Genomic DNA, 72089 nt, shown 5'->3' with positions numbered 1-72089 from the left:
GCTCAACCTCTTACCTTGCAAGGCCTCTTGAGGACGATTTTCCCACCGGCTCTTTGGCGACCACTAGTGGCTTGGGTGTGCATATTTTGTTATACAATATATATATATCGGATTAAAGCCCCATTTGTTGCCTGTCAATAGCCCTTTTTTTTTTTTTTTTTTTTTACTTTGACCAGTCAGCTGGTTCTTTTAGCGTTTATCGCTTTTTCTGGTCAAGCATAACCGACAGAAACAGGTTGAATGGGGTATAGATCGGGGGAAAGACACTCTGAGAAAATACGGCGAGTCCGGGAGTCGAACTCGTGTACCCCAGATCCGTGACGCGCACGGTTGTCCCTGACGCCGAAATAGCGTCCGAGGTACGCGGTGAGCTACTGGAGCTCCCTGCGTCAATAGCCCTTTCAGGTGACAAAATCCGTTCAGCGGTTCTTGAGTTACATGCCGATATTTGAGGGTTGCGCAAAGTACACGGTATTGCACAAATACTACTCCTGACTCTTGGGGCTCTAGTTCCGTCAATCATTTGGCGATCTCGAAAATTATTGGACAGGTTCGTAGCCAATGAGCGTGGCTTTCCAATGATACCCCACCTGCGAGCGAAAACAGGAAGAGAAAAACCGCAGAATTAATTGAAGTCTATGAGAAAAAAGAGCTTTTCTTTTGTACAGTTTACCAATTACTCCTAATCACTTATTTCTGAACGGATCCTTATGAAATTTGGACATGTACTACACAAGACTTCAGGCTATGGATCTCGGGAGTTTTTTAAGCCATACGAATTTCTGGGGAAATACTACTTCTGGACTACTAACTACTACTCTATTTCATTACCACTAAAGGTGAGTTGTCCTTATTGTATCAGAAACTTCATAATGTCATCTTTCAAAAGAGACAAGGCTCATGCATGTGGTATAAGTATAAAGTATAGTATTTTGGTTTGCAAAAAAAGTATGCAGTCCTCAAAAACAAAAACTAAAATGGCCAATTTCGGGGGCGCCTGTTAAGATAGTGATTTTTGAAAAAAGAAAAAACATGGATTATTGTAATGTGACTCAAAGATGTGATACTGAGCTACTTTCCTGACATATACATAAAATATAGCCAACGCTATCCACAAACACGTTAGGGTTAGGGTTACAAAGGCTATTTGACGAGAATTGCAACAAGGGTGACTGAGGGTTAAACCTCTAATATATTAGCCTTAGTTGCAATGTTCCCCCTAAGGTGCGCCCGTGCGCGCACATGGCAAAACGCTCCCGCGCACATCTGAAATCGGTCACATTTTTTTTTTTTTTATATATATATTTTTTTATTATTCAACAAACATGACCATGTTCACGTCTTAAACTCATACTGAGGCCTTAGTTTTGGTTTTAAATTGCATATCATCATTCATTTATTTATTGTCACACAGAGTAGAAGAATTTTGCCAAAACAAACCAATAGTATCCAGCTGCAGAACGGCAGACCAGCCACACTCTCAGACACATTTCCTTTGATTTAATTATACATCAAATGATTTATGTCAAGGATTGCAATGCCTCGCTTGAATGAAGTTAACTTTTCACCTGGATAACGTCAACATTCAGGGTGAATGTAATGTGAGAAATTGGGATAAAATATATATATATATATTAATTATATTAGTTAATCGGCAGGTGACGTATGTTGCTCAGTAGTTGCTGATGTCTGCTCAGGAGGTTTGAGTGTTTGCTCAGACCAAAAAATAATTAGAGGGAACATTGCTTAGTTGTAAGATGGGACAACCAGCCAGCAGAGAAAGACACCCAGCTGCTATAGGTATACCTGGCTGGTTGCAGGGTTGGTATAACTGGCTGGTTGCAGGGTTGGTATAACTGACTGGTTGCAGAGTTGGTATAACTGGCTGGGTTGCAGGGTTGGTATAACTGGCTGGTTGCAGGGTTGGTATAACTGGCTGGTTGCAGGGTTGGTATAACTGGCTGGGTTGCAGGGTTGGTATAACTGACTGGTTGCAGGTGTGATGCCCACTAGAAGTGGTATCACGTTAATATCTTTAGATTATGTGTCAAAACAGTGTGAACATATTGGTACAGGATTACCTCCATCAGAAACAAGGTAGAACAGTCATTTATATGTAAGTTTCAAGTTCAAGTTTCTTTAATAGTTGTCATACAGAAGTACAGAATACTTTTATACAAAATGCTTCTTACTGTTACGCTCCAGAGACTGTGCAAGACAAGATAAGTATGAAATAAAATAACATAGTATAGCATGTAAATTAGAAGTAAAAAATGAGGTCACAGTGTTCAGTATAGACATATGTACAATGTTCGATGCATAATAGACGTAACTGAGTTACCATATAACAATATACTATGCAGTGTACTAATATACAATACTATATAGTGCAAAGCAGAAATGGGATGAGGTACAATTTAGGTACAATTTACAGTAGGTGTACGAGTTGTAGTGCAAATCCTTTATCAATAAATATAAAGTGTGTTTGTGTGATCTAAAGTGTGGAGAGTGGGTGCTGCAGTGTGTTGTTTGTTTAAGTGAGTGTGGGTGTGTGTGCTATGTGCATTTGATGGTTGTTGCATAGTGTTTATGGGAGACATTAACATAATTTGGTATAGGACTGGTGTTTAGTGGCTTCGCCTTCCAGGGAACCGTACTTTGTGCTTACAGTAGGGACGCACGAGGCGACCTCAGTTTCACAACCGGGAGGACCCAGAGTCAGTAACATCGTGTCTGCACCTTCCTTTGTCAAATGACTAACTACAACCTGTTTCATAGGTGGGTAATATACTACAAGTCAAGTCAAGTCAAGTCAAGAGTTTTAATTGTCACGGCATACAGGTATACAATGAAATGTATAACCTTTATAACCTTTATTAACCTTTATAACCTTTATAAACACACATAAAGGTTAACAAGGATACATGCAATGTCGAGGGTTCAAATGAAGTAACTATTGTCGATGTTTGAGTCAAGTTTAAGAAGTTTAAGACGACAAGTAACGTGGTTGAGAAGCAGACCGTCTATTGATGCGCCATGTTTCGTGGTAGATTTAAATAGAGTGTTGGAATACAATTGTCCATTTAATCACTAACGTGTCGGAGTTAAGTATCTCCAAGGGGATTATAAAGGTTTATGTTTTGAAATACATACTGTTTTGGGTTGAATTGCTGTGTAGTAAATGTGTATATTGTGTACAAGACGGTTAGAGGGAAATTACTTTAGCTTACACTACCTGGGAGGTGGCTAAACACCGGAGCTGTACCACATGCTCTCTCTCTCTCTCTCTCTCTCTCTCTCTCTCCCTCTCTCTCTCTCTATTGCGCCCTCCGTTAAATGTAAATATAAATCTATTCCCTTGAGTTATACCATGGTCACGGTTTAGCAAATTCCTAGTAGGGTTGAGAAGGCCCGATACATATATAGATATATAAATGCACTTGCATTGCACATTTGAGTTTCAATAGAACTTGAACCGGAACACAACTATGGGTAACACTGAGGTGTTGAGGTATTTCTGTATACTAGAGAATAGTGGATATGACTGATGATAAATGACTGATGATAAAGGTAACACTTATTGGTGATTTAAGGAATTGTTTGACAGACAATGAGAATGACAGTGTTGTTTAAAAGACATACGATGGTCTCTTCCAACATGCCTAGACATGTCTAGACAGAGGTTAACAGGAGAATGTTTCTCTTCTCACGTGCTTATACTTAAGACGCCAAATATGTATAAAGACATAAGTAATCACAATGTACAGTATATAATACTGGATAACTACATTTAAAAGGAAAATGCTATTGATGTGAACCAGGGTATCCAAAAAGGGTAGAATGTGTGTTGCAATGATGAATATGCTTTTGAATTAATAACAAGAATGGGATTATAATTGAATGTATTAAAGTAATGTAACTAATTGAACTGAATGATTATACAATGATGATACAATGATTATACAATGATGATACAATGATGATACAATGATTGATTGATTATTCTGTGGAATAAATAAACGTTGTTGAAAGACAACCGGGAGGACCCAGAGTCAGTAACATCGTGTCTGCACCTTCCTTTGTCAAATGACTAACTACAACCTGTTTCATAGGTTAAACATATATCTGCTATCAGGTGCCATATCCTGGTACCTGTAACAGTTTATTGGGGGCTCGTCCGGGATCAGCGCCACCTGCTGGATGGGAGCTGATCCAGAGATCTTGACACCTGGACCAACCGCGACCCGATGAACCAGGAACCAACGCCCGGTGTAAAGGTCGTCGAATGAGGGATTTATCTGCGCAGTATCGACAGCAGTGAAGTGCCTCATCTGATGCCAGACGACAACGAGAGCTGCGTCCACTACTCTACCTGACGAGAAGGAAGACCGGTGTCGTGTAGAGGAGATCCACCCACCACGGAAAGTCGCCACAGTGATCCTGAACTGAGAGCCAAGTGCGAGGAATCGGGAAGCAGCCATGGGAGACAGCGAGAGGAAAAGCTTGGTGTGGGACATCAAGAAGAGCCTGCTCACTCTACCTGCGGATGAACTGTTTCACATTGCCGAGGCATTGGAACTGATAACAGGACTGGAGACGTCTGACCGAACCCACCTTACCGTAGATGACGCGGAGGGGTGCTTCAACTTTATCAACGACTACCTGTACAGTAAGGTTTTACTGGAGTTAGAGGATACAGGGTTGTCTTATTTATTACAGATAAAAGATGTGACTGATGGGCTTATGCAGAGTGAGGTGGTGGGTCCAGCAGAGGGTAAAACCGAGGGCCTACGGTCCACCAGTCAAAGTGATGCAGTACCAGTCGACCCCATTAGCGTCTTTTATGATGTAAGTGAAACCATTGAGGGTGTGCCCACTTCAAAAGTAAGCAACCAGGTTTTACAGTGCCTGCCAAGTGTACTACCACCCACAGCTCAGGCTGTGCCATTGAATGAGAGTGTACCAGACACTGAAAGTAAACAGGAAACCCCTGGTGTGTCGCCAGATAAACTAATATCTTTAAGAGAACTGTCGTACCTTCACCGCAGGGAGTTTAAGCTCCAGGGAGGTCAGATAGGAGACCAGGGATCAGACATTAGTTACAACAGTGTCTGCAAACAGATCGACGAAGGTCTGAAGGAGCAATTCAGCGATGCAGAGGTTGTTAGAGCAGTCTTGAGAGTGATCAAAGCTGGCAGCTTTAAGGATATGTTAATGGTAAAAGACGATTTGACTATCGATGAGCTGAAGGGTTTTCTCCATTCTCACCTCGGTGAACAAAGTAATACCGAGTTGTTTCAAGAACTCATGTGTACAAAGCAAAAGGATAGTGAAACACCACAGCAGTTTTTGTATAGAGTCATAGGACTCAAGCAGAAGATTTTACTAGCATCAAAATATGCTGCTACTGACGTTAAGTACAACGAACGAACCGTTCAGGATGTTTTTCTCCACACTGTATATCAAGGTTTAGGACACAAACATGATGACATTCGTAGGGAACTCAAACCCTTACTTGAAGACAGAGTACCTGATGAGGCCATTCTCAGACAGATGAAAAAGGTCATGAGCGATGAGAGTGAAAGACAGCGACGGTTAGGGCCTACCAATCGCAATAGACCCCCCCATGTACATAGTGCAGGTGCTGAGGTGAAGGGAGCACAGTGTCCCCCCCCCCCCACTAGGGAAGAAAATACAGGAAAGAAACTTAAACTAGACCCGATCCAGCAGTTAACAGAGAAAGTAGAGAAACTTACCAATCTAGTGGATCTCCTGCAACAACAGCCCCAGGTCAGAACAGGGAGGATAAATAGGCAGAGGGACAGGCCATATGGCTGTAGCAAATGTGTAGCACAGAATTTACCTAATTGCCCTCACTGTTTCCATTGTGGCGAAGAAGGCCATAGAGCGTTAGGCTGCCAAAAGAGACCACCACGTCAGGGAAACTGGGGCCGGTCACTGCAAGAGGACAACCATTGACCGGTTCCCCTTTACTGTCCCAAACTGACAACCGTCGTACTAGTGAGCCTGAGAAGGAAAGAGTAAGAGAGGAGAAGACTGCACCTAGAACAGGAACCAAGACGGTAAACCAGATACAGAAGCACACAGACCCCCCTGATTTACCAAACACCAAGAGTGAATGCCTCGCCAAGCTCGTAGGGAGAAGAGCTCTCACCCATTGTAACCTAAACGGTTTAGCAGTCCAAGCCCTGCTTGATACAGGGGCCCAAGTAAGCATGATTGACAGAACTTGGAAGAATAGATACTTACCTGACATGCCAGTCAGACCCCTTAGCGAAATCATCAAAGAAGAAGAGGAGTTGAAAGTCTACGCGGTAAACGGTGAGGTCCTCCCATTTGATGGTTGGGTGGCCCTTACAGTGAACTTAAAGGGGAATGAAGATCCTAACCTGTCAATCACTGTGCCTTTCCTTGTAAGCAGCCTTGTTCTTGAGAGACCCCTACTGGGTTTTAATGTGCTGGAAGTGATGATACAGGAACAACCTGGAAGACTGATCCCAACTCTCACCAGCCTGCTCTGTAACGCCATGGTGATACCAGCCGAGAAGGCAGAACTCCTGGTGAATTATATCCAGACTGACAGACCCCCTGTGCAGGTTGGTCGCCTACGAACAGGTAAACAAGCCACTGTCATCCCCGCCGGTCAAGTGGCCTGGGTCAAGTGCCAAATCCCCCCCACGTGGAACTGTCTGACCCCACCTTCCTGTTCGAACCAGATGACAGCAGTTTAGCGCTGGCAGAACTGGATGTTGGAGAAGGCCTGCTGCAAGCGCAAAACCCCAGGAAGCCGTATGTCACCGTGCCTGTGGGAAACAACACAAGGCATACCGTCACTCTCTCCAGGAAGACAGCTCTGGGCAGCATCCATTGTGTTGGGAAAGTCATCACGACAGACTCCCCACGGCAAACCCCCATCCCAACCTACTCACCTGAAATCTCCCAGCCCACGGTACCCCCCAACCGTGCTGCTACAACGTCAGCTGTGCCCAGCTCCATCCTGTTCAAACCCCCCGTCGATCTCAGTCACCTCGACGACGAACAACAGACAATAGTCAACAGGATGCTTTGTGAAGAGGCTGGGTCCTTTGCACAAGACAGTAGTGACATTGGGTGCATCCCGAGCCTGCAGATGACAATCGCTCTCCATGATACTGTCCCGGTCCAGAAGACGTACTCATCAGTACCAAAGCCACTGTTTAAAGAAGTAAAAGAGTACATACAGGAACTGTTAATGAAAGGTTGGATAGTCAAGTCAAAGTCTCCATATTCTGCCCCAGTAGTCTGCGTCAGAAAGAAGGACGGCAGCCTACGGCTATGCATCGACTACCGCCTCCTGAACAAAAAGACTGCCCGATCGTCATCCACTACCTCAAATACAAGACCTGACTGACACGCTTGGAGGCTATACCTGGTTTAGTATCCTAGACCAAGGGAAAGCCTACCACCAGGGCTTCGTCGCCGAGGGTTCACGACCCTTCACCGCCTTCATCACTCCGTGGGGTCTTTACGAGTGGGTGCGCATCCCATTTGGACTCTCGAATGCCCCTGCAATGTTCCAACGGAGCATGGAGGAGATGCTAGGTCCCCTCAGGGACGAATGCTGTATTCCATATCTTGATGACGTACTCTGTTACGCAAAGACATTTGAAGAACATGTAGAGACCCTCCGCAAGGTTCTCCAAGCCCTTCAACGTCACGGAGTGAAATTGAGACCTGAGAAGTGTGACCTCTTCAAGCAAGAAGTCAGATACGTGGGTCGCCTTGTGTCAGCAGAAGGGGTCAAGATAGACCCACGAGACATTGAAGCCGTGAAAGCCCTGTCAAGTAAGACACCCAGAACTGTCAGCGAAGTGAGGAAAATAACAGGATTCCTGGGATATTTCCGTTCATACATTCAGGATTTTTCCCGAATTGCCAGACCCATCTACGAGCTACTCCAAATCAAGCCAGGAAAGACCCCAGCCCCAGCGCGGAGTATGAACATCAGACGCCCCCAGTTGCCCTCCAGAGAGCCCATAGAGTGGACCACGGAACAGCAGAGAGCACTTGAACAACTGATTGACCTTCTCACAAACCCCCCTGTCTTGGCATATCCTGATTTCAACCTACCCTTCAGGTTGCACACGGATGCCTCCGACCAAGGCCTGGGAGCTGTTCTGTATCAACATCAAGATGGAAACTGAGAGTCATCGGGTACGGGTCAAGAACATTGTCACCAGCCGAACGAAATTACCATATGCACAGTGGGAAACTGGAGTTCCTTGCATTGAAATGGGCTGTGTGTGTGAAATTCCGTGACTACCTGTATTATGCCCCACACTTTACTATCTACACCGACAACAACCCGTTGACCTATGTAATGAGTACTGCCAAGCTCAATGCAGTCGGTCATCGGTGGGTTGGAGAACTGGCAGACTTCCGGTTTGACGTCAAATACAGACCCGGAAAGTCCAACATAGATGCAGACACTCTTTCCCACCTTCCCCTGGATATGGAGAGATATGAAAGGACCTGCACAGAAGAGCTCTCTAATGAAGCAGTATGAGCAACGTGGGAAGGAAGCCAAGCAGCTGAAAGGAAAGACGTGGCATGGGTTGCGGCGCTCAACATCGCGTCCCCAGACTCAAACCAGCAGTCTCACCCACACCTACAAACAATCAGTCACGATGAACTGGTGAAGGCCCAAAAAGAGGACCAAGCCATCAACACGATCAGGGAGTTGAAAGAGTCGAACACGAAATTGTCAGACGACGTACGAAGAACCGTAAGCGCAGCAACCCGAAAGCTACTTCATGAATGGAGCAGATTACATATTGAAAATGATCTCCTTTACAGAAAGACCAATCAATACCAACAGTTGGTCCTCCCTGTAAAGTATAGAACACTTGCCCTGAAACATCTACATAATGAGATGGGTCATGTTGGAACGGAAAGAGTGATCCACCTCGCAAGAGAAAGATTCTACTGGCCTTTCATGTCCAGAGAGATTGAAGAATATGTGACCCGAAGATGTCCTTGTATCAAGTCTAAGAAGCCGGTCACACATGTCCGAGCTCCCATGGGCAGCATTACCTCCAACTTCCCATTAGAACTTGTGTGTATCGACTATCTACATCTGGAAACCAGTCGTGGAGGGTATGAATATATCCTAGTGGTGATCGACCATTTCACTAGGTTCGCCCAGGCGTACCCCACCAAGAACAAGAACAGTGGGAAAACAGCTGCAGAGCGTATCTTTAATGACTTTATACCCACATTCGGTTATCCCTCGAAATTACATCATGACCAGGGTCGAGAATTTGAGAATAAACTGTTCCAAGCACTGCAACGGCTGTCTGGGGTCGGCCACTCTAGAACATCACCCTACCATCCACAGAGCAACCCAGCGGAGCGGCTCAATCGGACCATACTACAGATGTTGAGGACATTGACTGAAAATGAGAAATTGCGGTGGAAGGACCACCTCCCGCATGTGTTACACGCGTACAACTGTACCAAACATGAATCAACGGGTTACTCACCCTTTTTCCTCCTCTACGGTCATCATCCACACCTCCCCGTTGACCTGTTAACGAAGAAAGAGGAACCGTACTCACCCAGAGGATACGCGGAGCAATGGGCTGAGAAGATGTCTGAAGCCTATCGGATTGCTTGTGAACATAGCAAAAAGTCCAGTGCAAGAGGAAAAGTTACTTATGACAAGAAAACAAAAGGAGTAGTACTGCAGTCAGGAGACAGAGTTCTGGTGAGAAACCTCAGTCAGCGTGGAGGACCAGGCAAGTTGAGATCGTACTGGGAGAAGGCGATCTACATGGTCAAAAGCCAGCTCGCTGAGAGTCCAGTATACATTGTCTGCCCTGAACATGGAGACAAGAAAAAGACCAGAACACTACACCGAAATCTCTTACTGCTGGTAAATGATTTGCCCGTGGAAATGACTCCACCGCCAGCCAGAACTGTCCCTGCGAAGAAAACGAATGACAGACAAGGAAGAATGTCAGACACACGAAGACAAGTAGAGACAAGGGACAGCACTGACAGTGATTCGGATGATGACAGTGACAGAGGATACTGGCTAAGGATACCTGTTGAAAGGACAGAGGAAAGATCACTTGGACACCGTGAACGACGACCTGAAGTCATGCCAGGCCTGTGCCCTGAGAGTGAAGACAGGGGAGGAAACACGAATGGAAATTTGCCTGTCTTGGCCAGACCAGAGGGAGATGTTAGTGAATCAGGGGAAGGAGAAGAAAGGGAGACCCCCCGAGCTCACTCTCCAATACCCCAACCCCATCCCCGAGCTCACTCTCCAATATCCCAACCCCACTCCCGAGCTCACTCTCCAATACCCCAACCCCACTCCCAAGCTCACTCTCCAATAGCCCAACCCCAACCCCAAGCTCACTCCCCCGTAGCCCAGCTCAATCTCCGAACCTCTCCACTCTCGCCGGTAGAACAGGTCCAGTCAGAGGTTAGGTCTGCCCGTGACAGAAGGCCTAGACAATGTCTCACGTATGATATGCTAGGTGAACCGTCAGTGCAGAACAAGGTGACCGTGAATTCAGTAGTACAGTGGCCACCGATGGTGCCCGCACCACACCACAGTCCACTACCACATCCATTGATACCCTTCGTAATGCCATGGTTGCATCCAATTTTTTACAGCCTTCCACAACATGCCCAGTATGCTTACCGTCCAACCGACACCCACGGTCCACCCATGGGGAGTTTGTTAGGGGTTCACACCTGAGGGTGATATTGGATGGTTGTGTTGGGTGATTTTCGGAAATGTCAGGAGCCATTTTTTTAAGGTCAGGGAGTGTGTGATGCCCACTAGAAGTGGTATCACGTTAATATCTTTAGATTATGTGTCAAAACAGTGTGAACATATTGGTACAGGATTACCTCCATCAGAAACAAGGTAGAACAGGCATTTATATGTAATGGGAGACATTAACATAATTTGGTCAATAGGTGGCAGTATAGGACTGGTGTTTAGTGGCTTCGCCTTCCAGGGAACCGTACTTTGTGCTTAGGGACGCACGAGGCAACCTCAGTTTCACAACCGGGAGGACCCAGAGTCAGTAACATCATGTCTGCACCTTCCTTTGTCAAATGACTAACTACAACCTGTTTCATAGGTGGGTAATATACTAAAATAATAATTTAGGACCTGCTCCGAGGTCATCAATTGGCACACATGCGATGCATGCATGCAATTCGTATCTGCGATTAACCCATCCCGTCGTCCTTCCCCCCCAAGGGCAGCCGGGAGCAGACAGGCGTCAACGTGAGCCGCGCCAGGGGACCAATCCAAGTGCTCCTGTCCGTCTTCGTCAAGGACGCCACAGCGTTTAGCGATCTTGTTGTTGTGCATGTTTTTCCATTGGGTTTATCTTATCGGGGGGGAAACCCTTGCGAGCACGGGGAGAACATGCAAACTCCACACAGAAAGGCCTGGGAGATACCCCACCTGGGTAACTGGCATCATGGAAACCTGGTCCCCAAGCGGGAATCGAACCCTGGACCTTCTTGCTGTGAGGCGACAGTGTTAACCACTACACCACCGTGCCGCACAGACAAGACTACAAAACACACATAAAGGTTAACAAGGATACATGCAATGTCGAGGGTTCAAATGAAGTAACTATTGTCGATGTTTGAGTCAAGTTTAAGAAGTTCAAGACGACAAGTAACGTGGTTGAGAAGCAGACCGTCTATTGATGGCGCCATGTTTCGTGGTACATTTAAATAGAGTGTTGGAATACAATTGTCCATTTAATCACTAACGTGTCGGAGTTAAGTATCTCCAAGGGGATTATAAAGGTTTATGTTTTGAAATACATACTGTTTTGGGTTGAATTGCTGTGTAGTAAATGTGTATATTGTGTCAAGACGGTTAGAGGGAAATTACTTTAGCTTACACTACCTGGGAGGTGGCTAAACACCGGAGCGGTACCACATGCTCTCTCTCTCTCTGTCTCTCTCTCTCTGTCTCTCTCTCTCTCTCTCTCTCTCTCTCTCTCTCTCTATTGCGCCCTCCGTTAAATGTAAATATAAATCTATTCCCTTGAGTTATACCATGGTCACGGTTTAGCAAATTCCTAGTAGGGTTGAGAACGGCCCGATACATATATAGATATATAAATGCACTTGCATTGCACATTTGAGTTTCAATAGAACTTGAACCGGAACACAACTATGGGTAACACTGAGGTGTTGAGGTATTTCTGTATACTAGAGAATAGTGGATATGACTGATGATAAATGACTGATGATAAAGGTAAAACTTATTGGTGATTTAAGGAATTGTTTGACAGACAATGAGAATGAGTGTTGTTTAAAAGACATACGATGGTCTCTTCCAACATGCCTAGACAGAGGTTAACAGGAGAATGTTTCTCTTCTCACGTGCTTATACTTAAGACGCCAAATATGTATAAAGACATAAGTAATCACAATGTACAGTATATAATACTGGATAACTACATTTAAAAGGAAAATGCTATTGAAGTGAACCAGGGTATCCAAAAAGGGTAGAATGTGTGTTGCAATGATGAATATGCTTTTGAATTAATAACAAGAATGGGATTATAATTGAATGTATTAAAGTAATGTAACTAATTGAACTGAATGATTATACAATGATGATACAATGATTATACAATGATGATACAATGATGATACAATGATGATACAATGATTGATTGATTATTCTGTGGAATAAATAAACGTTGTTGAAAGACAACCGGGAGGACCCAGAGTCAGTAACATCGTGTCTGCACCTTCCTTTGTCAAATGACTAACTACAACCTGTTTCATAGGTTAAACATATATCTGCTATCAGGTGCCATATCCTGGTACCTGTAACACAGGGTTGGTATAACTGGCTGGTTGCAGGGTTGGTATAACTGGCTGGTTGCAGGGTTGGTATAACTGGCTGGTTGCAGGGTTGGTATAACTGACTGGTTGCAGGGTTGGTATAACTGGCTGGTTGCAGGGTTGGTATAACTGGCTGGGTCGCAGTGTTGGCTGGCTCTGGCTGTAGGTTGGGGAGTCAAGACCTTCATTGACCATATTCACACGGCGGTCATTTTGCTCTTACATCATGGTCAGGTCGGACGGGTTCCTTTCCACCCTGTTCCCACCTTGGGTGCGTGGCATAAGAGCAAGATGTCTGCCATGTGGATATGGTCAATAAAGGAGTCAAGATCTCCATTATTCTCATAAACTTACAAGGCCTCTGAGTTGAGGCCCCACTCCTGTGTCTTTCCTTCTTCTTAATTATTATTTTGTATTATTATTTATTATTCATAATCTTTTTATTATTTGTTTTATTTAAATGGATGTATTATTTATTATATATTCTGTTTGTTTTGAGAGTGTCCCTGAGGGTCTTCCATCTCGTTCAGCAGATCTCCTCTGATAAAACATGGTAAAAATAACTTGGTATTTAACACATTCCCGGCCATTAGATTAGACGGGCCCCCACTCTAGGACGCCAGCTTTTCATTACAACTTTTCACTGTGCGTCACGTTGTTTGTAGAGCTAAATCTATATTTTATATTATAGCTATGTATCCATTGTCATTGTCAATTGACAGTATGAACCTTCCGTTCAATATGCCATAAAGAAATTATTCTTTCATCAATACGTTCCCGTTTTATACCGTAATGAATATGAGCTTTATATGGGAATGATCTGGGATAATTCCTGCAAAGCTAGTTATAAGGCGCTAAGCTAATAACCTTAAATCGACTGGCGTTTCGGGCCTACACAAGCTACAGTTAAAAATCTAAATGCATATGATCTGTATCATGTTCCACCATGGATGCATGAAAGGGGGGGGGGGGGGAGTCATTTCTGATTATTGATTACCAATAATGGCATTCGTTATTACAACAACATACGCTGATCAGGGGAATGGCTATGAGAACAAAAGAATTTCCCAGTTATTTGATCGCCATCTGCTAGATCATATAGTCCATTGGCTGATGCCATATTCCTTTACAGCATAATGAATTTGGCGTCGCAAAAAGTATTCCAGGCGATCGGGTGAAGCCCTCGCTTCAGACTAACAGAAAAAGTCAGCCCGGAGCGAAAAAAAATGTGACACCAAGTGTGCAACAGGGGAAACTGCATTCTCGAGACAGCGCCAATACCAGGATCTGGCCAGTACGCTTGTATCCTTTCGGCAAGCAACCCTCCCTTCCGCGTTGCTCTGATTGGCCAGCGATCTTCTATGCTCGTTTCGCCCCTACGCCGGTAAGGCGCGCATGCGCATTTAGTTTTTGCCGCCACACGCCCACACACACGCAAGTTTTAATAGGTTTTGCCGCCGCGGCGGTAGATAATAATAATAATACTTAGAATAATAATACTTAGACAAACGCACGCAATTGGCACAAGTGTAAATTATGCATTCGTCACTCAGTTTTAACATCGACGCACTTAGCTCAACTAGGTTTTAATAGGTTTTGCCGCCGAGGCGGTAGATAATAATAATACTTACGGCACAAGTGTAAATTATGCATTCGTCACTCAGTTTTAACATCGACGTGTCAGGATCCGCTTCCCCAGCCTGGTCCCATTCCCCCTCCATTTGCCCAGGCTGGCCACATTCCCCCTCCAGTCCAGAGAGCCTGCCCTCCAGCCCCCTCTAGTGGAGTTTTCCCGCTACTCTCCCTACTCCCTCTGTTAGTCGCAATTCATATGTGTATTCTCCATATGTCTTTAATGTTTAATGTATTCTTGTCTATGTTGCCCACTCTGTTTCCCGGTCTGGTCTAGTGTATTTGTATGTATCGTTGTTATTCAGTCCTGTCATGTTATATGTCATTGTTTGTCAATCTGTGTCTGTCCAGGTGTGTCTTGTTAGTAATTAGTCTCCCTATATATTCTGTCCTTTCCTGTTACTCCCCTGTCGGTTCGTTATCCTATCTTGTCATATTCATTGTTATCATTATCAATGTTGTGGTTGTGATTCCACGCAGCACCCTTCCGTGCTGTGCTCTCCACGTTTGGTATCGTGTAATCTGCCAGCTTATGCCGAGGTACTACTATCGTTTTGTTGTAGTTAAAGCCTTGTGAAAGAACAAGTAAAGCCTTTGTCAACTACATCCCATTGTGTCCTGCCTGTCTCTCTTCCTCGTTCCTGCGTTTGCTATTGGGTCCTAAACACCACCGAATCCTCACACGACACACTTACTGTAGCTCAACTAGGTTTTAATATATAGATAGATAATAATAATAATAATAATACTTAGAATAATAATACTTAGACAAACGCACACAGTCACGTAAGGGGCTACTCTCTATATTGACGTGATTCCATCAACACATAGGTAATATTTAGATCACAGGCTGGTCATGCATAATCTCGCCCACCAGGCTGTAAAAATCATCAACTTATTGCCATCATGGACCAATAACAGAACAGATTGACAGGTGGTCATGCTAATATGGCGTGTTCTGCGATACCCGCTTATTATTATTAACCTGCGTGTGTGCGAGCGTTGCTAATATGGCGTGTTCTGCAATACCCATTTATTATTATTAACCTGTGTGGGGGCTTGCCTGAGGGGCATTATCGCGGCTCATGCACATGCGCACGGGTTTAGGGGGGATTATCGCGGCTCATGCGCATGCGCGCTCGCGCGGGCGTAGGGGGGAAACGAGCGTAGATCGCTGGCCAATCAGAGCAACGCGGAAGGGAGGGTTGCTTGCCGAAAGGATACAAGCGGCCGGTACTGCACTTTCCTAGTCCCAATATGCCTTTTCCAGCCAAAATACAGCTCTGTGACAGTGAATAGGATATTAAAATCGAATTAAAAAAGAAAACGAGTTAAACGCGTATATATACGTGATTTGCCGTCAAGCGCTGGCTCCCAATCACGTAGTATATATAGTTGAATGGCCGCCATTGTGTTAAAGGTGCTATAGATCAGTGGTTCCCAAAGTCGGGGTCGCGACCCAAAGGTGGGCCGCGAGATGATCTAAAAAAAAATAATTATTATTATTATTTTTTTGTCAGGCCACTGAACTTAGAAGCAGGCCAGGACAGTGTTTCTAGTTGTATTCTAAAATTCTATTCTATTGTATTCTAAAATGTGACTATATGGTTTTATATTAACTTAATAAATAAACAAAAACGAAAAATCTACTTATTTCAACGAACATTTCAAACTAAATAACAGATTATGCACATAAAACGCTGAAAACAACCGAAGCAACAATAGTATTTTAATGAGGCTATTATTATTATCATTATTATTTTGCAACAAGTTAGCCCTCTCATAAATAGCACATATAAATGAATAACTAACTTGAACTAACTTAATAGGATTGAAGTGATATTTGGCTTAAAAAATCGGCCGCATGACAAAAAAAAAAAAAAGCCTGACGATGTGCATTGGGCAGCGGCTCTCCGACGCCTGTAGTGGAGTAAACAGTACACCATTCCCTAAAATAAAAATACTTTATAACATGCCAACATTATGGGAAATGTGCTTACCGTCTTCTCCAGCGTCCAGATAGATACCAGTTTCCTCTCTGTGCGCTCAGTCAAAAGTGAGATTATATGCAAAATAAATCTGCATTGTTTTTCGGTGAAGTGCCCCTTTAAGCCTGATCAAATGCTGATCCTTTGTTGTTAATTAAAACGTTTTTATGAACACCATAAGGGAAAGCTGTAATGCAGGCTATTTCTTTCTCTAAGCAGAGCTATTCAATTACCAAGCAAATCTTACCTACATTGTAATGGTTTTGCTAACTTTAATGTACTTGAAGTGTGCACTGTGCTGCTATATTATCTAGGAACATTTTAATATTGGATGGGGACTCGATATTGGCAGACACTCAGATCCATGAGAAGTGTCCTAAACAAGGAAATCAAGAAGACAAGTTGTACAGCAGAGAATCAGTGTATGATTTCATCGTGTTTTGATTTTTGCTACAATGTAATGAAGACAACTTGTGCTTGATAAATGCTAACAGGAAGTAGACTGGGCCTCCAGACCTCCTTCAACTGCTTGATGCAGACCTCCTTCAACTGTTTCATACAGACCTCCTTCAACTGCTTGATGCAGACCATGTTCAGGCAAACTTATTAGACCTAAACAGTAGGGATGCACCGATATGAAAATTTTCCACCGATACCGATTGTTCAACTAACACAATCGGCCGATACCGATATTTGTGGCAAAATATTTTTTTTAAATATTTTTTAAATATTATATGAATTTTTTTTTTGTAATTTTTTTTTTATGAAACTACTGTATATTTGTCTTACAAATTGTGCTCACCGATATGAACATAGGCCTCTTTACTTACTTAAAAAAAGGAAACATCAAGAAATAGCACTATCTCTCTCCCAGTATGTTCTGCAGGGCTGCAGCTAGATACTAGTTCTCCCAGCATGGTCTAACTGCTGGGCTGCAGCGAGATACTATTGTCTCAACCAATGACATTTTGATTGACAGTCGATTCTGCCAATTACGTCACACACCGCTTGCACCCGCCTCTGCTGTTACCACCAATCGGCAAGCGTGTTGCATTTTTTACTCCTGCTTTTGTCCGCCATTGATTTTGACGGAGGTTTTCTAGAACAACAACACGGCGCGGCCGACGTTTAGCTTTTAGCTCCGCAGGATGACTTAAATGAGGCATAATGATTTTACTGCAACTAATGTTATAATAAAACAAAGCCTTTCTATACATGTGTCTGATTGAAAACGTTATTAACACTTTGGCTGCCATGGGTTAAATTCATTATCAACCGTAGGTTGCCGGCTCTATTTGTCTATAGAGAAAGTCCCCTTCTTTGCAGGGCTATAACTTTTTAAATTCTATTGCTACATTGCCATTATTAGGGCCCATTCAAAGTCCTATATGTATTGTTCATTGTGTAGCAACGTTAAACTTTTTCATTCACATATTCATAGTAAAGTATGGTCTAATGTATAAGTATGTTTTCATCTCTTTCTGTAGCTTTCTCCAGAACGTGATCTATAGCCCCAAATACATTATATTGATGATGCAATACAGTTTTATGGCAATCAGCGCGATATAAAAAATTCCAACTAGACGTACTTCTAGAAGTTACTACACGTCATCTGATGTTGACCGGATGGGCTAGGGGGCGTTTATAATTCCGTGGGCAGCGTTATACCAATCATCTAATGTGGGTCAAATGTTGATAATAGCAGTTAGTATCAAAGACGGTAACTTTACACGCTAAAACTCACCCCAGTCTCCGCACGCCGTTGGGCGATCATCGTAGAGTAGACATTTTATCATTATGGGATGTAGATTTACCCGGTCCATCTCCAGCTTGTATAATGGTATATACGTCCAAATCATGTTGTTTATCGAGTTATTGGCAATCGATCGCTATGTAGTGTATCGAGATCGAGTCCCGGGACCTATTAGCGAGTGCCCGGAAGTAATACGGCCGTCCAGCACAACCTCTACGGCACTTCCTGTTAAGCGATTGCGCCGATCGGCCACCAGATGGCGCTCCTGAACCGCCAGAGAGCTCAGTGGGTCCTCCTGGTGGATCTCAGGCCAGCGGAGGGGACATATGAATCCGATCCCAGATTTTTGAAATATTGATATTAAAGACGCTGTAAAGCGTCTTCGGCAACTTGAGCATGGCCGGGAATGACGTGTTTAAGCGTTTTCCGGCACCCAAAGTGTTAACAGATTGCAGAATGGGTAAAACTCAGGGCTCTGTGAGCAACGGAAGGAACTGAGCTAGTATGAACGCTTGCTACGTTCGGGTAAATAATATGCTGATGTTATGAACGTGTAACACTAACTATATAATGTTAATGCCACAAAACGAATGCCTTGTTAATCATAAAGTAACTTTGATGCAGTAGCTTGTGTGTGTGTGTGTGGGCCGGGGGCGGCGTTGTGCATGTAGGTCGCGAGTGAACTTTTTTTTGTCTTGACGCTACACAAATTGATGGATATTTATCGGCTACTGCCATGTTATAATAAAACAAAGCCTTTCTATACATGTGTCTGATTGAAAACGTTATTAACAGATTGCAGAATGGGTAAAACTCAGGGCTCTGTGAGCAACGGAAGGAACTGAGCTAGTATGAACGCTTGCTACGTTCGGGTAAATAATATGCTGATGTTATGAACGTGTAACACTAACTATATAATGTTAATGCCACAAAACGAATGCCTTGTTAATCATAAGTAGTAACTTTGATGCAGTAGCTTGTGTGTGTGTGTGGGCCGGGGGCGGCGTTGTGCAGGTAGGTCGCGAGTGAACTTTTTTTTGTCTTGACGCTACACAAATTGATGGATATTTATCGGCTACTGCCATCGGCACATTCGAGCTTATCGGCCGATAGGCCGATTGCAGTCAACAAGGCACTTATCGGCCGATACCCGACCGATACATCGGTGCACCCCTACTAAACAGTCTTCATGTTGCGTACCCTATAACTCTATGCCAGATTTCTTTTTACCTTGTATTTTTATTACACATTCATAATTGGCTATAAATCAATACATAATTTTTCAAAAGTGAGATTAATACATATCATTTTATCCGTATCATTTTCTCGTCATGTTTACTTTGTTTCTCTGTAACTCTGAAGGTCTGACCGGTACGGTAATGAGACCTCAGAGGCCCTGCCTCATTAATAACAGCCACTGTTTCCGTCTCATCGTCAACAACAAACCAGGCCGGGCCTGAGAGGGACCTCCAGACGGACAAGTGGACACTCACTGGGGAACCGGCAGCTTCACCCAGAGGCCAATTAACAGACCCTCTAAACCCTCTCACTGCAGCCACTAATCACACAGGACCGCTCCTTCTGCTTTGTTTTGTTCCTGAGCTTTGACGTTCCCTCCTCTGTGTGTCGACGGTGGAAGAGTTGGACATAGAAGAGACAAAGAAAACGTTGTTATTTTAATAACATGTAAAATAAAACAGCGTGGAGCCACACGGTGCAGGGGGACAAGGCTGAAACCGCTCTGTTGGTGCTGCTGACTCTTAACCCTTTCACACGGGTCAACCGTCTGTAGTGTGGTAGTGAAAGGGTTAACATTATGTAGTGCGTTGGTGAAAGGGTTAACCTTCTGTAGTGTGGTAGTGAAAGGTTAACCTTCTGTAGTGTGGTAGTGAAAGGTTAAACTTCTGTAGTGTGGTAGTGAAAGGTTAAACTTCTGTAGTGTGGTAGTGAAAGGGTTGACTGTCTGTAGTGTGGTAGTGAAAGGGTTAACCGTATGAAGTGTGGTAGTGAAGGGTTAACCTTCTGTAGTGTGGTAGTGAAGGGTTAACCTTCTGTAGTGTGGTAGTGAAAGGGTTAACCTTCTGTAGTGTGGTAGTGAAAGGTTAATGTCTTGTGTATGTACGTGACAAATAAATCTCTTGAATCTTGAAAGGGTTAACTGTCTGTAGTGTGGTAGTGAAAGGTTAACCTTCTGTAGTGTGGTAGTGAAAGGTTAACCTTCTGTAGTGTGGTAGTGAAAGGGTTAACCATCTGTAGTGTGGTAGTGAAAGGGTTAACCTTCTGTAGTGTGGTAGTGAAAGGTTAAAGGAAAACTCCAACATTTTGGGAAATTAGCTTATTTGCCATCTACCCTGGAGTTAGACAAGAAGATACATACATTTTTTCTTCTCTGTGCATGCAGTAGGAGTATAAGACGCGCACCGTTAGCCTAGCTTAGCGTCAGTCACTGGAAGTAGGTTCCTCCATTAGCCTAGTTCCCAACGTCTTCCTACTCCTACTGCATGCACAGAGAGGAAAAGGGTATGCATCTTCTTGTCTAACTCCAGGGTTCCCAAAATGTTGGAGTGTTAAAGGGGAACTATCTTATAAATGGCCTTTTTCAGTGTTTAGCATTGATTCCTAGCTATGTGGACTTATATTAATAGGATCTATGTCTCTAATTCACATATTGGCGCATTCTTCCAATTCTCCTCTCACAATATTCACCCTCACTGAACTGAGTCATCTGAAAATGTGCATATCTGTGATGTCAGAGATTTCTCAGCTGCATAATAATGTGGCAGTTGGTGTGGCAGTTGGCACCAGGCCACACAGTGGTTGGAGCCCAGCCTCAAAACGGCTTAAGATCTTGAGGTAGAAAAATGCTGTTTTTGAGTACTTGATTAGAAATACAAAACAATGAATTTTTTTGAAAGAAAAATTACAGGGGTGTTCCATAGACTCACAGGAATTGTGTAAAAGTGCCCAAATAGTGAAAGAAATAGTAAAATAGTTCCCCTTTAAGATACATACCTTTTTCTTCTCTGTGCATGCAGTAGGAGTAGGAAGACGTGCACCGTTAGCCTAGCTTAGCGTCAGTCACTGGAAGTAGGTTCCTCCATTAGCCTAGTTCCCAACATCTTCCTACTCCTACTGCATGCACAGAGAAGAAAAAGGTATGTATCTTCTTGTCTAACTCCAGGGTAGATGGCAAATAAGCTAATTTCCAAAAATGTTGGAGTTTTCCTTTAACCTTCTGTAGTGTGGTGGTGAAAGGGTTGATCTTCTGTAGTGTGGTAGTGAAAGGTTAACCGTCTGTAGTGTGGTAGTGAAAGGGTTAACGTAAGGTTATGTATATAACCAAGTTCTATGAATACTGGTGATGCTCAGCGTCATTCTGCACTAACCTCACTTTGTGCCTAGCACTGAATAAAAAACTCCACAATGTACCTTTACATACTGACATCCGTCTGGCCACACCCCTATCCGCTTACCTTCATAAGCAGGTGTGTGGTCACCTACTCGTCTCCTTCCCAAACTTTCACCACAAGGCGAGATCAAGGGCCGCAGTGGCGTCCTGACGCTGAGCGTCACCAGTATTCATAGAACTTGGTTATATACATAACCTTACGTTCTATTTCATTCTGGCTTCCGCTCAGCGTCATTCTGCACAAGAGGAGCTGAGCGGAAGCCAGAAGCTCGACAAATGTACCCCGCTGAGGCCCCCCACAACCATCAGACCGGGGAGGACAGAGCCCCCCGACCCTCCCTAATGGAGGGATACCCTCCCTATTGGAGGACGGGAGGGAGACGGATCCGACCGTGTGAAGAGGAACTCAAGCAACTCAACGCACAGGGTGAGCAGACCGTGGCTTGACCCCATGACTACGCACACGCACAACCCGCATGCCACCAGGGAACGAACGGAAGGAACAACCCTCGTTACTGCCCCCAAAATCACGGGGTCAAGAGCAAACTCAACCCCGTGGCAAGGCCGTAGCAGCGGAGCGCGAAGGAAGACCCAGACCCACTGAAGGGACTGGATCCCCTGGAAAAAGGGGGCCCGGAGAGGTCAATGACGCCAGGCATCAAGACCTCACCAGGCGGTCACCTTAGTGACACCGCCCCCCACATCGCCAGCGTATTCGGACAGGGCCCCTCCAAGAGCGGGCCCTTTCCCCCCATTAGTACGCCGCCTGGCACACTGACCCTGCAACACAGGCAGTCAGCATGGCCGTAACTTTGAAGCACTCAAAAGGTCAACCATAACGGAAGCAGGCAGCGCACCAGGGAAACCAGGCAGCATGCTGTAAACCCGAGCCTGGAGCACTGCGGACGAGACAGGCGCCAAAGGGGTCAACTGAAAACAGCACTCCGGCGGAAGGGGCGTATGCTGGCATTGTTGCGCACCATGACAAAGCCTCCATAAAAAAAATACCACCCAGAGGGGTCGAGGCAGAGAAGGCTGACACGATTGGCAGACGTCATGAACGTGCAGGGGCACACTCAACCGGGTAACCCGGGAGTTGACTCTGCTCCAACACACCAGGGAATCAACCACCCTCTCGGTACCACAGACGGTGGTTGTTCCTATAACCCCTCAAGAAAAAACTCCAAAACACACCTGCGGGTATACACCAGCTATACCGCAGTACAAGTGTTTCAGTTTCCAAAAAGGGTTATCCCAGGCCTACGGTTTCAACGAAACATTACTTCGGACCGGGCCCGGCAGCTCGGGAAGCACACAGGGTTACCAGAGGAGGTCCAGAAGACCACCCCAACAGCCCCCTCTTCGCCATGCGTGAGAGAGGAGCAAAATAAAGGAGAACCAGCCCCTTATGATAGTGCCAGGTACAACGTGTACCCAACAAAGGGTCTCCATAACGCCTAACCCTGTGACACCCGGGCCGACCTGGCATTTTTCCCCCCGAAAAAAGCACAAGTCCCTCAGGGTACCAGAACAGCAGATCTGCGTCCCCGGCGGACAACGGGTTAACTGACCTGGACCAGCGCGACCAGAACCAGTCCCGTGCCCTAACCACGCCGACATGCCCACTCCAGGAGAGGGGGTAGGTATGCGTGTCGATCAAAAACATGAAAAGAGGGCGCCACCCAAGACGGTCCCATTTGTACCGCGCTCAGTGGCCCACCCCAAGGGCGTGAGACCCCTCTACCTATGTTCTGATCTATTCCGTTAACATCCCCCAGATATGAACGAGAATCCGTCGAGACCCAGTAACAGGCTCTCGGAAGAGAAGGCTGACACGATTGGCAGACGTCATGAACGTGCAGGGGCACACTCAACCGGGTAACCCGGGAGTTGACTCTGCTCCAACACACCAGGGAATCAACCACCCTCTCGGTACCACAGACGGTGGTTGTTCCTATAACCCCTCAAGAAAAAACTCCAAAACACACCTGCGGGTATACACCAGCTATACCGCAGTACAAGTGTTTCAGTTTCCAAAAAGGGTTATCCCAGGCCTACGGTTTCAACGAAACATTACTTCGGACCGGGCCCGGCAGCTCGGGAAGCACACAGGGTTACCAGAGGAGGTCCAGAAGACCACCCCAACAGCCCCCTCTTCGCCATGCGTGAGAGAGGAGCAAAATAAAGGAGAACCAGCCCCTTATGATAGTGCCAGGTACAACGTGTACCCAACAAAGGGTCTCCATAACGCCTAACCCTGTGACACCCGGGCCGACCTGGCATTTTTCCCCCCGAAAAAAGCACAAGTCCCTCAGGGTACCAGAACAGCAGATCTGCATCCCCGGCGGACAACGGGTTAACTGACCTGGACCAGCGCGACCAGAACCAGTCCCGTGCCCTAACCACGCCGACATGCCCACTCCAGGAGAGGGGGTAGGTATGCGTGTCGATCAAAAACATGAAAAGAGGGCGCCACCCAAGACGGTCCCATTTGTACCGCGCTCAGTGGCCCACCCCAAGGGCGTGAGACCCCTCTACCTATGTTCTGATCTATTCCGTTAACATCCCCCAGATATGAACGAGAATCCGTCGAGACCCAGTAACAGGCTCTCGGAAGAGGAAAAAATCCCCCATCCCAGTTGCCCTATAAAAACGATGTTTTAATAACGAGCAACCAAGGCGTACTAGCCTCCTGCATGACTCTTAACAGAAACACCCCGAGCCAGCACTATGTATGCGTCGAGACCCAAACACATCAATGGATAGTCTAACCAGACACCAAACATTGGTCCTTCAAGTCGCCTGGGAGAACAACAAGAAGTTTGTCGTGCTTCATATTCTCCACTCTCTTTTTTATTAAAAAAGAAAGAAACACCGACTGACATGAATCCCACGTGACGCAGCCGAGGGTAAAATGTTTTACATTTTTACATCCCGCCACCCTCACCACAGAGGAGAGACGGGACTCCTCAGAGAGACTTCCCACGTGAGCCATAGATTGAAAAGTCACGGTAACATTGAGTCACGTGACCAACAGACTCAAGTAGAACAGTAAGTTCCTACGCTCTGCCCCGACAACTTGACAACAACAGACCCTACATACGGGTCTAAACTCACGGAAGCCGTCGTCCAATAGAAACGTGCCTAGTGACGTTTGCTATGACGGTGGGAAACCCAAGACTCAACCGCCTGTGATAGGTGCGGAGTCTGGAAAACCCTTCCCCCCCGTGCCTAACAGCTTGGCCCTGACCGAATGAAAAGAGAGTCCAATAACCCCCTGACCAATCAGAAGAGGGAAGGAGGGGTTTATCCGGTACCCCCTCGCAAGCCCAACCCTTGCATACGACAACAACAAACAGCCATATGATACCTTAAGTAGCAAATGCTAATGAACAGCGCAAGCTAATTCAATGCACGCTAGCCACAGACACATCTGTGAACAGGGTTTATAACAAGGCCAAGTTGTGTATGTGTGAACCCGACACCCGTATCCATGTTTGTAAGACACAGAAAATCCGATAGAGAGAGTGAGCGGCTGAGCCGCGGTACGTTTTCATACGAGCATTACTGCAGACCAACACAATAGTGTTGCAGCTCAATATCACTGTTTAAGCAACAGAGCACACAACTAACCTCTACCTTTATGTAAAGATTCAGGCCGAGGCAGAAAAAACCTTTTTCAACCGAGTGTAGGCTGCAGGCCTTGCTTAACACTTTGGTCGCCAAAAAAACGCCTAATCACGTCATTCCCCGCCATGCTCATTCTGCCAAAGACGCCGTACCACGTCATTGCGATCAATATTTAAAAAATCTGTGATCGCAATCATATTTCTCCCCTGGAGACTTGAGATCTACTGTTGATCCCCTCTCAACTCTCCAACGGTTCAAGAGCGCCATCTGGTGGCCGATCGGCAGATCGCCCAAACCGGAAACCGGAAACGGAAGCTGGTGTTCATTCCAATTCGGTCCGATCACTCGCTAATAGTCCCGGGACTCGAGCTAGACACAATGGATAGCAATCCGTTACCAATAACTCGATAAACAACATGATTTGGACGTATATACTATTATACAACCTGGAGATGGATCGCATATTTCATATTTTTTTTAACGTGTTCGATACAAACTGCTCTAATGATCATATCACCCACACTAGATGAATCATCTAACGTTGGCCACGGAATTATAAACGACCCCCCCCCCATTCGGTCAACATCAGATGATAAGTAGTAACTTCTAGAAGCACATCCATTTGACATTTTTTATCTTGCGCCGATTGCTATCAAACTGTATACAATCATCAATATAATGCATTTAGGGCTATAAATCACGTTCTGGAGAAAGCTGCCGAAAACGATAAAAACATACTTATACTTTAGACCGTATTTTAGTATGAATATGTGAATGAAAAAGTATAACGTTGCTACACCCTGAACAATAGATACTTGATGTTGAATGGGCCATAGTAATGTCAATTTAGCAATACAATTTAAAAAGTTATAGCCCTGCAAAGGGGAATTTCTCCATAGACAAATAGAGCTGGCGTGGGATGGTTTATTATGGATATAAGCCTGGCGAAGAAAGTGTTCAGCTCTAACATGAATGTAACGTCTAGCCCTCCTATCAAACCCATACTAGCGAAAGATTCACATGTCGCATCCCCATCATATGTTTGGTGAATAAACACACAGTTTGTAACAAAAAATACAGTCCCTCCTTTAGGAGGGACTCTTTATTTCTTTCAACAAAATCATATTTGGGCCGGGAAGGGAACAGGGGGGGACCACAGAGGGAAAAAGTCTATTATTTTTAGCGACGCCTGCCACGAGACGCTCGGGACTTGCCACCCTGTGGAGCCCCGGAGGGACAGTAAACGATCGGCGGCTGGTCACGACGATCCCTACCGTCACCTCCGGGTGTAGATGGGCCGGCTGCAGTGGCGGAGGCGCCCTCTCTCCTCCTGGCCTTCTTCGCCGAAGGTCCAGCAGTGGCGGTGGTAGCAGCGGCGGCCACGGCGGCGGAACCTCGACGATGCGGCGGCCGTCTGACTCCACCGGCGACATCGGGCGGGGGGAAATGAGGCTGGAGCATGGAGTGCTCCTCCTGCATCTCCCTGCAGGTTGAGGTCATCAGCTGCAGTGTCGACCCGAATAGTCCAGCATCGGAGAGGGGTGCCATCAGAAGTGGAGTCCTCTTCTTCTCCGGCACACGCGCCTGCTCCAGCCAAAGGTGGCGCTGGATTAGAGTGGCCAGGGCACGCACTTCCCAGCGGCTATAGCCTGCGGCTGAATCAGATGCAGGATGGCTCCTGCCGCCTGGGCGAGCTGATCATGTTGTAAATCAGTCAGCTCCGTGCCGCCCGTCAGTATCCCGGACATGAATCTCGCCAGCTGCGTGACGTTAGAAGTGGCAGCCAGAGATTGCGTTGCGGAGATAAATGACTGGTCACTCCAAAAAGCCAACCGCCTTGCTGATTTCCCTTGGGGAACCGGCTTCCGTAACGGCTCCCACACCACCTCAGGACAAAGGAGCGCCACCATCGGCCTATCAAGCCGAGGCACGCCCTCCTTCATGCCTTCTACCAAACCCACCACCCGCGTGACTTGCACGTAGGCGGGAGTAAGGCCCATGATGTGGGAGACCACCTGTCCCTGACGGACGTAGGCCTCCATTGAGGGGAAAAATGGGCAGACAACGTCCACCCCTCTCACCGGGCGACGTTGCCATAGATGACCTATGAGATCGTCAGGGATAGGAACAGGCAGTGGCTGCGGCAGCGGCACGCCGTTTGCGACTGCCGCCATGAGCTCGGGGAACAAAGCACGCAGTTCCCCCTGCATACTTTCCCCCACCGAGCTCGCGTCCCTCACATGCAGCAGACTACTGGTTAAGGAGCCACATTCTGATGTGGCTGATAGCAGGGCATCCCGCCGCAGAGTCGGAGGTTCTAACCCAACATCTGCGGACGAGGAACCCCAAGGAGACATCTCACCCCCCTCCAGTGTTACCTGGACGGGCGGGAGACATGTCTCCACCGGGCCTTCGAACAAGAACCCGTCCGCTTCTATCATGTAGTCCTCTGTTTCCATCGGCCATGTAGAATTAGACGCATCCTCATCCGGCTCCAGCAACTCACCAAAACCAGGCCGTTCGCGTCTACAAGCCACCATCTTGCGACGGGAGCGAGCTGACGCAAAAAGTTTGCGTCTCAAATCCCCCGCAACCAAAGGCGCCGGCCGCCCAACAGCGGACGACTCCCCGGAAGCAGAGGAACCAGAGCCGGAACCAGGCCATCCCACAGGAGACGACGCTGGTGCACCAGCTCCTTGGAGAGGCAAACTATCCATCGGACGCCTACCGGGCGTGGCTGCCGACCACGAGAGAGGCCTCAACCCCGCTCCAAGACATACGACAGAGGCGGCAATGGAGAACCGCTGGTGAAGGGTGACGTTGCGAGCGCGATTCTCCGAGGTAAACATAACTTAGCTTTTTTCTTTTTAAATATATGAGAGAAGAAAAAAGCAAGAAAAAAATGTAAACACGTATCAACTTTCTTCAACTAAACAACCTCGTCAAGTGTGGGTATCTACCGAAGGCACTTCCTTGTGGTAAAAGTGAAGAAGGAGGCGAGTAGGTGACCACACACCTGCTTATGAAGGTAAGCGGATAGGGGTGTGGCCAAACGGATGTCGGTATGTAAAGGTACATTGTGGAGTTTTTTATTCAGTGATAGGCACAAAGTGAGGTTAGTGCAGAATGACGCTGAGCGGAAGCCAGAATGAAATAGAACCTTCTGTAGTGTGGTAGTGAAAGGTTAACCTTCTGTAATCTGGTAGTGAAAGGTTAACCTTCTGTAGTTAACCTTCTGTAGTGTGGTAGTGAAAGGTTAACCTCCTGTAGTGTGGTAGTGAAAGGTTAACCTTCTGTAATCTGGTAGTGAAAGGTTAACCGTCTGTAGTGTGGTAGTGAAATGGTTAACCTTCTGTAGTGGTAGTGAAAGGTTAACCTTCTGTAATCTGGTAGTGAAAGGTTAACCTTCTGTAGTTAACCTTCTCTAGTGTGGTAGTGAAAGGTTAACCTTCTGTAGTGTGGTAGTGAAAGATTAACCTTCTGTAGTGTGGTAGTGAAAGATTAATCTTCTGTAGTGTTGTAGTTTAGGGTTAACCTTCTGTAATCTGGTAGTGAAAGGTTAACCTTCTGTAGTTAACCTTCTGTAGTGTGGTAGTGAAAGGTTAACCTTATGTAGTTAGGTAGTGAAAGATTAACTTTCTATAGTGTGGCAGTGAAAGTGTTAACCCTTTGTAGTTGGTAGTGAAAGGGTTAACCCTTTGTAGTGTGGTAGTGAAAGGGTTAACCTTGAAGGTCTTTTGATATTGTTTGCGCTCTCTGAAGACAGGGGCACTTGATTTCCGAAGCAGCAATTTAAAAGAAAAAGGGAAAGATCGGTAGCCCAAACGAGCTTAGCGTGGCGGTACAGCCAGGGGCGTTTCTATGCATAGGCGAGCTAGGCGATCGCCTAGAGCGCCAATGGCTTATTTTGGAGATCGAGGTCATATTGTGACACTGAAATAAAAAAATATTCCGTCAACTAAAATATTTCATCAACTTAAATATTTCATCAACTAAAATATCTATCATTTCCAGAATAGTAAAGGAGTGTGTTTCAGGCTGTGTGACGTACAGGCAGCTCTGTGTAGGAGTGTTTCAGGCTGTGTGACGTACAGGCAGCTCTGTGTAGGAGTGTGTTTCAGGCTGTGTGACGTACAGGCGTTGAGGCAGCTCTGTGTAGCAGTGTGTTTCAGGCTGTGTGACGTACAGGCGTAGAGGCAGCTCTGTGTAGGAGTGTGTTTCAGGCTGTGTGACGTACAGGTGTAGAGGCAGCTCTGTGTAGGAGTGTGTTTCAGGCTGTGTGACGTACAGGCGTAGAGGCAGCTCTGTGTAGGAGTGTGTTTCAGGCTGTGTGACGTACAGGCGTAGAGGCAGCTCTGTGTAGGAGTGTGTTTCAGGCTGTGTGACGTACAGGCGTAGAGGCAGCTCTGTGTAGGAGTGTGTTTCAGGCTGTGTGACGTACAGGTGTAGAGGCAGCTCTGTGTAGGAGTGTGTTTCAGGCTGTGTGATATACAGGCAGCTCTGTGTAGCAGTGTGTTTCAGGCTGTGTGACGTACAGGCAGCTCTGTGTAGCAGTGTGTTTCAGGCTGTGTGACGTACAGGCGTAGATGCAGCTCTGTGTAGCAGTGTGTTTCAGGCTGTGTGACGTACAGGCGTAGAGGCAGCTCTGTGTAGGAGTGTGTTTCAGGCTGTGTGACGTACAGGCGTAGAGGCAGCTCTGTGTAGGAGTGTGTTTCAGGCTGTGTGACGTACAGGCGTAGAGGCAGCTCTGTGTAGGAGTGTGTTTCAGGCTGTGTGACGTACAGGTGTAGAGGCAGCTCTGTGTAGGAGTGTGTTTCAGGCTGTGTGACGTACAGGCGTAGAGGCAGCTCTGTGTAGGAGTGTGTTTCAGGCTGTGTGACGTACAGGCGTAGAGGCAGCTGTGTAGGAGTGTGTTTCAGGCTGTGTGACGTACAGGCGTAGAGGCAGCTCTGTGTAGGAGTGTGTTTCAGGCTGTGTGACGTACAGGTGTAGAGGCAGCTCTGTGTAGGAGTGTGTTTCAGGCTGTGTGACGTACAGGCGTAGAGGCAGCTCTGTGTAGGAGTGTGTTTCAGGCTGTGTGACATACAGGCAGCTCTGTGTAGCAGTGTGTTTCAGGCTGTGTGACGTACAGGCAGCTCTGTGTAGCAGTGTGTTTCAGGCTGTGTGACGTACAGGCAGCTCTGTGTAGCAGTGTGTTTCAGGCCGTGTGATGTACAGGCAGCTCTGTGTAGGAGTGTGTTTCAGGCTGTGTGACGTACAGGCAGCTCTGTGTAGCAGTGTGTTTCAGGCTGTGTGACGTACAGGCAGCTCTGTGTAGCAGTGTGTTTCAGGCTGTGTGACATACAGGCAGCTCTATGTAGCAGTGTGTTTCATACATTTACATTTAGTCATTTAGCTGACGCTTTTATCCTAAGTTCTGTACGACAAGTCATTAGGAAGGGCACAACTCTATCAGCTGAGTAACAATGTTCATCAAAGTGTTGCGTGTTACAGTGTAGGTTAGTTTATTAAGACAAGTGCATGACAGTAAGGTTAGTTAGGGTTAGATTTTTTTATTTTATTATTATTATTATTATTATTATTATTATTATTATTATTATTATTATTATTATTATTTTTATTATTATTTTTTTATTATTATTTCAGATAATGGTTGAAGAAGTGCGTATTTAGTTGACGGCGAAAGATTGGACGGGTTTTGGCTGTCCTAACTGGTGTGGGTAGTTCATTCCACCATTGTGGGGCAAGGACTGAGAATAGGCGACTTCTCTTTGATGACCCTCCCGGAGCTTGGATAGGAGTAGGTCTGAGGCGGCCAGAAGATGCAGAGCGTAGGGGTCTTGAGGGTGTGTAGTTAGAGACCATTGACCGGAGGTAGGCGGGAGCGGTTCCCTTTGCCGCACGGTATGCTAGGTCGAGGGCCTTGAAGCGGATACATGCACAATGGGGAGCCAGTGCAGGTCCCTAAGAAGTGGGGTGACATGGGCCGACTTCGGTAGGTTTGAGATCAGGCGGGCTGCTGCGTTCTGAACGAGTTGAAGAGGCTTGGTGGCAGTGGCCGGGAGGCCAGCGAGCAGTGCGTTGCAGTAGTCGAGGCGGGAGATGACTGTTGATTGGACGAGGAGTTGGGTGGCTTCTTTTGTCAGGAAGGGGCGGATCCTTCTGACGTTGCTCAGGAGGAATCTGCAGGTTCTGGTTGTCGCTGCGATGTGAGCAGAGAAGTTCAACTGGTCATCGAGGACAACACCAAGGTTCTTGGCGGTCGGGGACGCGGTCACAGCTGCATTCTCGACTGTGATGGAAAGGTCGGTCAGGGGGGAGGATTTGGCCGGCAGGTGGAGCAATTCTGTTTTGCTTAGGTTCAGTTTGAGGTGGTTGGTCGTCATCCAGGCGGAGATGTCGGACACACAGGCCGAGATCCGCTCAGAGACGTGGATATCTGAGGGAGGCAAGGAGAGAAAGAGTTGAGTATCATCGGCATAACAATGATACAAGAAGCCATGAGACGTGATAATGTTACCCAGTGATTTAGTGTAGAGGGAGAAGAGAAGGGGTCCTAGGACCGAGCCCTGGGGGACACCCGTCCGCAGGGGGTGGGTGGCCGACAGGGTCCCTCTCCATGACACTTGGTAGGAGCGTTCATTGAGGTATGATGTCAGCCATGTCAGCGCAGAGCCAGCCACTCCCATTCCTGCGAGGGACGCGAGGAGGATCTGATGGTTGACTGTGTCGAAGGCTGCAGATAGATCTAGGAGAATCAGGACAGAGGAGAGGCCTTTCAGGCTGTGTTTCAGGCTGTGTGATGTACAGGCGTAGAGGCTAGTATCAGATATCAGGCTGGTACAAGGCTAGTATCAGATATCAGGCTGGTATCAGATATGAAGCGTCTAGATCAGCTACAGAAGCACCGGATTTGCTTCTGCTCAAGCCACTGCCAGAGACCTCTGTGAGGAGATGAATGTGGAGGCTGTACAATACAATGAATTACATGGAACTACTACCTGCAATGCGTACAGCACCCCCAACATCACCGGCCTTGGTTAATTCTCATAGCGGAGGCTCCTTTAGTGTTGGAAATGTGGCTCTTAGAAATAGGCTAGTTAGCAAAACCATAAAATCCTCTTATAAAACGTCACTTTACGGTGCGTTTGGGGTACGAGGTAAAGGACAGGATTACAGGAAGAAAAACACTGTTAATTTTCACCATAGGGGGGAAATGAAAGGTCCCATGCATTATAAATGGCCTTTTCCAGTGTTTAGCATTGTATCCTAGCAATTGGGGATTATAATCAATGTGGTCTGTGTCGTTAATTATCATATTGACTCATCAGTCTAGTCTCGAGTTCACGAGATCTTCCCTCACTCAACTAAGCTGTTCTGATTTGACAGTATTGCTGACGTGAATATACCACTGATTTGCATAACTAACTGTGAGGTTCGCCTCTTCCCTGGACCTTATTTCCCTGTCTCCTCACCTCTCCAGCCCCCACCCTCGCGCTCGTTTAGCCTCGTCTGCTCTTTAGCAGCCCACACCCTTGGACTATCTGTCAGTATCTGTTTGATTGGTTCGTGCCGAACACACTCTTCTAGTTCAAGTATCAATTACCTTCACGCACCTGATGTGTATTCTAATTAGCGCCCCTGTTGGGCTTTAAAGCCCTCGCTCTTCCCCTCAGTCCGGGTCGGGTCGTTCCGTATCATATCTCTATCACCAAACTCCTTCGGGAGGTTCTCTGTCTGTAGGCTCCTACGGGAGTTTCTGTTTCTGTCTGCTGTTTTATCTCCGGCGTGAGATGCGCTCAAGCCTTCACCACCTGTCGCCGTTTGCCTGGAGGGAGACACTGTACTGCGCTTTCTAATCCTCTACGGGAGGTATTCCAGTGTTCCACTTCAGACCTCCGAGCCAGACGTGCTCTTCACTCCAGACGCGCATCCAGACGCGCATTCAGACGCACTCCAGACGCGCATCCAGACCTCCGAGCCAGACGCGCTCTTCACTCCAGACGCGCATCCAGACACGCATTCAGACGCACTCCAGACGCGCATCCAGACCTCCGAGCCAGACGCGCTCTTCACTCCAGACGCGCATCCAGACGCGCATTCAGACGCACTCCAGACGCGCATCCAGACTCCGCGCCAGACGCGCTCTTCACTCCAGACGCGCATCCAGACTCCGCGCCAGACGCGCTCTTCACTCCAGACGCGCATCCAGACTCCGCGCCAGATGCGCTCTCCGTACCGGCGCGTACTCCAAGCAGACGCGCACCACTCAGACCTCCGCGCCAGATGCGCTCTCCGTACCGGCGCGTACTCCAAGCAGACGCGCACCACTCAGACCTCCGCGCCAGATGCGCTCTCCGTACCGGCGCGTACTCCAAGCAGACGCGCACCACTCAGACCTCCGCGCCAGATGCGCTCTCCGAGCCAGCGCGCTCTCCTCCAGACGTCTAGCCTGCGCCCTCCTACTCCTCCCTGTAAGCAGCTCCAGCCCTCGCCCTGTTCCAAGGCCTTACCCTGTTTTCTCTATCCCTGTCCCCAGCCCGCCTCCGCAGGCCTTTGTCCCTGTTTCCCCTCTCTAGTCCTCCTAGTCCTCCCTGTCCAGTCCTTCTAGTCCTCCCTGTCTCCAGCCCGCCTCCGCGGGCCTCTGTCCCTGTTTCCCCTCTCTAGTCCTCCTAGTCCTCCCTGTCCAGTCCTTCTAGTCCTCCTAGTCCAGTCCTCCTAGTCCTCCCTGTCCAGTCCTCCTAGTCCTCCCTGTTCCTGCCTTGTCCCTTGCCCTGGCCCAGTCCATTAGCCTTCCCTTAGCCTTCCCCTTAGCCAGCTCGCCTCTTAAAGGCACTGTGCCTATTTTCCCAAGTTCATGTTTTCCTGTAATTTGTGTTCTCCCTTAAAGGGACAGTGCCGTTTTCTGTTGTTTTCAATAAATGCCCAGTTCTTGGCTTACTCTCATACCTGTCTTGTGTTGTGCGATTGGGGTCGGTTACAAACCATAACAGTACGACCCGACCAGTCGACGACCCCAGCCAGCACAGACGGTGTATGTTGAGTTTGCCTTTTTTTTTTTGTTCTCTGTTAGCTTGTTAGTCTCCCCTGTTAGCTCCCCTGTTAGCCTGTTGACTCCCCTGTTTGCTTCCCTGTTAGCCTCGTTAGCTCCCCTGCAGCTTGTTAGGCCTCTACTACCAGCTTGGCCCCAGTCTGCTAGCTTAGCCCCGGCTGCTAGCACAGCCTCTATGTTAATGCAGCCTTGCTGCTGGCATAGGCCCTGTAGCTAGCCATGCCCAGGCAGCTAACCCAGTCCCTCTGCATGGCCCCAGTCTGCTAGCTTAGCCCCGGCTGTTAGCACAGCCTCTATGTTAATGCAGCCCTTGCAGCTAGCATAGGCCCTGTAGCTAGCCATGCCCAGGCAGCTAACCCGGTCCCTCTGCATGGCCTCCACTTTTTGTGTAGTTTTCCCACTGCTAGGACTGCCCTTTCAGCTAGCAAGGTCAGTTTCCCCACTGCTAGGACTGCCCCTTCAGCTAGCAAGGTCAGTTTTCCCCACTGCTAGGACTGCCCCTTCAGCTAGCTAGGTCAGTTCCCCACAGCTAGGACTGTCCTTCCAGCTAGCTTGTTCTCTCATGCTGGTCCAGCCCTGTCTGCCAGCCTAGCTCCGGCAGCTAGCGCAGCCTCTATGTTAATGTAGCAGTACAGCTAGCATAGGCCCTGTAGCTATCAGTGCCCTGGCAGCTACCCTTTCCCTTTGCTAGCCCCACTTTTGTTGTAGCTTCCCCTGCTAGCATGGCCCAGTACTTTTTGTTTGTTGCCTTGTTTTGTCCCCTGCCCCTCTGTCTGTATTTTTGGGTCGCCCGGTGGCTCCCGTGGAGGGGGGAGTACTGTGAGGTTCGCCTCTTCCCTGGACCTTATTTCCCTGTCTCCTCACCTCTCCAGCCCCCACCCTCGCGCTCGTTTAGCCTCGTCTGCTCTTTAGCAGCCCACACCCTTGGACTATCTGTCAGTATCTGTTTGATTGGTTCGTGCCGAACACACTCTTCTAGTTCAAGTATCAATTACCTTCACGCACCTGATGTGTATTCTAATTAGCACCCCTGTTGGGCTTTAAAGCCCTCGCTCTTCCCCTCAGTCCGGGTCGGGTCGTTCCGTATCATATCTCTATCACCAAACTCCTTCGGGAGGTTCTCTGTCTGTAGGCTCCTACGGGAGTTTCTGTTTCTGTCTGTATGCTGTTTTATCTCCGGCGTGAGATGCGCTCAAGCCTTCGCCACCTGTCGCCGTTTGCCTGGAGGGAGACACTGTACTGCGCTTTCTAATCCTCTACGGGAGGTATTCCAGTGTTCCACTCCAGACCTCCGAGCCAGACGCGCTCTTCACTCCAGACGCGCATCCAGACGCGCATTCAGACGCACCCAAGACGCGCATCCAGACCTCCGAGCCAGATGCGCTCTTCACTCCAGACGCGCATCCAGACGCACATTCAGACGCACTCCAGACGCGCATCCAGACCTCCGAGCCAGACGCGCTCTTCACTCCAGACGCGCATCCAGACGCACTCCAGACGCGCATCCAGACTCCGCGCCAGACACGCTCTTCACTCCAGACGCGCATCCAGACGCGCATTCAGACGCACTCCAAACGCGCATCCAGACTCCGCGCCAGACGCGCTCTTCACTCCAGACGCGCATCCAGACTCCGCGCCAGATGCGCTCTCCGTACCGGCGCGTACTCCAAGCAGACGCGCACCACTCAGACCTCCGCGCCAGATGCGCTCTCCGTACCGGCGCGTACTCCAAGCAGACGCGCACCACTCAGACCTCCGCGCCAGATGCGCTCTCCGTACCGGCGCGTACTCCAAGCAGACGCGCACCACTCAGACCTCCGCGCCAGATGCGCTCTCCGAGCCGGCGCGCTCTCCTCCAGACGTCTAGCCTGCGCCCTCCTACTCCTCCCTGTAAGCAGCTCCAGCCCTCGCCCTGTTCCAAGGCCTTACCCTGTTTTCTCTATCCCTGTCCCCAGCCCGCCTCCGCGGGCCTTTGTCCCTGTTTCCCCTCTCTAGTCCTCCTAGTCCTCCCTGTCCAGTCCTTCTAGTCCTCCTAGTCCTCCCTGTCCCCAGCCCGCCTCCGCGGGCCTCTGTCCCTGTTTCCCCTCTCTAGTCCTCCCTGTCCAGTCCTTCTAGTCCTCCTAGTCCTCCTTGTCCAGTCCTCCTAGTCCTCCCTGTCCAGTCCTCCTAGTCCTCCCTGTTCCTGCCTTGTCCCTTGCCCTGGCCCAGTCCGTTAGCCTTCCCTTCCCCTTAGCCAGCTCGCCTCTTAAAGGCACTGTGCCTATTTTCCCAAGTTCATGTTTTCCTGTAATTTGTGTTCTCCCTTAAAGGGACAGTGCCGTTTTCTGTTGTTTTCAATAAATGCCCAGTTCTTGGCTTACTCTCATACCTGTCTTGTGTTGTGCGATTGGGGTCGGTTACAAACCATAACACTAACACCCCCTCTAGCAGTGGCACACACGCATTTACACACACAACCTGGACGACTCTTTTTGTATCACAAACAGTACTGTATTTGTAAATCTGGTATGTCATAAATGTATAGTAGCAGTAGCAGTACTGTCTATCTGTATGTCATGTATGTCATATATGTTATGATGAATTGAAAATGGGGGACCCTGATGTAAACAAGACGACAGTCTTTCTCTGGTCTGCATCCCCTTAACAATTGTGTGTATTGAGCTGTACTGTATTAAATTGTACCCATTCTGCAATCTGTTAATAACATTTTCAATCAATCAAGATAAGATATTCCTTTATTGATCCCATTGGGGAAATGCAGGCATCATAGCAGCATGGGGGATGGGAGGTACAGGTAGTAAAAACAAGCAGTGTAAACAATATAACAAGTCAATATAATGAACTAACTAACTAACTGAAATATACAGTATTCACATAAGGTGCAGTATGCATAAGGTAGTGTTATTGTCCTTTTTAGGTTCCTAGTAGTTGTAGTTGGATGTCTGGCAGCAGTCCCTGCCCACTGTTGTGGAGCCTGATGGCCACTGGTATGAAGGACTGACCGGATTCGTCACATACATACACAACTAACACAAGTTTAAAGTTTCAAGTTTGTTTATTATTTATCACAATAAAATACAGGTACATTTGACGATGAGGCCGGATTTGTAGTCATCCGTCATAGTCACTGTTAACTCCCCATCCTCGACATGCCACCCTTTGCCAACAGGTAAAGTGGCACACATTATAGATTTCAATGAACGTCTCATTATAGCTAGGGATGGGAATCGAAAACAATTGGCCGATGCCTGGAACCGTGTGGCTCCTGTGACTTTCGATTCCCTTATCGCTGCCTACAGTTGCGCAATAACGTTACGTTACCATGTAGCCATGGCAGACTCTATTTGATTCCTTAAGGGCTCGAAATTGCCTGGGTTTTATTATGCTCCCGCTGTTTGGCTACTTCTATGTGCAGTGAAAACTACTTGAATGCTTTAGAACATTGTCATTGATTTAGTTTAGGGTGAGCTAAAATTAGCCGCGGAGCTAACGTGAGCTAACGCTATTTAATCAACCTCACAAAGAGAGATAAACAGCTGACAGCGGATAGTACAGGTACAAATACAATAAAACAGCAGGTGGGGGCTGTTGTGTAAACCTTGTACTCTTTAGTTCACATATAATGAGAGACGCGAGTGCTTGTTTACAAGTCTGTAAAGTGTAAACCAGGAAGTACAGTGGTGCAACATACAAATGTGTCCGTGTAGCAACACAAGCCAATACATAAAGGACAGGGGCCCGGGGAGCTCTCTCTCTCTCTCTCTCTCTCTGTGTGTGTGTGTGTGTGTGTGTGTGTGTGTGTGTGTGTGTGTGTGTGTGTGTGTGTGTGTGTGTGTGAGAGAGAGAGTGTGAGTGAGAGACAGAAGTCAGAGGAATAACAACCTGTTATTCAATAGATTAAATTAGTTTAAGAATAAAAAAATAAATACATTTTAAGAGAATCTCAAATACATTATTTTATTTAAGTGTAGGCTATAGTTAATGTTTTATTTTTTACAGTTTTTGTATTTTTCTGACATGGGGGCTCAACAATAAATGACAATCAGAAATGTCAAGTTGCATGTTGTTATTCTAACCAGCTTAGACCCCGACGCTCTGCATCTTCTGGCCGCCTCAGACCTACTCCTATCCGAGCTCCGGGAGGGTCATCAAAGAGAAGTCGCCTATTCTCAGTCCTTGCCCCACAATGGTGGAATGAACTACCCACCCCAGTTAGGACAGCCGAATCACGTCCAATCTTTCGCCGTCGACTAAAGACGCACTTCTTCAACCATTATCTGAATAAAAAAAAATATATCTAACCCTAACTAACCGTACTGTCATGCACTTGTCCTAATAAACTAACCTACACTGTAGCACTCAACACTTTGATGAACATTGTTGCTCAGCTGATAGAGTTGTGCCCTTCCTGATGGCTTGTCGTACAGAACTTGTAAGTCGCTTTGGATAAAAGCGTCAGCTAAATGACTAAATGTAGTTCTGTTGCATTTCCAATTTATTTATTTAAATTATAAATTGATCAGGTATCGATAAGGGAATCGATAAAGAATCGAATCGATAAGCAGAATCGATAATGGAATCGTATCGATAAAATCCTATCAATTCCCATCCCTAATTATAGCTGCTTGGTAATTTGCCCTTTTGCAGCGTTGGTACAATGCGCCACTTGTCGGGGCATAGAGTTCTGGCAAAGCCGATGCCATGCAGAATGCTTTATATCTGGCATCATTCACATTCTTAGCTGATGGCCATACAGGTGGCACACATATTTGCTAAGACCATCAAAGGTAGACTGGTCTAGGGTAATTCACCTTTCCCCTAGCCCCTTTCGTGACTGTGATGCAAGCTTTGCTACCTTTCCCCCTCCTCCCACACTGTGCAACATCCTGATGTACAATATCCACAGTGCAATACCCACCCACTACAGTCTGACACTGTGATTGTTATTTGTGTATTGCTATTCTGTATATTGTTGTTATTTTGTATATTGTACATGACTAACATTGTCTTATTGTATAGCATTTAATGTTTCTGTATAGGATTTTATGTTTCTATTTTATTACTTGTGATTTTATTACTGCACCTTAGGTTTGAGTCCCAAATCTCGTTGTATGCAAATACAAGCGGCACGGTGGTGTAGTGGTTAACACTGTCTCCTCACAGCAAGAAGGTCCAGGGTTCGATTCCCGCTTGGGGACCAGGTTTCCATGATGCCAGGTACTCAGGTGGGGGATCTCCCAGGCCTTTCTGTGTGGAGTTTGCATGTTCTCCCCGTGCTCGCAAGGGTTTCCCCCCCGATAAGATAAACCCAATGGAAAAACATGCACAACAGATTGCTAACGCTGTGGCGTCCTTGACGAAGACGGACAGGAGCACTTGGATTGGTCCCCGGGGCGCGGCTCACGTTGACGCCCTATCTGCTCCCGGCTGCCCATGGGGGGAAGGACAACGGGATGGGAAAAGTGCAGAGAGACATTTCATCTGCGACTCAGTGCATGTGTGTGTGTGTTCCTGTGGGTCGCCCATCTCGCGTGTGTGTTAAAACTGCATGACAAATAAAGACTTCTAGTCTAACTTCTTAATGACAATAAAGTACAATCTAATCTAATCAGGGTCCCCCATTTTCAATTCATCATGACATTTATGACATACACGACATACAGATATCATGACATTTATGACACAAATCGATCTCTAAACAATGTTTATGTCTCCACAATGGTATGATTCTGGCCTGGTAGGTTAAGAAGCCACCGTTCTACGCAGTTTCTATATCTATCCCACCGTGTCTGTGTCAAATCTTGTACACATTCTTTCTGAATGGACGTGAGATGCATATAACATTGTTTAGAAACCTTTTTGCGAACTTTAGAAGGTGTTTTCTCTCCATTTTAGTCCGTAACGTTAGAGTGTGGATGTAATTTCTTAGTTGACACCGGATCAACCAATAGCAGCTCTCGTTGTTGCGATTACCTCGCAACAAGGAGAGCTGCTATTGGTCGAGCGCCAGATACGTGACTGAACTCGCACCAATTGCGTCAAATAAAACTCTGCGGTGACCAAATATCCGCTCGCGAGGAAAGATCTAGTCCCGACTTTAAAATTATGATTGCGCAAAATGTGATATTTTGTCAATGGAGAACTTTTTGTTCCTAAATCTACACCAATCGAACTTTCACCCAGAGTGAAAATTGTGTAATTCGCCGAGGTGGGAACGGGATGAAACGATACAGCCTTCACCATACGGCCTAGCAGAGAGACATGTTAGTATAGTAGGAAGAGTGCATGATAGTAGTAGTAGTAGTAGTAGTAGTAGTAGTAGTAGTAGTAGTAGTAGTAGTAGTAGTAGTAGTAGTAGAAGACAGTAAAAATGTTAGTGTTTTTTTAATTTCAGATATTGATTGAAGAAGTGTGGTTTTAGTCGATGGCGAAAGATTGGTCATGTTTCGACTGTCCTGTGGTGGGAAGTTCGTTCCACCATTGTGGAGCGAGGACTGAGAATAGCCTGCTTCTCTTTGATGACCCTCCCGGAGCTCGGATATGAACGGGTCTGAGGCGGCCAGAAGATGTAGAGCGGGTCAGGACCCATCGTTTCAGACACGCCTGCTACTGTATGAGGTAGATGTAGTATATATCTAGTATTCACATCTGTCCGTATATACCTACATATAATCCTTTTTACATATCTGTAGATACTATATCTACTGTATATCTGTACATATCCCTTACCTACTCTTACTAATTATGCTGCTGGCCAGTATGACTTACTACCATAGTGTCTTTAGTTTATACCTGTATCACTGTACACAATAATACTACAACTCTGTACATACATCTGATTAGCACTATTACTCAGTAGTAGTCATTTATATATTTATACCCAGTTTAATCACCTGTACATTGCATATTACTATTGCACTTTACTGTTACATTTGCATGCTGGTTGGATGCCAAACCTCTTTTCGCTGTACTGTACAAGTGCTGTATGATGACAATACATTTGAATCTAATGTAATGTAATGTGTGAACGGTCTGACCTCACCCTCTTGTCGGGTATTGTGTTCACTATCTTTGTTTTTAAAGATTTATTTTTTGGCGTTTTATCGCTTTATTTCTACTGGGCAGTCCAGTAGGGAGAGACAGAGGAGGAATGGGAGACAGAGCGGGGGGAAGACATTCGGCAAATAACGACGGGTTCGCCACTGGGGCGCCCCTTGTGTTCACTATCTAAGTCTTATTTTGTAATGTTCATCATAAGAAACCCAATCGTAAGAAGTGTGGCAGCAAATCTACACAGATGATACACGTTCCCCATCTCTAGACACCAGGCTACATGAGTTCCCCATAACAGGCCTCTCTAGACACCAGGCTACGTGAGTTCCCCATAACAGGCCTCTCTAGACACCAGACATACCCATGGTACATGGCACAATGTACCGCGGCAGCAGGTATAAGAGGGGAGACAGATATTCTCCTCATGGAGTCTTCATTACTCTGTGATGTGTTCCGTCATGCCAGACGACAGAGTGCACCACCAGACGGCAGAGTATGGCATCATGGGTAATATTTTCTCCATGCTTGGCACATTTGCTATTTGTTTTCCTTCACATGGAGAGAACTCGGTAGCAAGGCTTGGTGTTCTGTAGTTGCACCATTGTGTATTATATTCAAAAGTGAACTGGCCTTCCTTACTGTATGTGCACGTCAGCCCAGTCATTGGTATGTTTTGATTTACAAGGTCATTCTTGGTATGGTTCCGATTTATTTATCGTCTCTTTTAAATTTGAATGGTGGGAATTACAATCTCTGTTCTAACGATTTTCTGCACTTTGCAAGTCCCAACAGAAATGGGAAAGAAAGCTTTGAGGTTTTCCGCACCTACTGCATGGAACAATCTCCAGTCCGATCTGAAGATTCAAAGCTTGGTAACCCTGCATGTATTTAAGGCTATGGTGAAGCCTATTGTAACCAGGTTTTCTGTGTGAAAATGTTTTATTTGATCATTTTGTAACGTTACTTTTATCTGTAATGTCTGTATGTGTTTATTTTTAAACTTTGTGTTGCTGCTATTCTTGGCCAGGTCTCCCTTGTAAAAGAGATCCTGGATCTCAATTGGGACAAACCTGATTAAATAAAGGCAAGAAAATTAATAAAAGAATATTAACCCTTAGATCACAAAGTGATAATTAATAATTATCTGTAAACATGAATCAAAGTTTCATAAATACAGTGTTGCGGCTCACTGCATACGATGCTCCAGGCCCGGGGAGCTACGTGATCTTCACACTTACTTTCATTCTTTATGTCTCCACAATATTTGTAAATCTTACTCTCATACTTGTCATATATATGGATTGTAGTCTACACAAGCCGATGTATATTTTCTTGCTGAACCTGGCTGTGAGCGGGCTGATCGGATGCACGTCAGTGTGTCCCATGGTGATGGACAGGCTCATCCACCACACCAAGGGCATCTCGTACGGAGGATGTCTACTGCAGGTGCTGTCCGTCAACATGTACGCATTATGTGTTTACGCAAACCTGGCAGTTATGGCGTATGACAGGTATGTGTCTATTTGCAAGCCGCTGCAATATCACAGCATTATGACTCCTTTCAAAGTGAGATTGTTATTGACTGTTGTATATTTCATTCCTGTCACCCTCCTCTCTCTCCAAGTGTATCTAACCTCAAGGCTTCCGCTGTGCCGGTATATTATGATCAATAAGTTGTTCTGTGACAACCTGGCCGTCATTAAACTGGCCTGTGTCGGAAGCTCTTTGGTCAACCTGTGCGGTGTGTTTACCATTGTGAGCCTGGTGGTTTTACCCTTCGTGTTAGTGGTGCTTTCGTATGTGAAGATATTACAGGTGAGCTTGAGAGCGTCACAAGAGTCACAGAGGAAAGTCCTGAGCACATGTGTCCCTCATCTGATCGTCTTTGTCAATTTCACTGTGTCCATCCTCTTCTCCGTCATCTACAACAGGTACAACGTAGTGAACAGAGAGATCAACGCGTTCACCGTGGTACAGTTCATCTTCTCACCGCCGTTACTCCATCCACTTGTTTATGGCATCAAGATGAAAGAGATTAGGAGGGCTATCACAAAGATGGTGCGTAGGAGGGTTTTAGCGTGGCCAGAAACACTTAGCCAGAAGGTTTGAGATCCATTTAATTCTATAGGCACTGGTACTCAGGGCTGGACTGGCCATTGGGAGCACTGGGAGTTTTCCTGGTGGCCTGGCCTGCTAAGTGGCCTGCATTTTCAGCAAGGCCAGTGTTTCTAGTTGCGATCTAGACTATAGGGTCATTGCTGTAACAGACGATATCCAGCGTCACGATATCCAGCGTCACATAGTTAACCTATTTATAAAAAACAAAGTTATCAAAATGTATATGACGCCGTTTGGCGTTTAACCCTTTATCTGCCAGGGATTATTCTGATTTTATTACATGGCGTTTTCACATTCGCCGAAATGCTTGCTTGTGATTGGTCAATTATTTTTCGATAACCACCGGTGATTATTGTTTTTCGCAGCTGGAGTAATCAAGCCCCACTGACACACACTGTTTCAGTGCAGCCAATCAAACACACCTGCCGGGCTGCCCTCAATAATAATAATCACTTTATTTGGGCTGACAGAGCCACAGAACAACTGCGATTTGTCAAATGAATTAGGTATATTGTTAGTAAGTTAGCCATGTAATAAGCGGGATAATGTATAGCTATATTCGGTCATCATCGCAAAATAATTGACCTTCACTGACGTTTAAAACACCTCGCCGAGGCGGCTCGGTATTTTAAACTCTGTGTCGGTCAATTATTTTGCGACAATGACCTCGTAGCTATACATTATCCCTTACTTAGGCCCCGTTTAGACGGAAACGCTAGCAGGTGAATCCGCAAAAATATTTTTTCGGATGTGCCTTTCGTTTATACGGAAACAGCGTTTTTACGGGGTGAAACCGCAAAAAAGTGAGACTACCTTCCAGGGTGGAATTCCTAGAAACGCAAAAGCTTTGCGCTCTCGTCTAAACTGTTAAAACGTATAAATCTGATAAAACGATGACGAAAGGGTTGTCACGGCTCTGGTCGCGCGTACTGCTTACGTCACAGGTAGCAGGTATGCGCCAGTAGCCGAGACGTAAACAAAGCAAGTATGTCTGACTTATATCAACGGAGATCACCTGAAGGCTACATTGGCAGTACTTTTAACCCTTTCACTGCCACACGACAGAAGGTTAACCCTTTACTATCACACAACCGGCTGTCGTGTGGCAGTGAAAGGGTTAAATACACAAGAATCTGTCCCGCGGCGTGAGTGGACCCACTGTCTGTGAGTGACTCTGCTTTGGTGCAATCACATTCCCCATCCACAGTCTGCGAATCAGAGGCAGAGTAGGGCGGGTCTTCACAGCACGTCATGTGACATATGCGCCAATCGTGTGACAGTGGGGCTCCGTCGTCTCGAGTCGATACAGCGTCGTCTGCACGCAGAATTCCATCCCAAAACGCTCGTCTAAACGTAAAATTAAAAGTGAAACCGCAAGATGACTTTTGCGGTTTCTGTTCACAAAACGCTCGTCTAAACGGGGCCTTAGTCACCTCTCTGCCACCACTGTAAGTCTATGGAGATGTTCCCCTTCTTTGCAGGGCTATAACTTTTTAAATTGTATTGCTAAATTGACATTACTATGGCTTATTCAACATCAAGTATCTATCGTTTAGGATGTAGCAACGTTCTACTTTTTCATTCACATATTCATACTAAAATACGGTATAAATATGTTTTTATCGTTTTCTGCAGCATTCTGCAGAACGTGAGTTATAGCCATAAATACATATATTAGATCATCAAATGTAGTTTGATACCGATTGACGTCAGATTAAAAATGTCAATTGTACAAGGTCCTAAACGTCATGCCTCATCATCTGCTGGTGACCGGAGGGGGGGGGGGGTTATAAGTCCGTGGCCGACGTTAAATCATTTATGTAGTATGGGCGATATATAGATCAGAGCAGTTTATATGGATAATAATAATCAAACACGCTGAAACTCACAGCACCTCCTCTGACCGTTGGGTGATCAGCGTGGAGCAGAAATATCGCTATTATGGGATGTTGATATATGCGATCCATTTCCAGGTTGTATAATACTATATACGTCCAAATCATGTTTTTTTATCGAGTTATTGGCAACGGATCGCTATCCAGTGTATCAAGCTGGAGTCTCGCGAGCGATAGCGAGTGGCCGGACGAAATATGGGTGAGCACCACTTCCGGCCGCTCACTTCCGGTTTTGGCGATTCACCGATCGGCCACCAGATGGCGGTCTTGAACCGTTGGAGAGTTGAGAGGAGATCTACAGGAGATCTCAAGTCTCTGTGGGTGAAATATGATTGCCATGACAGATTTTTGAAATATTGATCTCAAAGACGCTGTACGACGTCATTGGCAGATTACGCATGGCGAGGAATGACGTCTAAAGTCGTCCTTGGCGATTAAAGGGTTAAGCCATAACGAAGTGTTCTGCACAAAAACAGTATACTGTAGCCTATTTAGACGAGGTGTCCTCCTGGCTTTTCAAGAAGGTTTTAGCTTCCTCAGGCGAGGAAAGATGCGTCCTCAATCCGTCTTTGGTGATGATGGACAGCCTCGCAGGGTACCGGAGGGTCGGTCTGAAACCTTGACTGTAAAGTAAGGGCATGACGGTCTTGTAACGGGAACGTTGCTCCACAACTTGCTTGGAGTTATTTACAGCTTTAGCACCAATTCTGTAACATTGATCCACTTCAGGTGTCGTAGTGAGGATCTCCGGTCCCAGATTTTCAACCAGCGCTTTTGCAAACAAGACATTGGGTTGATCGCAACTCACGGATTCATCCAGACCTATTATACGAATATTAGGTCGGCGGAATCGGTATTCGAGGTCGGCTATCTTAGCCATTAGCTTATCGTTGATTCCTTCTATATCCTCGCATCTAGCAGTGCAAGTACTCAAGCCGGTTTCCATTACGTCTAGACGATCGGTCTGTGCACCAACCGTTTACCATAGCTTTTCGATTTTGGATTCGATAGATTCTTTGCTGGAGGCAACCTGGTTGGTTAGGGAGCGTATACCTTCCGTTATGGTGCTCTCTATTATCGTTATGGAGCGTTCAAGCTTAAAATGGGATTGCTCGAGATTAAGATGGGAATTCGTGAGCTTGATCTGGGATTGCTCCGATCTGACCTGGGACTGCGCTAGCTCCTCAATTAGCTTAGTAATGGAATCCATATCGGAGGAAGCGTCATCTCTCTTTGTCTCGCTTGCTTTCTTCGGTGGCATTGTGGTTCTTTCAGTCAATATAGTTAGTTGGAAACCTAAGGTGATATATACGTACAGGTTTAACCGAATTGGGGGTATAAAAAGGCTTTTAACCCATTCTCTGCCACCACTTTGATCATCCTAAACCATCCTCTGCCAGCGCTATTTGTCTATGGAGATGTTCACCTTCTTTGCAGGGCTATAACTTTTTTAATTGTATTGCTAAATTGACATTACTATGGCCCATTCAACATCAATTATCTATCGTTCAGGATGTAGGAACGTTTTACTTTTTCATTCACACATTCATACTAAAATCGTTTATAATTCAATGACCGACGTTAAATGATTTATGTAGTATGGGTGATATATAGATCAGAGCAGTTTGTATCGAAAATGGTAAAGAAAAACGCTGAAACTCACCCCAGTCTCCTCTTACCGTTGGGTGATGAGCGTGGAGCAAACAGATCCCAATTATGGGATGTTGATCGATGCGATCCATTTCCGGTTTGTATATTACTAATACACGTCCAAATCATGTTGATTATTGAGTTATGGCCGGTGTCTGTATTGAGCCCCGGGACGATAAACGAGTGGCTGGACGAAAATATGGGACGGACCGAGCTCCAATGGGCACTTCCGGTTTGGCAACTCGCCGATCGGCCACCAGGTGACGGTATTGAAGTGTTGCAGAGTTGTGATGGCTCAGACAGCATCAGCCAAGACTCCGTGGTTGAAATATGAATACCATGACGAAAATATGAAATATTGATCTCAAACACGCCTTACGGCGTGATTGGCAGACAACGCATGGCAGAGAAACCCGCCTTAACATGTGATTTGCGGAGAATGGGTTAAAGTCAAAATATAAAAAACGGGAGAAGCAGCTTTACAGAGTGCGACCTACATACTCGACCCGGAACCGGAACTCCCATTATTTTATTATAAAATGTTTACTGTTTGATTTCAAGTTTAACACAATGGCGCCCGACCACGGAGATCTCCGTGTTTCGATTCCACCCGTTGTGGACAGAAGCACGGATATATCCGTGGCAAGTTGTTATTGCTTTTATTCCATTTTAATAACCTATTCAAGGTCGCCGAGCGGCACTGCAGATTTACCCTACTCTTTGAATTCGAGAAAGTGCAATACAGGCCAGATCCTCTTAGGGGGCGCTATCGCGATAATGGAGTGTGCCCTGTGGCTGAACGATGAACTATTTATTTTTTTTACTTTCAATGGAGATTTCAGTTAGCAGGATTCTGGATGTGCAGCATGTAGCTTGGATTACGTTTTGGATTGCGGGTTTCACTATGCAATAAGGGGATTTATCATCAGCCAATGGACATATCGATTTACCAGATGGCGATGGATAACGGGGAAATGCTCGGGGGGATCCAACCGGCTCATGGTAAGATCTTTTTCACGTAAATTACAGCCCGATCGAGCCTTGTTATGATACGATACGATCGGCCTATGTGGCTACTTAGACGAACACGGTTATTGGTAATCAATAATAAGAAACAACGTCCCCCCCCCCCCCCCCCCCTTTCATGCAAACATGCTTGAGGATCGTGCCGATCATATGCAGTTTGAGTTTTAACTGTAGCATCTGTATAACGGAAATGCCATTGGATATAACGTTAGTAACTATTAGCCCTTTATCTCGCCTTCCAGGAAATATACTAGACCAAATGCCGTATAACGCTTATATTCACGGCGCTATAAAATGAGAACGTATTGATGAAAAAAGGGACGGTTTATGGTCCCAATTGACAATGAGAATGGACAGATAGCAATACTATAAAGTATAGATTTAGCTCTACAAACAGCCCCATGTCTGTTTACATTTGCCGGTCCTCTAGAGATTTATTAGACGCATCCCAATGGCCCCGAATGTGTTAACACTTTGATTGCCTAAGGCTAAATTCATGATATACCATCCGTTGCCAGCTCTATTTAACATGGAGAAGTTCCCCTTCTTTGCAGGGCTATAACTTTTTTAATTCTATTGCTAGATTGCCATTATTAGGGCCCATTCAAGGTCCTATATGTATTGTTCATGGTGTAGCAACGTTAAACTTTTTCATTCACATATTCATACTAAAATATGGTCTAAGGTATAAGTATGTTTTCATCTCTTTCTGCAGCTTTCTCCAGAACGTGATTTATAGCCCCAAATGCATTATATTGATGATGAAATACAGTTTGATAGCAATCGGCGCGATATAAAAAATTCCAACTGGACGTACTTCTGGAAGTTACTACACGTCATCTGATGTTGACCGGATGGGCGAGGGGGCGTTTATAATTCCGTGGGCAGCGTTATACCATTCATCTAATGTGGGTCATATGTTCATCAGATCAGTTAGTATCGAACACGGTAATATTACACGCTAAAACTCACCCCAGTCTCCTCGGGCCGTTGGGCGATCAGCGTGGGGTAGACAGTTTTCCATTATGGGATGTCGAAATACCCGGTCCATTTCCAGGTTGTATAATAGTATATACGTCCAAATCATGTTGTTTATCGAGTTATTGGCAACGGATCGCTATGTATTGTGTTGAGCTCGAGTCCCGGGACCTATAGCGAGTTCCCGGAAGTAATATGGGTGATCACCACTTCATCCACATGACTTCCTGTTTGGCGCTTCTGCCGATCGGCCACCAGATGGCGCTCTTGAACCGCTAGAGGATTGAGAGGAGCTCAGAACTGTGTGTGAAGGCTGCAGAGGGGAAATATGATTCCGATCACAGATTTTTGAAATATTGATATTAAAGACGAGTTAGGGCGTCCTCGGCAACTTTAGCATGGCTAGGAAAGACGCCTAAACACGTTTTCGGCACTTAAAGTGTTAATTACAGATGGGTAGGTTGCAATAAAAGCTTATTTCTGATTGATTATTGACAGATATCTCTACTGTATTTCTTTGATTTTGTTTGAGAAAAATACAGAATAATGTAACCTATATATACAGTATATAAATACAGAATAATATATAAGCCTATATATATATCTCATTGAAGAAATATGTTGCATGTTTGTATAGGCTATAGGCCTATATAATCGTTTGAGAAAAATACAGAATAATGTAGTCTATATATACAGTATATAAATACATATAGTATACGGCGATACTACGACACCGTTTCCAATTAATAACGGCACCAACGTTATCACCACAGCGCTGTAGCAAAACACCTCTCTCATCATACACTTTTATTCTCCGACTAGCGGTAAACTTTTCTCTGTCCCAATGGGTGCGTGGGCTCGCGCTGTATACAGCGAGCGATACAAGGAGCATATACGAAAAGGGTGAATAATAAAACATAATCAGGTCAACAGTAAATATATATCTTATACAAACAAAACAATATATATATATAAGGTATAGAAAATGATAAACGTGAACTTTAGGTGATAGCCTAATCTACCTTTTGTTGAACTAATTCTAATTATTAATCTGGACCTTCAGAACACAACGTTTGAACCACACACACGCAATCATAGGAATTTTTTTTCGGGAACAGGGAACATGGGACCCTTTTTGACTATTTTATTTTCCTGGAGCAGGACTGGGGAACATAGGATCCTTTTTTTTGCGGGAGCGGGGAACATAGAACCCGGGGAACATAGGACCCGGGGAACATAGGTATGACCCCGGTTCTACTGCAAGGAATGTAAGATACCCTGTACCACACAAAAGAGAAATATGCTGAGTGACCGGTGAACATCTGCTGTCTTGTTTTGTATTCGACTTTTATTATTTGTATTATATTATTGTATTATAACTTTGAATGTCCATGGGTAGAAGCACCTTTTAGTTTGAAATTACCAACATGATGATTGCACTTGTAATCCCACCAAATATGGGGCAGAGACCTCATTCTGGGAATCTGGGTGGAAGCAAAAATCCAATGTAAACATGTTTTTTTTCTTTTTTCAGAGTTGTTAGTTTGAAAACAACTATTGTTGAGATGTCTGATGTCTCACTGAAGGCAAAAATAAAAGGGTAAAATCACTGTTCTGCCTGTTCCATTTTACAAAAATGCATTTATCTCGGTTTCTATTGCCAGACTGCTGTTTTTGGTGAAAGCAAGTTGTATTCAACTGCTGATGCCTACATAACGGAACATGCTAGAAATATCTTTTGAGATATTTCGTGTTCGTGTTTCGTGTTCACAAAGTCCTAGTAGAAAAAAATCTGTGGCTCTTGAAAGATTAGTAAAAATGCTCAAAAAACACTGGCAGAAGCTACCTCCTGAATTGGATAACAATAAAATTGGAAAGTGAATGTGTTAAGTACAGTACTAGAGTAAAACATACTTAGTTACTTTCTACCTCTGAGTTCAGTGATGCTGAAACTGAGAGAAAAGGCAGAATGTTCTTGTAATGATTGGCCAATTTGTGGAATTAGCATGCACAGAGGCAGTGGAGTGTTTTCTTTCACTTTTAAATATTTAAATGTACAAATACAGTACAAGGCTCCTCAAAGCATGAAGAAACATACTTCTCAAGGGAGCATGTCTATGTTCCCCGGGTCCTATGTTCCCCGGGTTCTATGTTCCCCGCTTTGATTGATTGATTGATTGATTGACAATTTTAGACCACCAGCCCTGATTCCAAACTCTAACCTTAACCAGTTCGAAAGAGGGCCTAAGCTTAACCAGTTCGAAACAAGGCGGACATTAATAATTAATAAAATAATAAAAAATAATAAAATGTTCAATCTATTAATCAATCAAGCAGGGAACATAGGACCCGGGGAACATAGGGATGATCCCCTTCTCAAACCAAGAAAATATCAAACCAGACACTAGGCCCTTGGCTATTGGGCCCTAGCTCGTGCTGCCTCAAGCAAGTCCAATGTAACTTGTAATGGATCACAGTCTATGTGGGTTTGGTTTTAGTGTATTCCTGCATGCTTTGAATGTATTTTGGGTTTTTCTCTTGTTAGCTGTCAATCACCAGTTAATTGCCATGCGGCATGGCAGGTGTGTGGGCTTGATTGCCACCTGATTGGTGTCAGGTGTGCAGTCCCTTTAAGTAGGCTTGGTTTTATGTGTTCAGATGCTTGTTCATTTCATGTTTCCCCCCAGTAGTAGAGGAGTGTCCTCTGGGGTAACTCTAACCTCGAATCAAGCTCTCCAGACCAGTGTTTCTCAACTGGCGGGTCGCGACACAAAAGTGGGCCGCGGATGTGTATGTAAAAAATAAAAATAAAAGTACAAAACAAAAAATATATATCGTGGTTTTTTTTTTACTACCTATTTTTGTGAAGGTGGCAAAACGTCAAGGATGCTACACAAAAAAGTCAAGACTTATTTTCATTGTGGTCCTTGGTCTCAGACAGACAAGCAATACAAAACAGGACCATAAATAACAATTTGACAAACTACATAGACATGAACATTTTAAAAGCAGTACAAACGTAGCCACAGGCAACAATGTATCAGACGCCATTTTCATGCATTTAAAATCTAGTTTTGGACATTGTCGAGGAGCCAAGATTTTACTTTTTCTTAGAGTTGTGCCGGCTACTGATGCATTTTAGCTGTGAATGTAGCAAATTCCAATTTGTGTCTCCCCAGAATTTAAAAGAACATTTGCCCATATTAGTTTTGAACCTTGGAATATGCAGGTCAGCAATGCTGGCTCTGGTGTTATGGGTATGCATGTCCCTGTTCCACTGAAAATAATTTGTAAGATAAGAGGGGCCCTATTATTATAAATGTTGTGAACTATGTTGAGCTGGAGGGAGCCAGCCCAGCGACTGGAAGTGTTGTTTGCCCACATGTGCTCTGGAGGCTAGTCCTAGAGTTAATCGGATGAGTTTGTTCTGGGAAACCTGTAACTTAGTCTTTTAAAACTTTGGTCAGACCTCCGTACCAAGAACAGATAGCATAGTCGAAGCAACAAGAAACAAGAGAATTTGCCAGAATGCGAAGACTTTCAGGGTCTAGTAAATGTGCTTTCCTGGTCAGAAATGTACTTCTGCCATTCACCTTGCTCATAGCTTTGAGAGCCATGGATTCCCCGCTCATGCTGCTGTCTAGGTGGCAACCTAGATAGCTTATACACTTTTTTGCTGCAAAAAGCTGTCCCTCGAGATTTATGCTGGGCAAGACCAGCTTCCGCAGCCTGGGTTGGGAACCAAAGATGATGTATTCTGTTTTGGCCATATGCAGAGATAATTTATTGTCAATGAGCCAATGTTTTATGGTAGAGAATTCCTTACTGAGAGTGGCCTGTAGCTTGTCCACATCCTTATCGGAGGAAAGGATAGCAGAGTCATCCGCATAGAGAAACAGGTTCACATTACAGGCAGCTTGCATATCGTTAATGTAAATTAAAAACAATAACGGGCCCAGGACACTCCCTTGAGGGACTCCGCAAGTCACTGGTAGGGCAGATGAGTGATGGCCATGGATGTCTGTCAATTGGTCTCTATCGGAGAGATAAGAGGAGATTTACATTTTAGGCTGACAGGGCTCATACCAAGGGCTGACAGTTTGCCGCCAGGCATTGTACCCTTCTTATACCATCCTCTGCCAGCTCTATTTGTCTATGGAGATGTTCACCTTCTTTGCAGGGCTATAACTTTTTAAATTGTATTGCTAAATTGACATTACTATGGCCTATTCAACATCAATTATCTATCGTTCAGGATGTAGGAACGTTTTACTTTTTCATTCACACATTCATACTAAAATACTGTTTAGAGTATAAATATGTTTTTATCGTTTTCTGCTGTATTTCATAGAACGTGAGATATAGCCATTTATGCATATATTAGATCATCAAATGCAGTTTGATAGCGATTGACGCCAGATAAAAAAATTTCAACTGTACATGGTCCTAGACATTATGACTTATCATCTGATGTTGACCGGAGGGTGGGGGGGGGTCGTTTATAATTCCGTGGCCCAGGTTAAATCATTTATGTAGTATGGGTGATATATAAATCAGAGCAGTTTGTATCGAAAATGGTAAACAAAAACGCTGAAACTCACCCCAGTCTCCTCTTACCGTTGGGTGATGAGCGTGGAGCAAAAATATCGCTATTATGGGATGTTGATCTATGCGATCCATTTCCAGGTTGTACTATATACGTCCAAATAATGTTGTTTATTGAGTTATGGCAACGGATCGATATCCAGTGCGTCAAGATGGAGTCCGTGGCCGGACAGAATAGGGGACACACCAAGCACTTCCGGTTTTGGCAACTCGCCGATCGGCCACCAGGTGGCGGTACTGAAGCGTTGGAGAGTTGAGCGGAGATCTACAGCACCAGTCAAGACTCCGTGGGTGAAATGTGAATACCATGACGAAAATTTGAAATATTGATCTCAATGACGTGGTAATCAGTCATTGGCAGACAACGCATGGCGGAGAATGACGTGGTAATCAGTCATTGGCGGGAGATGGGTTAAAAAGAAGGCTGTGGTTGACAGTGTCAAAAGCCTTTTGAAGGTCAATTAAAATCATACCAGAGTTTGCCAGCATCCATTTCAGCTCTGATAAAATCAGTTAAAAAAAGTAAACAAGAATCGGTGGAATGTGATTTCCTAAAACCTGATTGAAATTTATATAATAATTTTGAGTCTGTAATATATTCATAGAGCTGTTCGTGAATTACCTTTTCTAAAACTTGAGGTGACACTGAGAATCGAGATGGGCCTGTAATCAATGTTCCCTCTAATTATTTTTTGGTCTGAGCAAACACTCAAACCTCCTGAGCAGACATCAGCAACTACTGAGCAACATACGTCACCTGCCGATTAACCGGTTAGTTGATAAGCGGCGGTTTGTAAAAAATCTGAGAATCTTAATTTCCCTTAATGTCTAACATAAAAATATATACATTTTGCTGATACACGAGAAATAATACAAAAAGGCATATTATATTCCTTAATCAAATATTTATTTGACCATTGATTGACGATACAGAGCATAGTCCTTACTTTGGCTGGGTTGGCGGCGGCGGTGTGAGTCGTGTCACTAACTTTTGTAGCCTCAAGATACTTAATCAAAGTTTACTCAAAGATGCCTTATCATTATAATATATTTAAAGTATACCTCCTCTGTATGGATATAAAATTATTGTTTATATTATTTTATATAACAAAATAATATCTCTCTATAACTGTAAGGGACCAAGCAGCCAGAGAAGGGGGACACAGTGGTTTAGGCAAAAAATAAGGGTTTTATTTTACCCATTTCAAAAACATAATTCAAATATAACATAAATGGTCCAAATAATATAGCAGGACAAAAACAAACCTGAACAGAACGGAAGACCACACACAAAAGAGAACTCAAACTATATATAGGTCCTGGCCAGACACATAAACATAGGCAGGCTAATTGATTAATTAATATTTTACTCTACTATCTTAAAAATGCACATTAATCAAATAAACATACAACATATAACATATCTACCGAACTAAACAACCAATAATCTTAAGTAATAAGGAAAATACATATAAACTAAATCACAATACAAGGAACCCCCCCCGACATCTCCTGTGACATGGTTTGGTCCACCACCCCCATCCGGCTATTTAGGGTGGACCAGGGCCCCGTTCCCCGTACCTGGATAACTGAGTTAGCCGGATAACTTTCGGTTAAGTCTGACTTAAGCCGGACTTTCCGGTTCCCCGTACCTGGATTGTCCAAATCACCATGACAACAGATCCAAAAGTTTGAGCCTGGTCGAAAGCAGAGTTTAAGTTCAAGTTAGCCGGATGAAGCACAGCCACGCCCCCGCAAAGAAAGTGACAGCTCGTTTCCTGAAATTATTCCCACAGCCTAGGATCTGCGTTATACCATTCTGAATTACGTTTTTGTGCTCCATTCTTCCAGAGGGGTCTTTTGAAATGTAAAATAGACCCAAAATGCTGATACTAAATTCACTTTGTCCTAAATAATGCACGTTATATATACCGTGGCGCTCGCTCGGTGCGATGTACACATTATGTGGTTATTTTAACAACGCGCAGCATTGCAAATGTGAATCCCGCGGGGACATCCTTAATGATTGAAACCTATCGCTCGTTCGGCTCGGATTCCCTTCATATTCTCCGCTGTGTATGAGGAGCGAGGAAGGAGAGGAGCGCCTGGATTCTGTTTCATTCAAGCATAAATTGAAACGTTATGCGTGGATTGTGGCCACACCCTCGCAAATAATGGCATGTCCCTTCCTCAGAGATCCGATTGACGAAGGAGCAATCATAGTCCGATTAGCAGTTCATAGAGAGAGAGTGCTTAGGGATCGCCAAGATCCGTTAGCTCATACTAATGAGTTCCTGTACGAGCGCTATAGATTTAGCAGACGAGGAATCATTTTCCTCCAAGACCTTCTCGGGCCACACCTTGTTAATCAAACACGCCGCAGCAGAGCGTTGAGTGTCACCCAGACCCTCTGCATTGCCTTGCGTTTCTTTGCCAGTGGTACCTTTCTGTACACCGTAGGCGATGCGGAGAACATCAGCAAAGCCGCTGCATGCCGTGCTGTTCGCAAAGTATATTTGGCCTTGAAGACGTTAATGGATGACTACATTACATTCCCTGGCCGTGTCCAAGTGAATGTAATCAAAGAGGGCTTCTATGGAATTGCGGGTAATTGAGTTATTCAATATTCCACCATTTAATTAAAGTGCATTCATATATCACTATTCCTTACGGAGCTCATTATTATTATGCAGAGTTTCCAAATGTCATTGGCGCAGTGGACTGCACGCACATCAAACTCAAAGCACCCTCTGGCCCAAACGAGGGTGATTTTGTGAATCGAAAAGGCTTTCACAGCATTAATGTGCAGGTAGGCCAACTTATGACAATTCCCCTCAAATTACATTGCTATAAAAACAATCATATTTGTTTTAACATAGGGGTCATCATGGACCTTGCAATTGCCTGCTGTATGGCTACCCATGTACTGTACAATAACCATGACTTGACCGCAATTCATCTTAGATCAGGGGTCTCAAACTCGCGGCCCGCGGGCCAATTGCGGCCCGCGGGATGATATTTTGCGGCCCCCTACTGGACATCAAAGTGTAGTGTTAATGCGGCCCGCGCACTACTGTTTGCCGAGTCGTTGCGCGAGAGTTGGACGTTTTATTTATTTGATCACTTGTAGGCTACCATAGCGCAGGCTCATGACAGCAACGTTATGTTAGTGACTTGGTTGAAACGTGATTCCGGAGTGATATGATATCAAGTAAAGTGGAAGCAAATGCATCCTCGCTATCTCTCTCCTCTGCGAGCAGTGCTGCGCGCTGTCCGCCTGCACTGCCACCGTCTGTCTGTGTACGAGTCTGGTCCAATCACATACGCGTCCCGTCAGCGTTTTTCCCCCTCACCCACAGTCTGCGAATCAGAGGCAGAGTAGGGGAGTAGGGCGGGTCTTCACGGACCGCATGTCGTCTCTCTCTTTCAGTCAGTTCAAGTCGGAGCAGAGTTGACAGCGCTGCGTATCTACAGTAAACTCACTCCCAGTTTTATCTCTGTGAGATAAATGTAGCTATTAGCCTATTTTCGCCAGCAGGCAGCCAGCAGAAAAATATGGCATTTTCAAAGATGGTCAGTAAAAGAAAAGTCGACTGCAATTCAAAGGTGAATGGACGGAAAAAGTCCCAGCCAGGGGCGTAGCTGGAGATTCTGGGCCCCATGAAAGAATCAATTTGTGGGCCCCCAATCTATTAAAAAATGTGGGGCCCCCAATCTATAAAAAAATATGGGGCATTTATTTATTGATGAAAACGCATAATATGGTTTTTACCTATTTTTTTTATAAACAGCTTTGTGATAAAATAAAAAAAATGCACAGTGCATTTCCATAGCTGTGGATGAGTCCACTGACACCACTGAGAAGCCTGAAGAACCGTTCATGTTCTGAAGAACTGTTCATGTTCTGAAATGTTATTGCTAAAGATTGAGAAGATTGGATCAGTTGTACTTTTTTTTGAATACTTGAAACCCTTTTTTTGTGGAATATTTGATGCGGCCCAGCCTCACCCAGACTCTACCTCCAGCGGCCCCCAGGTAAATTGAGTTTGAGACCCCTGTCTTAGATGATCTGTGACTCCACCTGCCTCATCACCAATATTGAGGCCAAGTGGCCGGGCTCCGTCCACGACTCCAGAGTATTCAGAGAGTCTGCACTGTGCAACAGCTTCGAGCAAGGTATAGCAAATATCATGTCATCTATAAATGCTTATTTCATGTAGAGGTGATCTAACATTGTATATTATCTACTATAGGTCATTACGATGGACTCCTAATTGGAGACAGGGGTTATGCATGCAAGCCCTACTTCATGACCCCCTATCCAGAGCCAGCACCAGGGCCTGAAGCCCGTTTCAACGGGGCTCATGCTCGGACGAGAGCCCGGATAGAAATGACCTTCGGCCAACTGAAGGCCAGATTCACGTGTCTGCGCGGGCTGCGGGTGGCACCAGACAGGGCATGTGACATCACTGTGGCCTGTGCAGTGCTCCACAATGTGGCAACACTGAGGAAGGAGAGGGTCCCAGTCATCCTGGACCATCCTGAGGATGACCTACAGCCAGTCCACTTGGACGAGCAGACCGGACAGGCTGCAAGGAACAGAATTGCCCACCATCATTTTGGTTAGGTGTTGAGTTAATTTAGGTCAATGTTGGACTCATCTTACGTATTCCTCTTTTCATGTTTGCATGTTCAATTTATATGGTTATAGGCTTTGCCACCCTCTTTGCTTTCAAGTTATACCCATTCATAGAGGAACATGTACAAGAAGAAGAAGAGATCCATATGTTGTACAATAAAGTCTTTATTGATTTTGACTGTCCGCCTGTAAATGAAAGTGCACACAAGAAAGAATTTCAGTTAAGTTGCATTTCATGCCAAAGCTCACAAATACTTTAGGCAAAGCTTCACAACTCACATCCAGCTGCCGATCAATCAATTGAATTTCTTTATGTAGTTTCCGCATTTTGAGCCGGCGGTACTCGTTCCGGGACGCCATCTCCGACTCTAAGAATGAGATCTCAGCCCGCAACTTCCGCTTGTACAGTGACTTCACACTTTCACGGTCGTTCTAAAGAAAGAAAATGAATGTGTGGCGGTCAGATGGCAACTAAACTCAGACCTCCCCTCACAATGTGAGGGTATTAAATGATAACTCACCTCCCCGGCTGAGTGAGAGGGGCCTGCAGGCTCCGGCCGTGGTTCAGTACCTGGCTAAAGGAATGCATTGATTTAGTCCAAATACCACTCACAGCGGGTGAGTTGGATAGGAGTATTAGTTTCCACAACTTGTTTTTACCACATCGCCGGAACAGGCAGTTAAGGTGTCCTCGCCATCGTCTGCTGGACTGTCCGTCTGTTAGTGAATTAGGAATTATTAGGAACTTTGGAGAATTGTCTTTGGTTTTTTAAAGGACCCACACAATGAACATGTATTGATGGTTTTATTTCGGTATTCTACAAAGCAAAGTAGTAGAACCTTTTATGAAAGAGAGAAAATGACCGACAACGTGTAGGCTGAAGCAGAGGCTTATAATTGCTATATACCCTTTTTACATTACATTATTTACCAAAAACACCGACATAATTCAGTGGATGATATTGCAATGGTTTGGGATATTTTTCAATGATCTTCTGATTATTGATTTCTTTATTGCTAAAATAGAACCATTACACAATGATGCAGCAATATCAACTTACATCAGTGGTCTCCTCTCCATCAGCAGGTCCAGACACTGCAAAATGTGACGATGGTTAACTAAATGAATAATCATGAAAGAGACTCATAGAATGAAGTGCACCTATACCTTTGGGATGAGGGCTCCAAGGATTACTCCCGGAGGCGCAGGAGCTGCCCCCAGCTATGCCCTCCATAATGGGTCTTCCCCTGTTGTGCTGGAGGGCCAGCTCCTCCGCAGGAGTGAAGTCAGGGGTCTTCGGCCCCCCCCCCCCGTCTTGGCCATGTCGGCCCTCTTTTTGTTTGCTGGAATATGAAGGATCATACGACATTGACAAGCTGTTCAATGCAATACCATGGCACAGATTGTATTAATTCACTCACTCACCATTCTGAATGATATTCTTGTGCTTGGTCTTAACCTGCTCCCATGTCCTTTTGGACTCTGGGTTGTTTCTATACATGGGGGTTGAAAGCACTCATAATTATATGACAGTGTTGGTAGTACACCATAGCATATCATTATTGTAGGAAATGATTAAGGTGGACTCATGAATAATGTAAGAATAGAGAGGATCACACGCAATTTCATTTCACTGCTTCAATGTATTACCTAATACATATCCTCATATACGTATCTATTAATCCATATCAATTATATGAATACGCTTTGGGCTTTTGTATCTACTTATTCTGAAGGTTGTGATAATGAATAATATACATTTGCCCAACACTTACGCATTTAACTTATCAGCGATGTGTTGCCACGCACTCTGCCTTGCCCTCGCAGCGGTGGCGGTGTTTGACTTGATCATTATGGTGCTCTTGTGGTCTTCATATGTTCGCATGAGCAATTCTTGCTCAGCGGGGTGGAAGAAGTTTGCTCTTGCTTTCGCCGCTTTCGCTGTGACATCTGCATTTCTGCACTCGACCTCTGATGCCTTTTGAGGTGACGCGGCCGCGCGCAATTATCCAGAGTCGTCAAGTCTGGTTTGAGTTAACGAGAGTCAATCGGCCTTCGGGGAACATGAATAGCCTGGCTTCAATCATCTCGTTAACTGAATCTGGATAATGACATCTTGATCGACTTAGTTGAACCAGGTACGGGGAACGGGGCCCAGTTGCAGCTGCTCTGTTTGCCCAGAGTTTGGACGGCTGGCTGCAGAGTTGAAGCAACCAAACAAATGATAGGGGTGAGGGAACAAGTTAATATGTGCGGGTGCGGCGCACAGACGCATCCGTCACATACTCCCCCTCCTCTGGAAGCTCGCCGGCACAGCGGGACAGTTCTGACTGAGCACATCAGTGAGGAGGGCCGTTATTTACAATAACATTTACTACAATAAAAAGTTAAAACATAAGTGAAGGTGCCCCATGAAGGAGTAATTTCCTCCTCCCCATCAAACCAACCGTTGATGAGGCAAGCAGGTTACTGACCAGTAGTGATGGCGAGATGAAGCTTCATGAAGCATTGAGGCTTTCCATCCAATAGTACCACACATGTGTTGAAGCTTCATGGTGTATTTGCTCTACTGTGCCATCAAGTGGACAATAAATGTAGAACAGGCAGTGATTATAATGATACCCATGGCTTTGGTGTGTGAAGCTTTGATGTGATGATGATGCCAAATAAACAAATAATTGTGGGTCTCATTCCCGAACATTTTGTGTTATTACAACATTCTATTGTTTAATAGACTGTGTTTTTCTGACAGAATGATGGCAGGGACAGAAGAGAAAGTGCTTGTGTTATTACAACATTCTATTGTTTAATAGACTGTTTTTCTGACAGAATGATGGCAGGGACGGAGGAGAAGTGCTTGTGTTACTTCATCCATTTTTATTCAGAAAAAGCAATTTTTCCACAGTGCTGGGGCTCAGGCGGTTTCTTTTTTTTGACAGGATTTCCCCAGCTTTTGAAAAGACCCTCTCACAGGGCACAGATGATGCTGGCATACATAAGTACTTTACAGCAAGTTTGTACAAGTTAGGATACACGTTTCTTTGTCTCTCCCAGTAATCCAGGGGGTTCTCCATCCGATCAGTGTTGGGTTCCGATAAGAATTTATGGACCTCTACTGTTGCGTCCGCAGTGACACTCGGTCCCTGGGTCCTGGCCTCCTTGACTGCGGTGTCTAAACGACTCCACATATTTTTACCTAGGATAGACAAACAGGCTGTAAGTGATTGAATACAATAACACAAGTACAATGTGTCTGTCCATTACATACCTTGAGTCAGAGGCTGCGGAGCTTCCGATGATGAGGAGGCGGAAGAAGAAGCAGCGCTGCTTCGAATGCATTTAGTGCATTAGACTATGAGCTTCTGCTCCGCAGTTGCTGCCTTATTATGGCTAAAGAATCCAATTTTCTTGAATCTGGGATCCAGCAGTGTCGTCAGGGTATAGATAGTCGCCGTTTGTACGCCTTGAAGCATGTCCCTCAGTCGTCTCCTCATATTCTGAGCCATGGCTGTGCTCTCTGGAGTTAGGACAGTTTTCATTTCGTCCTCCACTAAGCCGTGTAGCATCGACAGCAGCGGAATGACCTTTGAGCCGGACACTCTCTTCTCCTCAGACAGCTCAACGGTGGCATAGTCAAATGGAGCCAGCACTCTGAGGGATTCTGCTATAATGTCATATTGTTCCTGTGAGAGTGGGGCGATGTCGGTGCGTAGGCCGGCCAGAGCTGCTCCTACAGGTTCCCTGAGGTCATAGAGCCGCTGGAGCATGTGGTAGGTGCTGTTCCAGCGGGTCTCAACCTCTTGGATGAGCTTCAGTGTCGGCCGGCCCATTTGTTTCTGCACCTGCGTCAGTCTCTCCTATAAAATTAGCCAACAATAATTGATTAATTCAAGTGTCACTGCAGCAGCAACTTAAAAAAACAGCATAATTTAGCTCACCTTTGCAGTGGTGCTGCTCTTAAAAAATAGCCCACTATCTTCCTTCCTTTGTCCCAGATCTCGGCCAGCACAGGGTTCTGGTCAAGAGACTTTTTAATGATTACATTTAAAGAATGCGCCACACATTTTCCGTGATGCAAATTAAGCTCCGTCACACAGGCAGCCATATTTGCTGCACCATCAGTCACAATGCAATGCACTCTCAGTAATGCCCCACTCCGACATCATTTCTGTTTTCACTCTAGCCATATTGGCAGCAGTATGTGCCTCAGGGAAATGCAGAACCCCCAAAACAACCGAATGCAAAGTGGTGCTTGCATCTATGAAATGCCCCGTCACCGCTAGATATGCATCCGTGTTGATGGAGGTCCACATATCTGATGTTAAGGCAACCGCAGTTGCCTCAGACACCATGGCTTTAGCTTTCTCCTTGGACTCCTTGTAACGGTCGTCCACCATAGCTTTCAAAGCCTATGTGCTCACATACATACGCACCTGTCTTGTGGGGAGAACATAGGTAGGATTCAAAGCTCGAACCAGCTTTCTGAATCCTTTGTCCTCCACAACACTAAAGGGCTGGAAATCCTCAATGACCATATTGACCAAGGCCTCATCCACATCCTTCTTCTCTCCTGATGACAAAAACAAAAGCAGTATTAAATTACAGATGTCATTAATTACTCACATTTAAAATGTACTGTAGCAGGGTGTATGCTGTCTTATCATTGCATTCTAAAATGGTTTACCTGAGCTTGGTCCACATTGGTTGGTGTCCTTGCGCTCATGCACAGCTCTATAATGCCTCAGCATAGATGAGGTGTTGTTGTTGTATCCAAAGTCTTTGGAACACAACTTACACTTCACCTTTTAAAATACAAAAACATTGAAGAAATAAATTAGAACAAGGCATACACTGTTATAATAATAATAATACAACGTTATATTAGCAGTGCACCTGTCATACAGAAACTGCAGCTCAAAGTGCTTCACAACAGAAAAAAGACAGGCATAAAATGAGCTGTGCCGACAGTTTCACATTAGGGTCTAACATCCCAAAAGGCCACCTTGTTTATGGTTTGGTTCAGTTTAAAAAATAGACAATAATAAAAAGAGTAAGATAGAATAGACATCGACAGCGTAAAATAGTGCAATACTATGTGCATACAGCATACCTTATTAGGAGAGATCAGCTCGAAATGGTCCCATGCAGGGGACATGAATCGCCTCTTTGGTGCTGGCTCCATCACAAAAAAAGAAGTAAGTCAGCAAAGAAAGAAGCAAAATCGTCCGCGAAAAAAGAAGTTTGCAAAAAAATAGCAAAACAAGCAGCAAACAAACACGTAACGATGTCCTATGTGCACACAAGTGTGAAAGGATAGGCAAATGACATTACGTTTCCTTTCCATCTTATACACTTGACTTCACATTTAGCGCGAATCGCGAAGCAATTTCCGGAATCAGTGACGCGGAGTGAGGCTTCGGGGGCGGTACACCCCCGAGTGAGGCTTCGGACGTCATCAGTACGTCACCTGATATGCGCCTCGATACAGGCTCCACATAAAAAAAGCTGGATTGCTCGACACAAGCTCCGAAGCCTCGCTTCAAACGTCACATCACTACTGACCAGTCTGTATGAAGAGACATTTTTACCAGTTAAGTACAGTCTAATACATGATGGCACCATGCAGCTCCCCATCCAGCTTCAGAACACAGCCTCCCTTTCACACAGGGCCTCTTGTAGTTCTCCCCTTCAGGCATAACGGCTCTTCAGGGCCAAGACACTACGCCCCACACAGGGCCATGGGCCGTCTCCGCTGGACTTCCGAGGTGGCTGCATATTGGACACCGAATCTGCAGTCGTCTTTGGCAGGACCAGAACAGCTACCCCCTCTTTGTAGGGGTTTTCCAGCTGTCCCCGAACCGAGCTCCGCTGCTCCCATAAACCATCCCACCTGGTTGACCATCACACCTAGTGCATGGCAGAGAATCAGTGTGGACATGTGGATCAATGTCAGAATCATCAACTGACATACTGGGACCATCCCTGCCCACAAGTGAAACATTAGGGACAATAGAGCTACTGTGGGAAGGCTGGCAGCCTAAGTCAGGCTTAGTAGCCTCTCCAACTAGAACGGTGTCACATGAAACAACAGCACCTCTCATAGCATCCTTCCCACACTCATCCTCCAATTCGTTCGTGGCCTCAGCCACCGTACAGGCTGGGAAGACCTTGAGACTGCGCTGCCATATCATCTCCTGCCACATGCTTCTCCGGCACGCATGTCAACTCTGGTTTCACCACCGGGCCTAACACAAAGCCACAATCAAGAGAATCATTATGCAGAGGTACATCCACAGTGTGCTTTCCAAAATTCTCACCAGGTACACATTTTAATTCAACAAAGAATGTGTCACTAAGTGTAATGTCCCAAGTCGAAGTATCAACAACATCACTTTTGTCCTTTGACATTTCCCGTGCCACAGCACACACAGGGAACACTTCTGGATGTTTCTGTGCCAGCTCATTAGGGACCTCAGAAACCACAGGAATGGGAGTTACAACCGGAGTAGCCAACACCAGCCAAATCATTCCCTAGAATGAAGGACACCCCCTTTATGGGAATGTGAGAACATACCCCCACAACAACATTGCCTGATACTAAGGGAGAATTGAGCGTGACCTCATGCAAAGGTGCATCCACAAATCCACCCCCAAAGCCCCGAACAACGACACCGGAATGCAAAGAAGAGTTTTCTGAAAACGGCAAAACCCCCTCCAGAATGAGGGACTGAAAAGCACCGGTATCTCTCCAAATTGTTATAGCCTGTTTGGACTCTAGTGCATTAGTCAGGGAAACAAATCCATCCATCATAAACCTTGAGGAACCCTCGAGCTCTTTGTCCACACGTTTGATACTTCCCCCATCACCATCTAACGTTGGCATAGGCGTTCTGCATATGGTTTCTACCAGAGCCACGGTTCTGACATTTTTCTGCTCAAGCACCGGGCACCCAGCAACAATATGACCAGGTTCTTTACAGTAGAAACAGATAATCCCTTCTGGGAATGCACCAGCAGAACCACCCCGCCTAGGAGGTGAAGTTAACTGACCAGCAAACACAGGTTTTGGGAAACGGCCCCCCTGAACAGGACGCCTATCCCCGGACTCAACACGGTAATCCTCCAAAAACACAGACTTGTGTGTCAACACAAACTCATCAGCGAAGACAGCGGCGTCGCCTATCTTCGATACCTTACGCTCATTTATATGTGTGGAAACGGTATCAGGAACACATCTTTTAAATTCCTCTAGGAGAATCAACTGCCTAAGCTGCTCTCTTGACTCTGCCTTCCGAGAAGTGCACCACCTGTCAAACAGGTTCTCCTTCTCCCTTCCAAATTCAACATAAGACTGTCCCTCCGACCTGCGATAACCTCTAAAACGCTGACGATAGGCCTCGGGGACCAACTCATAAGCCCTCAATATGGAAGCTTTAACAAGCTCATAATCAGCGCTTTGTTCAAGGGACAGAGCAGTATAGGCTTCTTGTGCCCTACCAACTAAAACACATTGCAGCAGCAGTGTCCAGGCGGTATCAGGCCACTTCAATGTGGTTGCCACCCGTTCAAAAAGGGGAAAATATCTTTCCACGTCTTTCTCAAAAAATGGAGGCACCATCCTAATATTCCTGCCTACATCAAAACCGGAACGTGACTGAATGCAGAGCACCCGCCTGCAAGGCAGCATGCTTATATTCAAGCTCCTTCTGTGCACGCTCGTGCTCCAGCAACATTTGTTTCTCCTTAAACTCACGCTCCTTAAGCTCACGCTCCTCTTTCCTCTCTCTCTCCTTAAGCTCACGCTCCTCTTTCCTCTCCTCACGCTCTCGCTCTAGCTGCCTTTCCTTAAACTCCAACTCCCTAATCCTCCACTCACCCTCTACACCAGGTAATAGCGGAGACGCGCCAGACGAAGGAGGCTCCTCCACCCTCTCCTCAAGCACCTGCTCTCTAATGAGTAACACCCTTAAAGCACTCAAGGCAGTCGGCTTCAAACGTTTCTCACCTGCAGTAAGCTCTACCCTGTAGTGTACAGCAAGTTCTAGAAGTTGTTCCTTGGAAAACTTCTCCAACATGTCATGAGACAGGCGATCAACAAAGTCCTTGATGGAAGCCATCGTTACTGTACCATCACCACAAGCTACTCACTTTACTTTACAGTCACGAAGAACCACTAACGAACCACGAAGAACCACTAAAGAACCACTGAAGACCACTAAAGAACCGCCAAAGAACCACTGAAGACCCCCTAACGAACCACTGAAGAACCACGAAGAACCACTGAAGAACCATGAACGCTAATGCCAATAATAACAACCAGAAGGGAACGCGGTGGAAATGTGAGCTCTACGGAGCGCACCTTTCCAGTTTGCAAAAAATTAAAAACAACCACCCTGAAATAAATATGCTAACAGGTATGCTAACCAAACACTCAAAACAAACAAAATAAATTCAACAAACAAATCCAAACAGGTGCGCCTTCTAACCTGATATGACTACATATGCTTCTACATCTAAACTGCAGTCAAAACCGGCCCACCACATGTCTACCCTAAGAAACACTAAATCAAGCCCTACCACACTACCTGTGTTTTCTGGCCCCCCTAACCTACCTACCCTTAAACTAATGCCCTGTAGACCTAACCATCTTCAACCACACCTGCTACCAGTCAAAGATCATACTTGACCATCCACCCGTCCAGTACATGATACGGTACCAGACAAGTAGATGGTGCCAATCCCTTCCCTGACTGCCCCAGGAGTATGTGGTGCACAGGAAGCTAACCAACAACCAGAAAAGAATGTCCCTATCTACATGTGGTGCCCACTAAACTATATATTTTAACAGCCCGGTTCACCTGCCCCCATCATGCCAGACCTTCCCTAGCACTGGTTACAGTCTTCTGGTACATCAGACTGCTGCCCGGGGTTTGCTCCACCCCTTCCTCCCGCATCTTCTGAGATGGTTGTCACCATCTCTATCTTCAGCATGTCACTTATCTCCATGGCCATCTTCGACAGCTCCCCTGGCGTCATCCGAGCCTCCGCCATTTTACAAGTCTGCTTGAAGTAGTTGGACCAACAACAGACAAAAGAAAGTTTTGTCCCTAGCACTGATGGCATAAAAAATCGCCTTATTGAACCATGGGTGAGATCTCTGCTTAACTCTAAGGTCACTTTCACACAGGGGCTGTTTGGTCCGGACTTTCGGACCAGAATTCGATAGTCCGGTTTTTCGGGTCTGTGTGAATGCGCGTCGAACTCTGTTCGCGGACCAAACAGTCGAACTCTGGTCCGCCTGAAAACGTCGGTCTCGGTTCGGCTTCATCGAACCAAACACGAACCAAATATAGGAAGTGATTATTATTACCACTGCTCGCAGCACTCACTGCAAAACAAGCACACTGCATCTAATCTATATCTATCTATCTATATATCTGTGCATCTTGGGAAGAAGGAAGAAAATACGCGGCTTATTATTATTACCGAGGCGCGCGGCTTATTATATTATTAATAAAACAGCTACTTGTGGGCACTCATAAAAACACCGTGGTCTACAAGTTGTTTAGCGAGAGGATGGTGGTAATGTGCTTCAATAGAACAATGGATCAATGCCATGTCAAAACTCGGCTCCGCTGATCTGGAGGGCTCCGCATCCGCAGTCCACACACAGACACACATACGCGCGTGCGCACACACGGGATCGCAGCCACACACACATTTCCACTGTCCAATAGACAAGCGCCCTTTTCGACCGCGTGACATTGTTCAGAAGGTCTCGGTCCGCCTGACAGATTTCTATGTGAATGCAGGCGAACCAAATGAAGAATGCAACAATGTTGCAACTTCACCCCCAGAACCGCACCGAGTCCACAAACTATATGTGAAAGCGACCTAAGGGCGCGTTCACACCTACCCTGTTTGGTCCCTTTAGATCAATAGTCCGTTTAGTTTGTACAGGTGTGAACACAAACCGAACTATTTTGAGGAACAAACAACCGAACCATGGTCCTCTTGAAAAGTTGGGACTCTGTTTCAAAGTGGACCATGGTGCGTTTGCTGTTGGTGTGAACGCGATCGAAATTTATATAGTACCTAATCTAGAGCAAATGAGTGACAGCGCCAAGTGACAGCTTGCGCGCAGTGGCGGCTCTGCCACTAGGGGCGCACGGGCGCCGACCCACCTGCAGGTGACCTGCTGTTAAATCAGAGAAGAAGAAAATAAAACTTTTTAGTTTTTAGTTTTATAGCCCTATAAATAATATAAACATGTTTAAAATGAATAATATTTACTAATTTTAAGTGTTTGTATTTCCAATGCACAATATAACGTTATTATCGCAATTAAAAAACACTCGTTTTCCTGAGCAGGAAGTGACATCACGTTTTTTTTATTTTTTCGTATTTCTCGGCCCGGGCTATACGCGATATCGCTCTGAGTGCGCGTCACAGTTTGATCGCTGTATCCGTCACAGCCAATCAGTGCATAACGCGTTGTGCGTTGAAATATGACTATGTTGGAATCCGGGCGCGATTTGAAGCGGTCTAGCCAGTAGCGTCAAGAATATCTGTAGCCGCATTTCGCGGAGACGCTCTCTGATTGGCCGATGCCAGTATTTTTTTCCGTAGCAGAATTTCACAGAGACGATATCTGATTGGCCGAATCCAATTTCTAATGTTCCAATTCTAGGTTATTCCTAGGTTGGTCGGTGGAGATAGTTGTGTTGTTGTGGTCGGTGGAGATAGTTGTGTTGTTGTGAGAATGATGCAGGCAGCTGTTTGTCTTAGACGAGCGTGCCGTGACTGCAAGTTCTTTAGACTGTTAAGCTTAGGCACTCTTTCAAAGTTGGTTAAGGTTAGAGTTTGTCTTAGAGCATGGCGATAGAACGCCAGGTAGTTTGCAGTCTGTTTGAGCGGATATGGACAAAGGAATGAAGTACTTGTGACTGTTGTGTGGTGCTGCTAACACTTGGCTAACAAGCTATATGGCGGATGCAGTCTGGACACAGTGGACAGTGGTCTGGAATACATCAGTGGATTATACACTTTATCAAGGCAAGCCCTGGACGTGTCAACTAAACAGTGAGTCGCTCTCGCTCTCGCTCTCTCTCTCTCTCTGTGGTTAACGTTAACGTTTGTAAATAGTTTTTTTTTAGGAGCAGTACTGTTAGGCTACTGCTGGCCATTCATGAAGCGAGACATTGCTGATTGTTTATTTATTTTATAACACAAGACTATGACTACCAACTGCCTAGCCAGCCGTGTATCAATCTTGGATGCAATAATAACGTTACCACACTGACTGTGTCGATGGCTCATTGATTTAACTACTGCAGCTCTCTCGGATTGAAAATACGTGGATTATGGCTTTGTTAGGAAATACCCTTATAGTTCTTTTATTGAATGAAGCAGTGAGACAAGTTGAGTCTGAAGTCTGGTGCCGCCAAGGTTTTTATCTCGAAGTACACAGAGAACACAGGAAGGATAGCTCTTCAATCCGGACCACCTGCTCGAGTACACCCGCAGAATGATACTTGACGACAGACCGCCTCATATTTTATACAGTATGGTACATAGGCCAACCTCTTCTCTGCCTTGGTGATTGATAGCCGTCATGTCACAGTTTGAGGACAAAGGATCTTATCAGAATGGTGTGTGTATATCTCTCGGTGTGTATGCATTGATGTCTATGTGATGTGTGCTTGTGTGTGTGTTAAAGTGAGAGACATGAGTTTGCATGTCTAGCTGGCACTTTCGAACAAAAAAGGGGGGGGTTGTGTGTATCTCTCTCTATGTGTGTGCATTGGTGTCTGCGTGATGTGTGCTTGTGTGTGTGTTAAAGTGTATGTGTTGGTGTGTGTGTGGGCTTTTGCATGCTTCTGATATCATCATGCACCTGTGTCTAGAACTGTTTCATGGAGCCCTATGTTTACACAGAGACCGTTTCATCGGGTCCCGTGTTTACACAGAGACATCTGACGTCAGTGTACAGAAGATATATAAGATATTGACAACAGATCAATGAATTAAAACTATCAGCTTGTTCAATATCGTCTATGTTTGAATGAATGAATGAATGAGAACTTTATTAACAGATTGCAGAATGGGTACAATACAGTACGGCTCAATACACACAATTGTTAAGGGGATGCAGACCAGAGAAAGACGTTTGTCTTGTTTACATCAGGGTCCCAGATTTTCGATTCATATCGATAGTTTAATAGCTAGCCTTGGCTCGTTTAACAATATGCAAAATATGTGTACAACCCTGTACTCATACTGAAGTTATTCTTGGTATATAATGGGTCTGATTGTGTAACGAATCGATTCCACGTCGCGCTGTGTGTGAGAGAGAGAAGGAGAGAGGGAGAGATCTGCCTGTGTTTGGAGACGGGCGAGTTTTGTTTCTAACTTTTCTATTTATATATTGTGTTTCAAGTTGTGAATTAGAGTCTAGACTATACTTTATTTGACTGGTTGTGTGTTGTTGTAGTAACAGCTGAGCGACTCGTTCATAAGAGCCGATTCATTGCCGTGAGCGTGAGTCGAATCGCTCACGTCTTGCCATGAGTCTGTTGTACTGTACATGTTTGCAAAATGTTTGGTATAGCGCCCCTAGTGGCGAAGCACCCACCGGCCGCCACTGCTTGCGCGTGACCCAACTCAAATGAATGACAGGCGCGCGGACAGTCTCTCTCTTCCTCTCTCTCTACTCTAGACTTGCGTCATGCGCGGACAGTCTCTCTCTCTCTAGTCGACTTGCGCCGTGCTCGTAATAGTATCTCTCATTACGCTGTTGGCAACTGGTTACGTTTGTGAGTGCTATAGTCCAATAGATGAACGACTTGGCGACTGTATATTCCTTTGTTTACAAATTAGATCCGCACCAAAAAGGGTAGTGTGAACGCAGACCAAAATCAAACAATGTAACATTTTCACATTTGGTCCACCAGAAAGTCCGGACTATCAGCGGACTCTAGCCTACAAGGTCTACATTGCTACCGGGGAACATAGAACCCTTTTTTGAAAAAAGCGGGGAACATAGAACCCCGGGAACATAGGACCGTTCCCGGCTCACTCAGGTAACCATGCACCTAAAAGAAATATAGACAAGTCAAGTGTAAATATACATCTCTGGCAAATCATCAGGAAATTATTATTCAACATTTGCATTCATGACACCAAATGAAATAAAATAACTGTTCATTCAATTATCTATTTTTCTTGTGAGGCCAAAACTCTGAATTCAGAAAACTGTATAAGTCCCAGTATATGTAGGAGGCTTAGTCATTTCAATGTAGTAGCCAGGGGATCATCCCTATGTTCCCTGGGTCCTATGTTCCCCGACATTTTCAATTTTATTATTTTATTAATTATTAACCCTTTATCTGCCAGGGATTATTCTGATCTTAATCCACTGTCTGCCAGTACTGTAAGTCTATGGTGATGTTCCCCTTCTTTGCAGGCCTATAACTTTTTTAATTGTATTGCTAAATTGACATTACTATGGCCCATTCAACGTCAAGTATCTATCTTTTAGGATGTAGCAACGTTCTACTTTTTCATTCACATTCATACTAAAATACGGTCTAAATTATAAATATGTTTTTATCGTTTTCTGCAGCATTCTGCAGAACGTGATTTATAGCCACAAATACATATATTAGATCATCAAATGTAGTTTGATACCGATTGACGTCAGATAAAAAATATCAATATAACAAGGTCCTAAGCGTCATGCCTCATCATCTGCTGGT

The 72089-nt window shown here is 45.5% G+C and overlaps 1 protein-coding gene across 1 annotated transcript; it reads left to right on the top strand.

Moving 5' to 3' along the window:
- Positions 1-42572: 42572 nt before the first annotated feature.
- Positions 42573-58319, top strand: or60a1 (odorant receptor, family 60, subfamily A, member 1; the record flags this gene model as incomplete). Its single annotated transcript, XM_084309653.1, has 3 exons — positions 42573-43391; positions 57757-57868; positions 58018-58319. 3 exons carry the CDS (start codon positions 42573-42575, stop codon positions 58317-58319), a joined length of 1233 nt encoding a protein of 410 aa, XP_084165779.1.
- Between the last annotated feature and the right edge of the window lie 13770 nt (positions 58320-72089).

This window comes from Notolepis coatsorum, assembly GCF_963971535.1.
Source record: "Notolepis coatsorum genome assembly, chromosome: 1".
Lineage (NCBI taxonomy): Eukaryota > Metazoa > Chordata > Actinopteri > Aulopiformes > Paralepididae > Notolepis > Notolepis coatsorum.
The sequence above is the reverse complement of the archived record's forward strand: the minus strand, read 5'-3'. Positions and strand labels throughout refer to the sequence as shown.